This window comes from Lathyrus oleraceus, chromosome 6 (genome assembly GCF_024323335.1).
Source record: "Lathyrus oleraceus cultivar Zhongwan6 chromosome 6, CAAS_Psat_ZW6_1.0, whole genome shotgun sequence".
Classification (NCBI taxonomy): domain Eukaryota; kingdom Viridiplantae; phylum Streptophyta; class Magnoliopsida; order Fabales; family Fabaceae; genus Lathyrus; species Lathyrus oleraceus.
The window spans coordinates 256,610,808-256,682,896 of record NC_066584.1 but is presented as its reverse complement, the minus strand read 5'-3'; positions in this window follow the sequence as shown (position 1 = coordinate 256,682,896).

Genomic DNA, 72,089 nt, shown 5'->3' with positions numbered 1-72,089 from the left:
ATAAATTGAAATCCAAATGAAATATTCAACACACATTTTTATCAAACATGAATAGAATCAAAGGCAATCAATGGTAAACAGCAGCAAGATGAAGTTTAGAAGTCAAGAAACAAATAAAATATTGTTGTTCTTTTTGAGAATTAAAATAATACTTGAATTAAAATAAAAAAATAAAGGTCAAACTTCAAATCCATTTCAAATCAACTTGGAAAAGTCCAAATGGATCATCCTAAGTTCAACAAGGTCAAACAAGGTTTGACAAAAAAATTCATCATTTTTAGAAAACAGAAACTATTTTTAAACAATTAAAAATGAAGAAAATATAACATAATTGTACTAAAATCCCAAATAAATCTCAAATCAATTAAGAAATTGATGAGAATACTTTTCATAGATTCATCATCATTCAAAGATGTTAAGAAAATTCACAAAAAATATTAAATGGCAAAATAAAAAATATTAAAAATCATTTTTATAAACTAGAATTAAAAAGGGAAATAACTCAATTGGTCCCATATTTTTTGGATTTAAAATGAAACAGTTATGAATTTTTGAAATAAAATGAAATAAAGAAAATAAAATGAAATAAATCAGAAATTGCAAAAATCCTGGCGCGTTGGATCAAGCTCATTAAATGAGGTGGCACATCAGAGGGATGAGAGATGCACGCGTATGATGATCCAAAGTCAAATGAGAAACACGCTGTATTTAAAATAGTAATAACATTGTATGGCTGAGATTTGATCTAGAAATATCAACCAACAGTCTAAATGCAACCTGGCGTGGTGGACGGTGGTGTACACCACCGTCTTCTCCGGCGAGCAAGCCAGCTCCGACCAGAGTTGCAGGTTAGCAAAACCTCACAAAAACGTACGATCTTCATATCTTTGGAAAGATGGGGTGATGTACATCACCCCTGTGCCATTGGTTTCTCCTCTAGACTCTCATAGAAGGGGAAATCTGAGATAGAAAATTATGGAGTTCAATCTGAGTATGCTCCATTCATGAAATTAAATACACCAATCAATTGCCTCTTATGAGAGGACTTCAAAGGAACCAACAAACACAAGAAATGAGCAAGATCCAAGGAGATTCGAATGGAAAAAGTTTGAACAACAACCTTTGAAGTGCAGCTCTACAAGGCACGATCTCTTCCAATTCTTTGATGCAGCTTGGTCTTGAGATGGAAATGAAGCTAGGCTAAGGAATTGGAGTTCAATAATCAACCAAGGAAGTTGAAAATTGAAACTGAAAAATTGAAAGAGAAATGCAAAATTCCTTTAGGTGAAGGGTGGGATTCCAATTCTGCAGAGTATTAGGCACCTTAAGGTTGGAAATGGATGAAGCCATGCACTTGTATTTATAGTGAAAGCTGATGCAAGCAAGGCAAAATTCATGTGCATGTGGAATGAGGGCCTCCATGCATGGGCCAGTACAAAAGCATGGGAGGCCTAAATGCAATTGGTTTAGCATGCTGAAGTGTAATTGGAGTGTTTTGGACGTGCAAATGTGATTAATGTTGGCTTGTGCATTAAGTTTCAACATGTTATGCATAAATGAACATAAATCTTCTCCTCTTCGAAAGTGCCCTTTGCCAAATTGAAACATGGTCATATGGGTAATGGTTGGAAAGGTCTTGACAAGAGGAACAATTTTTATATTGAACAAAAATCCATTTAGAATTGGGAAATTATTGAAAACAGACCTTGAAGTTTAAGGTACAAAACATGCATATGAGAATTTAGCCAAAATGGACCAACTTCAAACCCTTCTGTTTCAGTGATGCAAGCCTCAAATGACAAAATCTTCAACTTCAAAGTTATAGATCTTTTCAAGGTAATCAATTTGGACTTAAATTTTATATCATTTGGATTTTTGATGAGAAAGTTATGGGCACTTGAAGTTTGACTTTTTCACTTTTCAATGGCTTTGGTCCAAAGTGACCTATAATGTTTTGTATTATCACATGTACTTATTTTAGGATTATGTAAGACCCTAATTTTGACCCTAAGATCCCTCATGGCATTATATCATTGCATTTGCATTTGCCTCAAGGATCATAGCATCTTGGCTCCTTACCTTTGGGTTGGGACTTGTGTGAGTTTGTTTGAGACCACCAAGAATGCTTGAATTGTATATTATTGCTTTTCTTACTTTGTTTACTAACCAAAAGCACAAAAATATGTCACTAACATTATAGGTCATTTTGACTGAAACCCTAATTTTGGGTCAACTTCCCAAGGACATAACTCATTCATTTTACATGATTTTGAGGTGGGATCAAATGCATTGGAAAGTTTAAGATTTCTAATTCATTTTTTATGTTGACAAAAGTTTTATAATCCCAAAATAAATACATGTCATAATGCAAAATATTTCTCATCAAATATCCAAATGATGCAAAATGTAAGTCCAAATTTATTTTATTGAAAAGATCTACAACTTTGATGTCGAAGGTTTTGTCATTTGAGGCTTGCATCAATGAAACAGAAGGGCTTGAAGTTGGTCCATTTTGGAAAATTTCACATGCACATGTTTTGCACCTTGAACTTTATGACCAATTTTCACTAATTTCCCAATTCCAAATGGACTTTTGATCAACATAACAATTGTTCCTCATGTCAAGACCTCTCCAACCATTACCGACAAGGCCATGTTTCATTTTGGTAAGAGGTAGTTTCAAAGAGGAGAAGATTCATGTGCATTTTTAGAAACCATTTGAAAACTCCATGCACACTCCAATTCCATTACATCTGCACGTCCAAAACTATTATGCTGATGTTAAGCTTGCATTTCCAATTAGATTTGGGCCCTCCATGCGCCTGTACAGGCCCATGCATGGAGGCCCTCATCACACATGCACATGAAATTCCCATGCTTCCATTGCATTTTGCTATAAATAGAGCTGCATACCTTCATCAGAAACCAACCTTAAGGCGCCTTAGATGCTGCAGAAGTCCATCCAAACCTCACTCTAAAGGAATTGTGCAATTTCACTTTCATTTTTCAGATCCAATTTTCAACTTCATTGGTTGATTATTAGATTTAAATTCCTTTGCCTTGCTCCATCTCCGTCTTAAGAACACACTGCAATCAAGAATTGTGAAGGATCGTGCTCCATAGATCTGAATTTTCAAGGTTGATGCTCAAACTTTTTTCAATCGAAACTCACTGATTATATCTCAATTCTTGTGTTTATTGGCTGGTCTGAAGTCCTCTCATAAGAGCCATTTGAATTGTGTTCTTAATTTTGCAAATCCATTAAGCTCAATTTGAACTCCATGATTTTCTCTCTCTGATTTCTCTCTCCATGAGGATCTAGAGGAGGAACCAATGGTATATGGGTGATGTACATCACCCCGGCTTTCCAATGATACGAGGATCGCTTCATTTGGTTAAGTTTTGTTGACCTACAACTCTGGCCGAAATCCTTGAGCTCGCCGGAGAAGACGGTGGTGTACACCACCGTCTCTTTGCCAGATTAAATGTGAAATTCCCATGCTTCTAGATCTAATCAGACCATTGGATGTTATGACTATTTTTAATTTGTTGTGTTGCTCAATTGACTCATGCCTTTGGTGAGTGCGCGCCTGTAAGCCACATGATGTGCCAGGTCATTTAATGAGATTGGATCTAACGCACCAGATTTTTTTCTATTTTCTGATTTAATCCATTTTATTTTGTTTATTTCATTTTAATTCAAAAAATCATAACTCTTTCATTTTAATTCCAAAAAATATGGGACCAATCACATTATTTTCCTTTTAAATTCTAGTTTCTGAAAATGATTTTTAATCTTTTTTATTTTGTCATTTGATATTTTTTGTGAATTTCCTCTTTTCTGGTTATTTTTAATTCATTTTAAATAGTTTCCAATATTCAAAAAATGCAAAAATATTTTCTTAATCTCTTTGAATGATGATGAATTTATGAAAAATATTCTCATCAATTTATTAATTGATTTGAGATTTTATTTCAATTAGGTTATTTTTTATTCATTTTTAATTGTTTAAAAATAGTTTCTAGGTTCTAAAAATGCTGAAATTTTTTGTCAAACTTGGTTTGACCTTGTTGAACTTAGGATGATCCATTTGGACTTTTCAAAGTTGATTTGAAATGGATTTGAAGTTTGACCTTTAATTGTTTATTTTAATTCAAGTATTAATTTAATTTTGAAAAATACCAAAAATATTTTATTTGTTTCTTGACTTCTAAGTTTCATTTTGCTTCTGTTTACTATTGTTTGACCTTGATTCCCTTCATCTTTGGTCAATGTACTTTGCTTATCTCATTTGAATTTCAATTCATGTATATTCTTATTCATTTTCTTCTTCATCTTTTTTCTTTTTGATCAATGAGATAAAGATTGGTGGTTAGCCTTGATATATGGAAGGCTTAACCTTCCTTGATTCAAATCTAATTCATCTTGATCGTAGATCAAGCGAATGACTTTGCATTAAGGATAGGTTGCTTCTTGGTCAAGCAAAAAACCTAAATCAATACAAGATCATTCTTCTTTTCTTTTGGCATGGAAAGTTGTAGGAGCTTGGCTTAGTAGTCAAGATCTCTAACTTGTGTTTGTTGCCTATATTTTTATTGACTGGCCTCAGATAGGTGTGACTACTACATTAGTCCACTTACGATTGCTTAACATAGCGCTAAATTGCCTTATGGCACACTAACACTAACTATTGACCATTAACTTTTAATTCAAGTCATTTAATTCTTGCAATTTACTTTTATGCAATTTAATATCTTGTTCATTAATTCATTTGCTTTTTCCCTTTGCTCACTTGAGCTCATGTTTATGTTAATGCAATTTGTCTTTTGCTCACTTGAGCACATTATTGTGTATATACTATTGTGCTTGTATTGTTTTGATTGTGTGAACCAAATGCAAATGGAGAAAATGACTTAGATATTAGGACATTCCCTATGCAAAATGGAGTCAAAGAGCAACTAGGCCTCATGCCTTTAGAATGCTATAAAAGAAGAAATAATGTCAAAGAGCAACTAGGCATCATGCCTTTAGAATGCTTAACTTTGAAGAGGACTTTGAAATGATCAAATTCTAAACTCACTTTTGTCCATTATTTATGTGCATTGTGGAACTTTTTGATGTGTGTGTTCTTGTGCTAGGGATCTTAAACTTGCCATGTAGAAGAACCATTGTCATGAGCATCCAAAGTGAGAGATACAAAAGCCATTGGAAGATTCATAGGAGCTTGATTGCTTGAGTTGTTTGCTTATTTGCTTGCTTATTCCAAAGGATGGGAGCTACTTGGATCATCACTATGATCTCAAGAAGGAAACTCCATTGTGGTTTTATTTCTCTTCCTTCATCTTTGTATGTTTAGGACTTAGCCATTCTTCTTCTTCCCTCCACTCTAACCCAAGCCAAACTTTTGTGCAAACATTAACATTTGTTTTCAAAATTAGAAACCTAAGCATTACGCTTTTGATTTTCCAAACTTTTTTTCATAACACTTATTTTGAATTGAATCCTTAAGTCAACTTTGACCATACTTTGTAAATACTTTTCATTGATAAATACAACCCACTCAATTGTTTTTGTGGTTTCAATGGCCACTTCTTGCCAAAGCTTTTCATAAACATTAGCTATTAGGTTTGAGTTATCCTTGAGGTTGATATAATACCCACTTATATCCTCAGTGATGGACCATAAGACTTCCATGCTTATTATAGGGTTAACCCCTCACTAGCATGTTGAAGCTCTCCTCACATGGTGGATTTGTGGTTTTTAGGTTGAGTTTTCTCCCTTTGATAACAAAAGACCTTAAGGCTTTTGGACCAATCAATTCACCAACTTGCTTTGAGATTTTTACCCCGAACTACGAGGTTTTGATCCTATCTTTTTATGATGGTATGTAGGCATTGAGTTTATCCATTCAAACACAAAATTGTAAATAATTTGTACATTCTTCTCTCATCTCCCCAATCATGTTTGCACAAATAATTTTCACAAATACCAACCTACTTTACAATAAATTGTGAAAAGGGCTCCCTAGGAGTACCTAGGATGTTTTGGGTGCTTAAAACCTTCCCATTGCATAACCAATCCCCTTACCCCGATCTTTGACATTTTTATTAGTTTTTGATTTGATAAAACTTCTAGGTTTTCGTTCGTTTTCTAACCATTCCTTTGGATAAATAGAAGTGCGGTGGTGTAAGACCGCAATTTTGGCCCTAAGATCCCTCATGGCATCATATCATAACATTGCATTGCCTCAAGGATCATTGGACACCTTGCTTCCTTCCCTGTGGGTGGGATATTCTTTGAGAGTGTTCTTGATCACCAAGCATTGCTTGCATTTGTATATCATTGCTTTTCTTTTAATCACTAACCAAAATGTACAAAAATATGTCATTAACCTTTGTTACTTGCAGCTTAAGTAGTCAACAGTCAAGGCAATTCAAGTGAATCTTGTGTGCAAGAGATGAAGTTTCCATTGATATATGGATCATGTGATCATTATTTTGAGCTTATATGAGTTAGAGGTTCATTTTGGAGCAAATTCCCAAGTGGCAAAGGCCCCAAATTCATCAGGACATTTTCAGGTCATCTAAGGGCCTATGCAGTCAACTGAAAAGTCAACTGTGGGTTTTGAATTGAGAAATTGAGTTTCTTCATCCCATTCATGTCCAAATCATGATTATTCATCATGTCAAAGATCAAGGTTGAAGAATTTGAAGTCAAGCCAAAAGTTTCCAAAAATGGAAAGTGACCTATAATTTCAACTTTCCAAAAATGGCAAGTTTTTTATCCAACTTCAACTCAACTTTCCAACATCAAAGAAGCTTCAAATGGAATTTTGTCCAGCATGAAAGTTGAAGATCTCTCTCTCCCATTTCCAAAAAGTCCAAGATCATGAGCATCTGATGAATGGTTGAGGAGATATGATCCAATCATTGCCAAGTGTGCATGGAACTTCAAATGGCCATATCTTTTGATCCATAACTCCAAATTTGGTGGTTCTTTTTGCATTTTGCTTCTCATGACATGAAGTTTCCAAATCAAGCATCACATTGCATGAAATGTTATCACATGATCATTTTGTATATCCATGCCTTTTTTGGAGGGAAATTGCAAAATTCAAAAATGGTGCATCATGGGAACTTTCTACCATTGCCAATGTGTTTAAAAAATGATTTTTAGTGTAATTGATCAAGCCAATGGTACTGTTCACGTGGGATTAGTCCATGCACCATGCATTTTTGATTTTTTGCAAAACACCTTATTTTTAATTAACCAAGTTAAGTATGGATTAGCAAGGTGATTAGGTCTTCATACAAATACCTAAATCTAACAGAATTTGGGAGAGGTTAATCATTTTTCACCATTTCAAGATCCAAATTCTCTCTCCCTCCAAAAAAAATTCTCAAGCATAATTCAATTTTTTTCCAAATAACATTGCTATAGTTGAATGCAGATCAAGCTTTGGATTGTGAATTTCGTGCAAGAATCAAGTGTAGCAAGCTCATGAAGGTGAAGATGGAAATTCTGTTTTGAGCTAGATCCAGCACCTGCCAAGCCTCAATTTCTTCATCAAACATCATTACAAGTGTTATAGAGTGGATTTGGATCATTCAAGGCTTTGGATCGTGCGAATTCAAGGATCTGCTCTTCAAGAGGTCAAGTTTCGAATCTTTTGATTTTGCAATTCATGCACATATTCTTATAGATCTCTTCTTGCTAATGATTCTGGTGAAAATTTCATGTGAAATGATGCATTATTGACTGAGTTATGTGTGATTCAAGTTTTGCATTCATAAATGTTTTTCATCGATTCTCTTTGATCATGTGGAATTAAGCTTAGCTATTACTTGATCTGTATTCACCATTGAAAGATCTTTAAAATGACGTAAGAGTTTTGGAGTTCTGGAAAAAAAATTGTTGAAGGTGTACTGTTCATCTTCATCTTCGTTAAGAAGATGAAGTTTTCCAGGTTAGCGTCCGTTTAGTGACGACTTTGCGTCCAACTGGCTTTGTTAGGGTTTGCAGGTGAAACGACACTGTTTTGGTGTTGGCGCGCGCTCATTCAAATTCATACCGTGTTCGATTCTGGCGCACAACATTTTTTTCAAATGTTTTCTCATATATGCTTTTCCCTCCAAATTTCACCTACATGATTCATTTTGATTTTCATTTTTTATGTCAACTTTAAAAATCCATATAAAATTGAAAAATGATCCAAAAAATGCCTGGTTTTTTGCTACTTGATCCTTGAGATGTCTAGAATTTTATGATGTTAAATTTAAAAGTTATGAATGGCTGGATTTTGGATTGTGCTAGACTTTGTGATCATGTGTACACTTATGACCTTGCTCCATTCATCTTATCATGAAATGCTTGATTTTAATCCAATGGACATGAAATTTTACATGATGATTCTTGACACATTGATGGATGTTTTAGGCTTGGTTTGGTATTTTTCTCATTTACCATTTCTGTTTTATGCACATGTTTGCATGGTGTGACAATTTGGGTCACACAATTTGGTTGATCAACTTGTATAATTTCATTTCCATGCCAATTGATCTTTGATGCTTCTGATTTTTTGTATGATGATTGGATTGGATGTGTTGAATTCTCATGAATTTTTCCAGAATTATGTGAATCATTTCTGTTTTGATTTGGAATTTTCATTCATGATGTCCAAATATGAGCTTTGAAATTGCCTTTGACTTCCTTTGCACATGAAATGCCTTTGCTTGATGATTTTGACTTGATCCTTTTTATGACATGTTAATATGTGTTTGAAGTTGCATTGTGTTGAATTTCAGCTCCTGTTTTGAATCTTTTCTTCACCTTTGACCCTAGGCTTTGACCTAGTGGTTTGTACTTACATGTGAGCTTTGAATTTCAGGTTCAAGCATCCAAATTCCATGGTTAATGTTGCTTCATCATTTGAATGTTGATATTTGCTTTTGATTGCTAACATTTGCTGTTTTGTAGGTTGATGATAAGTCACTTGAGTTTGCCCTATGGCTTATGTGTTGTACATTGGGATTGTCTGTTTGTTGTTGACTGTTGTCTGTTTGTCTGAATACTGTACTGATTTGTTTAGTTGTTTACACAGGTACCTAAGTTGCTTTAAGTTCATTTGAACTTTGCTTTGCTTTGCTTGTGGTTGGCATACCACTTAGGTATAATCCCTTGATCTTCATGTAGTCTGGAAGACCTATCATGTTACTTTGATAGGCACCTGTCTGAAGCCCTCCTTAAGAGGCCATGTTTTTGTTTGTTTAATTTTGTGCCAAGCAGGTAAAGTCCTCTTAAGAGGCAATTGGTAGGTAAAAGGGTTGTGCAATCCATCCCCTACTATTCAGTTGTGTCATTCACTTTGCTCACACCATGTGTTGATGCATTGTGAATAAGAACCCAAGATCTTATAGAGTTAACCATATGTGGAGAAGAGTTCCCTCATTCTGAACTCCCGCATCTTCTATTGTTTAAAGCTCTCCCAAGCCAGGGATAAGAGCTATGAGGCATAACCCTCATCTCCATTTCATCTGCTTCACCCTAACTCTCAATGTTAGGGTTAAGAGCTCAAAACACCCCATTCCAGTTGGCTTGGTTCTAAAGCCTAACCTTGCTTGAGCCCATTGATTGTGTATAGTGTGTGCTAATTGGTTGCTTGTTAGCTTGTTTGCCCATATGTGCATAATTGTTTGTGTGTGCCTCTGTGTATTTCTTTCATCTTTGAATATTAATTGTATATCATTTCATGATCATTGTTCATACTTTGTGACATTTTGTTTTGTCCATTGAGGAGTCAATTGTAAGTCCATTTATTGGCAGTTGTTTCCTATGATCTGGTAGGAGTTGGGACTAAGACCATTGATTGGCATCCCATTTCCTTGGAGTCGAGTGTAATACCATTTATTGGCAACTTGTTTCCTCTTGCTTATTGCATTTGTTTTCTTTGTTTTGTGAGATTGGTGTAAGTCCATTGATTGGCATCCGGTATCCATGTTTTCTTTGTTTTGTGAGATTGGTGTAAGTCCATTGATTGGCATCCGGTATCCATCTTTGTTTTGTGAGTCTAGTGTAAGTCCATTGATTGGCATCTGGTTTCCATTTATGTTGGCTGCCTGATACTTTGTTTACCTGTTATTTGTTTGTTGCCTTTTCCAAAGGAATCACTTAGATCATCTACATATGATCTCAAGAGGTGAACTTCTAGGAAGTTTTGCATCCCTTAACCTCCCACCCTTTTTGTTCTTTAAATCTCCATTTGCATGTTAACTCAAACCAAAAAATATTGCGCAAACCTTTTCGTTTCTTTTCAAACTAGAAACCTAGGCCTTAAGCCTTTGATTTTTCAAACTTCATTTTCATAATACTTCTTTTGAATTGAATTCTAATCATACTTTGACCATCTTTTTGTGAATAATCTTAATTGACTAATTACACTCATTCAATTGTTTTGTGGCTCAAGTCCACTTCTTGATAAGTTTTCATACATTAGCCATAGATCTCAATTATCTTAGTTGTTGATGTGAATCTCACCTTTTGTCCTTAGTGATTGAATTGTAAGACGTCCTTGCTTATTATAGGGCATGATCCCTCACTAGCAAGTTGAAGCTTTTCTCACATGGTAGACTTGTGGTTGTATAGGTTGAGTTTTCTCCCGTGGATAATGAAAGACCTTAGGGCTTTTGTTTAAAATCAATCCACTTATGTTTTGGAAATCTTTTAGCCGAACTACGAGGTTTTGATCCTGTAAAGGTACGTAGGCAATGGTTATCCATCCAAACACAAAAATAATAAAATTGTACATTCTTTTTCTCATCCCCCCAATCAATGTTTGCACAATAAATATTTCATAAACAATATCTTTTGCAACGATTTGTGAAAAGGGTTCCCTAGGAGTACCTAGGATGCATTGGGGGCCTAACACCTTCCCTTTGCATAATTACCCCCTTACCCAGATCTTTGTACCTTTTCATTAGTTTTCTATGTGTAAAACTTCTTAGGCTTTTGTTCGCTTTTTAGCCATTCCTTTGGATAAATAAAAGTGCGGTGGCGACTCTATCTTTGTATGCTTTGCTTTTGATTTAGTCAATAAATCATAAAGTGACGAATACACCGCTACAGAAAATTGGTGACTCTGCTGGGGAAACAATCTTCCTAGTGGGTTTGCCAACTTTTCACAATTGTTGTGATATATTGTTTATGACATATTTTTGTACAAATTTGGGATGAATGTATTGTTTTTAATGATTGATTTGCTTGATATATCAATTGCTTGCTTGCTTGGTGATCTGTGAGATGAGATTTATACCCGAACTCGAGTGTACCTTATGATAGGAGAATGGCATAGTCTCGTCGACTTGTGTGGACTTATTCCTTAGCAAATTGACTTACGAGTCCATTCACTTAGTGGAGGTCATGTTAGACTAATGATGTCACACAAGTTATTTGTGGTTAGGCATTATTCTTCCAATCATGTGCCTTAGAAGCCAAGGACCTTAGTTTACCAAGCCCATCTTGGCCTATTTTTAGGACGTAGTGCGGAGGTCGTTCAGATGTAAGATCTGATGCGATTGTTACGTGATACTACACTCATAAGAGTCTCTCTTGAGAATATTGTTGGAATACGAGTATTCGTTCCTCCGATAATATTCGAAAGATGGGATGATGACTATGGGAACCTCTGGTAGAACATGTTCGGCAGGTTTAAACCATAGTACACTCCCTTTGGGTGGTTCTTAACCGAGACTCCATGCTCGTGACTCACAACAAACCCGTGATTCATGGTTGATCCGTTCAGACATCCTTAATATCAATGGAACCTGGGTGTTGATAAGGTGAAAACCATAATCCACCAAAATGGATGATTGATATTAAGGATGGTTGAATCGTTCGTATATCGTTAATATCAATGGAACTTGGGTGTCGATAAGGTGAAAACCATAATCCACCAAAATGGATGATTGATATTAAGGATAAAACGAGCCATCCCATGACCTTTGTCTGGTGTGCTTTGCTTGATCCTTGAGTGTGATTGTTGCATTCATGCATTCATCCGCATCCATATCATCAGATAAAAAGAAAATTTTCAAGGAACTTAATGGGTTTATTTGCAAAATTTTCAGATATGGAAAGACCAAAAAGGCATACAAAGAAGTACAGTTTTAGACAACCCGATCTGAAAGAGTTAAGGAATCTGACATCTTATGTATTAGATCCCTTGGGTTTCAAAGCTCGTTATGGGAAGCTTCTGTCTCTGCTGACTACTCAGGTTAATGAGGGATTGATGGGAACTCTGGTCCAATTCTATGATCCTCTGTACACTGCTTCTCTTTTCCAGACTTTCAGCTGTTGCCTACCCTTGAGGAGTATGCCCATCTTGTGGGTATTCCGATTCTGGATCAGGTGCCGTTCAGTGGCTTGGAAAGTATTCCTACTTCTCGAGAGATCGCAGACTTGTTGCACATAGATGAATCCTTGGTTAAAGCTCATATGACTACCAAAGGTGGAATTCAAGGTCTTCTTTCCGAGTTCCTCATCGATCAAGCTACCGTTTATGGGAAGGCCATGAGTGAGGATGCCTTTGAAGCCATATTTGTTCTTCCCATATATGGATTGGTATTATTCCCCAACATTGACAAATTTGTGGATGTGAATGCTATTAGGATATTTTCTGCTCTTAATCCCGTTCCGACTCTGTTGGGTGATACCTATGTCTCTTTGCACCTGAGGAATGCAAAGGGTGGTGGTGGTATTGTGTGCTGTTTGCCTATGTTGTATAAGTGGTTTATTTCTCACTTACCTCAGACGGTTGCTTTCAAGGAGAACAAGGGATGTCTACGGTGGTCTACGAGACTCATGTCTCTCACTAATGATGATATCTCTTGCTATGATCGTGCATATGACGGTGTCCAGATTATTGATTCTTGTGGTGAATTCTCCAATGTGCCTCTTCTTGGTATATGTGGTGGGATTAGCTACAACCCTGTGTTAGCACGTCGTCAGCTTGGGTTCCCCCTAAAGGATAAACCTAATAACATTCTGTTAGAAGGTGTGTTCTTTCAGGAGGGTAAAGATCCCCAAGGCCTGAAAGCCAGGATGGTCCGCGCTTGGCGCAAGATTCACAAGAAAGGTAGACGTGAATTGGGTCCGAAGAACTGCATAGCTCTGGAGCCATACACTGCTTGGGTGAGGAAGAAAGCATCCGAGTATCGCATGCCTTATGATTATCTGAGACCTACACCGTTGGTTGTGGTTGGGCCTTCAACCCTCCCTAACCAAGGCGCAGAGGAGTTGAGAGACGAAGACCTTTCACGTGCCTGGATCCGTGAAAGAGAAGAGTTGCTTCAGCAAATCAAGGAGAAAGATGCTATGATCGAGTTTCTCGAGCATCAGGTCATTGATGATCCTGATGATACTTGGACTTCTCTACTTCCTCAATCTTCTAAGTTCTGGAAAAGGAGGTATGACAGACTCGCCAAAGATAAGGCGGATATGGAAGCAACATATGAGAGAGAGATTAAGAGGCTTCGTGCAGCTTATCTTCCGACATCCCGAGCTTCTAGGGATCCATAGGATGCTTACTTCTTTTGTAATATATTTGATGAAATATATTTGATGAGATATTTTCCATATGCGATTAAAATGATAAATATTCAAAAATTGCAAATAGAACCCTAAAAGTTCCTTTAAAAATAAAAATAAAAACAAAGCATGTGCACAAGCATTGCATGCATCATTTTGCATAAGCAGGTGTTGTTCTGGTCTTCTTGTCTGTGGCCTAACTCTGTGCTCTTCATTTATTTTGAAGACAAGCTAACTCATCGGTACTACACCAGAGCCAACTCTGCAAGAGTGATGGATCAACTTGAACAAGAGAATCGTGAGCTGAAGGATGAAGTCGCCAGACTCACTTCTCTGATGAAGCAGTTCTTAGCTTCTCAGAACCAACCGTCTCCACCGCCCGCAACTCCTCCCCAGAGGACTGTTATTTCTGAAGTTGCTTCGTCAACAGTGCCAGCTGCCAGTGCCCATTTCATGCCAGCCATGCCAGTCGGGTTTTCATGGGGTATGCCTCCTGGTTTTATGCCTGATATTCCAGCTCTGACATTCGCTTCCATTGCGGCATCTAGCCCGGTCCTTGCAATGCCTCCTCCTGTCGTGCATACCATTCCCAGGGTAGACGACACCATCTATCATTCTGAGTCGTCTGAGGGCCCAGATGTTAATGAAAAGATGGACGCGATGAATGACCAATTCCTTGAACTCCGCAAGGAATTGAAGACCCTTAGAGGGAAGGATTTGTTCCACAAGTCTGCTGCTGAATTATGTTTGGTTCCCGGTGTTAAGATACCTGTCAAATTCAAAGTCCCTGGCTTTGAGAAGTTTAAGGGGAACACCTTCCCGCTCAGCCACCTGGTTATGTATGCCAGGAAAATGTCTACTCAGACAGATAATGATCAACTGCTGATTAATTACTTCCAGGATAGTTTGTCCGTGTAGCGGTGTATTCGTCACTTTATGATTTATTGATTAAACCAAAAGTAAAGCATACAAAGAATCGAGTCGCCACTGTAAGACCCCAATTTTGTCCCTAAGATCCCTCATGGCATCATATCATATCATCACATTGCCTCAAGGATCATTGTGCACCTTGCCTCCTTCCCTGTGGGTGGGTTATCTTTTTGAGAGTGATTCTTGATCACCAAGCATGTTTTGCATTTGTATATCATTGCTTTTCCTTTTATCACTAACCAAAAGTACAAAAATATGTCATCTAACCCTTGTCTTGCAGATGAAGCAATCAACGGTCAAGACAGTCAAAGGCATTCATTGAGCAATAGATGGTGGCCATTCTTGAGAATTTGGACCCCATGATCATTCACAAGAGCTTACATGAGCCATGTTATCATTTTGAATCAAAATCCCAAGTGGTAGAGGCTTCAATTTCATCAGAACAGTTTCAGGTCAACTGGAGGCCTAGAAAGTCAACTGTCAAGTCAACTGTTGGATTTGGAGGTGGGAAGTGATTAGAAATACTTCATTCATGTTCAAACAAGTCTCATTTGACATTTCAAACATCAACATTGAAGTAAATAAAGTCAGGTCAAAACTTTCCAAAAATAGAAAGTGACCTATAATTCAAAATTGCCAAAAATGGAAAGGTTTTAACCTAACTTCAACTTCAAATTACATCATCAAAAAAGCTTCAAATGAAATTTTGTTGAACATGAAAGTTGTAGATCTTTCTCTTCCATTTCCAATAAGTTCATGATCATTAATTTCTCATGTGTGGTTAAGGAGATATGATCAAAACATGGCAAAGTATACATTGAACTTCAAATGGTCATAACTTCTCAACCAAAACTCCAATTCAAGTGGTTCTTCTTGCTAAATTCTCCGTTTAACCTCTACTTTCCAAAACATAAATTGCATTTCATCAATTATCATCACATAATCATTTGCCATCCCATTTGATTTTTGGAGGGAAATTTTAAAGTTTAAAATTGGTGCATTGTTTAAGCATTCTACCATTGCATTTAGCTCCAAAATGAAATTTTAAGTGAAAATGAATCAAAACCCGTGCACTGTTCATTCATGATTTTCATGCATAGGGTGAAAAGGCTAAATTGCACAAACACCTCATTTTGCTAATTCACTTAACCAATAGCTTAAACATGATTAGAATTGGATTAACAGGACCTATATAACACTAAACCCTAACTGTTTTTCACTAACAACACTCATAATTTCAGATCTAGATCTAGAATATACAAATTTTCTCTCACTTTTTTCTTTCAAGTTCTTCAAACACAATCCACTTTTCTTGATCAATTCATCATCTGGAAGCATATTTGAGCAAGTTTGAAGGAAGATCCATAGCAATTCATGCAAGGTTGAAGCATTCTTGAAGCTTTGAAGCATCCATGGCAGATCCAAATTCTGGAAGATTCGTGCACAATTGAACTTCCAGCTCTCATCCAATCAACTTCACAAGCACTGTGGAAGATCTGTTGAGCATCACAAGGCCTGAACTCAGCCAATTCCAGTTCTGTTTTCTCCAAGAGGTCAGGAATTGATTCTCTCCTTTCTCAAAATTATTATGATGTTATTATAGATCTTGCAATGCTGGTTAATTTGAGCTTTGAACCACAAAATTCCATGCCAAATTGAGTTAGTTATGTTGATTTAAAGATTCATGTGTGAAACTTGATTTGCTCGATTCTATGAATATATGATGATCCATGCCATTTCCATGCTTGATTCATGATCCTTGATGAAAGATCTACATGATGATATGTTTAATTGTGATTTCTGAGAAAATTGTTCTTGATGCCTTGCACTGTTCATGATGAACACGTTGAAGATGATGAAGTTCATCTCCAGGCCATGTTTTGATCTTTCAAAATGCTTTTCCTGTGTTTTGGATGTGTTTGTGAAAAGCTTGATTCTGATTGGCTCATGCAATTGCCATGCGCGTCTCCCATTGGCTGTCCCCGTGTTGACCATGCATTGACCAAGCCAGCGTTTAAATGAAACGCTGTGTTTTGCAGCTTGGCGCCTAATTCATTTTGAATTGCCTCCGTGTTCGATTCCGGCTTGTAGCATATTTTCAAATGCCATGCTTAATTTTCCTTTTCCCTCCATGTGTTCATGTACATACTTCACATGCACTTTTTTATTTTTTCATCAACGTGAAAAATTCATATATAATTGAAAATTGCTTCAAAAAATATGTGGTTTTTTGCATTGTGTCACATTTTTTGTCTAGTATTTTATGATCATTTTTCCATAAATTGTGCTTGGCTGGAAAATATTTTGTGCTAGGGTTTGTAAACATGTATGCCTTTTGTACCTTGCCTTGCCATATCATTTGTGAAATGCTGAGCTTTTATCCAATGAATATGAAATTTTACATGTTGAAACTAGACACTTTGCTTGAAATCATGGTGTTGATTTGGTATTTTTATCATGTGTCATTACTGTTTTATGATCATGTGAATGTAGGTGTGACAATTTGAGTCACACCTTTGCTTTTTCATCTTATGTGATGTGTTTGCCTTGCCAAATGAATTCCAATTGTTCTGATTTTTTGTATGATGCTTGATATGGATGTTGTGAATGAACATAAATTTTCTTGGAATTATTCGATTGATTTCTGATTTAATTGAGATTTTTCATTCTGGTTGGTCACATTTGAGCTTTAAAATTATCTTGAACTTCAATTGATCATGAAACACTTTTGGTATATGATATTGATGTGAGACGTTTTGGATTGTTTCAAGATGTGTTTGAAGTTGATTCATGTTAAATTTCAGCTTCTGTTTTGAATTTTTTCTCGATCTTTGACCCTAGGGTTTGACCTAATGGTTTGTCTCTCATGTTTGAGCTTTGATTTCAGGTTGAACATCCAAGTTATATGGTTCATGATGCTCCATCATTTGAGCATTTGATGTTTGCCTTTGACTACTAACATTGTGTGTTTTGTAGGGTTGCTAACTCATTTGAGCTTGACTTGTGGCTTATGCCCTTTGCTTATTGGGTTTTGACTGTTGATATTGACTGTTGTTTGATTGTCTGTATACTGATTTGTTTGATGTTTCCACAGGTACATTAGTTGCTTTAAGTTCACTTTGAACTTGCTTTTGCTTGGTTGCTTAACCACTTAGGTATAACCTCTCTTCTTCATATAGTCTGGAAGACCTACTGTTATTGGTAGGCACCTGTCTGAAGTCCACCTTAAGAGGCAATGCTTGTGATTGTCTATCTTTTGTGCCATGCAGGAAAAGTCCTCTTATGAGGCAATTGGCAGATAAAAGAGATGTGTAGTCCATCTCCTGCTATTCAGTGTGTCATCCCTTTGCTCACATAACATGTTGATGCATTATGGATATTAACCCAAGATCTTATAGAGTCATTCATCTGTGGAGAAGAGTTCCAACTTTCTGAACTCCCACATCTTCTATTATTCAAAGCTCTCCCAGGCCAGGGATAAGAGCTATGAGGCACACCCCTCATCTCCATTTCATCTGCTTCACCCTAACTCTCAATGTTAGGGTTAAGAGCTCAAATTACCCCATTCCAGTTCACTGTAAAGTTTAACCTTGCTTGAGCCTAATTGATTGTATATAGTGTGTGCTAATTGACTTGTTTGTCTGCTTACTTGATTCATCTGTGCATATTTGCTTGAGTGTGCCTTTGTGCATTTATTATCATCATTTGTATATCATTTCATAAACTTTGCTTGGTAGCATTTTATTTTGTCCATGGAGGAGACAAGCATAAGTCCATTACTTGGCAGTTGTTCCTATGATATGGCAGGAGATTGGTATAAGTCCATTGATTGGCATCTGATATCCATGTTTGTTTTAGGAGATTGGTGTAAATCCATTGATTGGTATCCGGTATCCATGTTTATTTTGTGAGATTAGTGTAAGTCCATATATTGGCATCTGGTATCCATGTTTGTTTTAGGAGATTGGTGTAAATCCATTGATTGGTATCCGGTATCCACCTTTGTTTATGAGATTGGTGTAAGTCAATTGATTGGCATCCGGTATCCATTTGCTTTGTTTATTTGCTTATTTCTCATTGCCTATTCCAAAGGCATCACTTGAATCATCTACATATGATCTCAAGAGGTGAACATCTAAGAAGTTTTACACTCCCTTCACCCTTCCACCTTTTGTTCCTTTTAACCTTCAAACTAGAAACCTAGGCCTTAAGCCTTTGATTTTTCAAAACTTCATTTTCATAATACTTCTTTTGAATTGAATACTAATCAGACTTTGACCATCTTTTGTGAATAAATCCTAATTGGTTAATTTCACTCATTCAACTGTTTTGTGGCTTTGTCCATTCTTGATAAGTTTTCATACATTAGCCATAGGTTTGATTTATCCTAGTTGGTTGATGTTAACCTCACTTTTGTCCTTAGTGATTGAATTGTAAGACTTCCTTGCTTATTATAGGGTAAACCCCTCACTATCAAGTTGAAGCTTTTCTCACATGGTGGACTTGTGGTTTGTATAAGGTTGAGTTTTCTCCCGTGGATAATGAAAGACCTTAGGGCTTTTGTTTAAAATAAACCCACTCATATTTTGGAAATCTTTTAGCCGAACTACGAGGTTTTGATCCTGTAAAGGTACGTAGGCAATGGTTATCCATCCAAACACAAAAATAATAACTTGTATATTCTTTTCTCATCCATTCAATCCATGTTTGCACAATAAATATTTCATAAACAAATAACATTTCGTACAACAAGTGTGAAAAGGGCTCCCTAGGAGTACCTAGGACGTTTTGGGTGCCTAACACCTTCCCATTGCGTAATTTACCCCTTACCCAGATCTCTGACCTTTTCATTAGTTTTCTATGTGTAAAACTTCTTAGGCTTTTGTTCGCTTTTTAGCCATTCCTTTGGATAAATAAAAGTGCGGTGGCGACTCGATTCTTTGTATACTTTGCTTTTGATTTAGACAATAAATCATAAAGTGACGAATACACCGCTACAGCCACCGCACTTTTATTTATCCAAAAGAATGGCAAAAAAGAGAACAAAAGCCTAAGAAGTTTTACACATAGAAAACTAATGAAAAGATCAGAGATCTGGGTAAGGAGTTAATTACGCAATGGGAAGGTGTTAGGCACCCAAAACGTCCTAGGTACTCCTAGGGAGCCCTTTTCACAACTTGTTGTACGAAATGTCATTTGTTTATGAAATATTTATTGTGCAAACATGATTGAAGGGATGGGAAAAGAATGTACAAGTTATTATTTTTGTGTTTGAACGGATGAACCCGTTGCCTACGTACCTTTCCATGGAAGGTAAGGATCAAAACGCCGTAGTTCGGCTAAAAGATTTCCAAAAGTATGAGTGGATTGATTTTAAACAAAAGCCCTAAGGTCTTTCATTATCCACGGGAGAAAACTCAACCTATACAACCACAAGTCCACCATGTGAGAATAGCTTCAACTTGCTAGTGAGGGGTTAACCCTATAATAAGCAAGGAAGTCTTACAATTCAATCACTAAGGACAAAAGGTGAGATTCACATCAGCCACTAAGATAATTGAGATCTATGGCTAATGTATGAAAACTTATCAAGAATGGACAAAGCCACAAAACAATTGAATGAGTGAAATTAACCAATTAGGATTTATTCCCAAAAGATGGTCAAAGTGTGATTAGATTTCAATTCAAAAGAAGTATTGCGAAAATGAAGTTGGAAAAATCAGAGGCTTAAGGCCTAGGTTTCTAATTTTAAAACAAATGAAAATGTTTGCACAATATTTTTCAAGTTTGAGTTAACATGCAAATGGAGGTTTAAAGAAACAAAAAGGTGGGAGGGTGAGGAAGTAAAACTTCTTAGATGTTCACCTCTTGAGATCATATGTAGATGATCCAAGTGATTCCGTTGGAACAGGCAACAAGCAAATAACAGATGAACAAAGTACATGGATATCGGATGCCAATCAATGGACTTATTCCAATCTCCTAAAATGAAACAAGGATACCAGATGCCAATCAATGGACTTATACTAGTCTCACAAAGCAAAGAAAACATGGATACCAGATGCCAATCTATGGACTTATACTAGTCTCACAAAACAAAGAAAACATGGACACCGGATGCCAATCTATGGACTTATACTAGTCTCACAAAACAAAGAAAACATGGATACCAGATGCCAATCTATGGACTTATACTAGTCTCACAAAACAAAGAAAACATAGATACCAGATGCCAATCTATGGACTTATACTAGTCTCACAAAACAAAGAAAACAAGGATACCAAATTCCAATCAATGGACTTATACTAGTCTCCCACCATATCACAGGAAACAACTGCCAAACAATGGACTTATGCTTGTCTCCTCCATGGACAAAACAAAATGTCACAAAGCAATGAACTATGATTATGAAATGATATATAAGTAATGCTGATAAATGCACAAAGGCATACTCAAGCAAATATGCATAGATGAATCAAGTAAATAATCAAACAAGTCAATTAGCACACACTATATACAATCAATTAGGCTCAAGCAAGGTTAGGCTTTACAGCCAACTTGAATAGGGTATTTTGTGCTCTTAACCCTAACATTGAGAGTTAGGGTGAAGCAGATGAAATGGAGATGAGGGGTGTGCCTCATAGCTCTTATCCCTGGTCATGGAGAGCTTTAAACAATAGAAAGTGTGGGAGTTCAGAAAGTTGGAACTCTTCTCTACAAATGATTGACTCTATAAGATCTTGGGTTATTATTCACCATGCATCAACACATGGTGTGAGCAAGGTGAATGACACACTGAGTAGCAGGAGATGGATTACACATCTCTTTTATCTGCCAATTGCCTCTTAAAAGGACTTTACCTGTTTGGCACAAAATTAAACAAGCACAAACATTGCCTCTTAAGGAGGGCTTCAGACAGGTGCCTACCAATAACAGTAGGTCTTCCAGACTACATGAAGATTAGGGATTATACCTAAGTGGTTAAGCAACCAAGCAAAGCAAAGTTCAAAATGAACTTAAAGCAACTTAGGTACCTGTGGAAACAACTAAACAAATCAGTACAATACTCAGACAAACAGACAACAGTCAATAAGCAACAAGACAATCCCAATGTACAAAATGTGTTAACCAAAAGGCAAACTCAAATGAGTTAGCTTCAACCTACAAAACACACAAGTGTTAGTAATCAAAAGCAAACATCAATATTCACATGATGAAGCATCATCAACTATGGAACTTGGAGGCTTAAACCTGAAATCAAAGCTCACATGTAAGCAACAAACCACTAGGTCAAAGCCTAGGGTCAAAGATGGAGAAAAAATTCAAAACAGGAGCTGAAATTTAACACAAAGCAAATTCAAACACATATTGACATATTCCAAAAGGTCTCACATCAAAATCAATCACCAAATGCATTTCATGATCAAGTGAAGTTAAAGGTAATTTCAAAGCTCATATGTGATCATCATGAATGAAAAATTCAAATCAAAACAGAAATGATTCAAATAAATCTGGAAAACATCATGCACATTCAAGACATCTAACATGATCCACATACAAAAAATCAGAAGCATTGGAGATCAATTGGCATGGAAATCACATTGCACAAGTTGAACATCAAAAGGTGTGACACAAATTGTCACACCAAGTCAGCACATGCATAAAACAGAAATGGTAATTGAGAAAAATTCCAAACCAAAACCAAAATCTCCAGCAATGTGCCTAGATTCATCATGCAAAATTTCAAGGCCATTGGATAAGAAACAAGCATTTCACAATAAGATAAGCAAGGCAAGGTCACAATTAGACATATGATCAATCATCCTAGCACCAAATAAAATCCAGCCAAGCACAACTTTGGAAATCATGATCATTAAAAAATAGACATCTCAAGGATCACTATGCAAAAAACCAGGTATTTTTTGGATCAATTTTCAAATTGTTATGCATTTTACAAGTTGGAGAAAATTGAAAAAACATGTGAAGCTCATAGTATGATTCATGGAGGGAAAATAATAAAGTATGACAACATTTGAAATAATTGCCATCGCCCGGAATCGAAGTATGTATGCATTTGAATGTTGGCGCGCCAAGGTGCAAAACGCACCGTTTCACTAAATTATGTGGCAAGTCAATGCTGATGTGTTCAGGTCAAAACGATGTGAACCAAAGAAAGCGCAATGTAAGCGCATACGTGGACCAGTAGAGGACAAACCCTAAGCTAGCGTGGCAATAACCAGAAAAGCGTTGCCTGGACATGAAAACCGTGGCCTAAACATGAACTTCATCTTCATGAAGATGAACAGTGGAAACCTTCATGCGTTTCCAGAAAATTTTCTCCAGAAATCAAAATTAAGTACATCAACATGTAGTGCGTTCAATGGAGATCATGAATCAATGCATAACTAAGCCTAATTTCACGTATTAAGATCAAATCGAACAAACTAAGATTCATGCATGAAACTTTAATCAACCCTAACTCAGTCAATAAGGCACCAAATCACACGATTTAAAGCTCAGATTCATCAGGACAACAGGATCTATAACAACATAGCAATGGATTTTAAAATTAAGAGATTCGAATTGTGACCTCTTGAAGTGCAGAGCCTTTGAATTCACACGATCTACAGCTTATACTGGTTCAAATCTACTCCACAATGCTTGAAATGAAGATTGATGAAGCAATTGCAGCTTGAATGGTGCTGGATCTTGCTCAAAACAGAAATGCCATTTCCAACTTCATGAACATGAACTGCACTCTTTTTCCACGAATTCAGCAAAACAAGACTTGATCTCCACTAAATCCAAGCTCAGGAACAGGAATATGAAGTCAAAATGCCATGGTATTTGGAAGAAAATTGAATTATGAATGAGAGAAAATTTTGAACTGAGAGAGAAATTTAGATCTAGAAATGTGAAAAATGATTAATTCCCCTCCATTCTGTTAGGGTTTAGGTATTTATATGCTCTACTAATCAACTTGTTAATCCCTAATTAACTTGGTTAAGTGAAATGAGGTGTTTTTGCAAAAACCAAAAGTTGCATGGTGCATGTAGCAATTGCACGTGAACAGTACTCTTTGTCCCATCAAATTCACTTAAAATCTTCTTTTAAATCCAATGGCAATGATAAAAAGTTCATACAATGCACCACTTTTGAATTTTGTAATTTCCCTCCAAAAAAACCATGGATTAACAAGTGATCATGTGATGACAATTCATGTAATGTGATGCATGATTTGGAAATTAGAGGTCAAGAGAAGAATATTGCAAAAAGAACCATTCATTTTGGAGCTTTGGTTGAAAAGTTATGCTCATTTGAAGTCCCATGCACACTTTGCCATGATTTGATCATATCTCCTTAACCACACATCATATGCTTATGATCTTGGACATTTTGGAAATGAGAGAGAAAGATCTACAACTTTCATGTTCAACAAAATTTCATTTGGAGCTTTCTTGATGATGTAATATTGAGTTGAAATTGGTCCAAAACCTTTCCATTTTTGGAAATTTCAATTATAGGTCACTTTCTATTTTGGGAAATTTTTGAATGGACCTCAAATTCTTCAATGTGAGTGCTTGAAATGTCAAATGAGACTTTTTTGAACATGAATGAAGTATTTCTAATCACTTCCCACCTCCAAATCCACAGTTGACTTTGCAGTTGACTTTCTAGGTCTTCAGATGACTGGGAAGTGTTCTGATGAAATTCAAGCCTCTACCACTTGGGATGACATCATAGCTCATATGAACTTTTGTGAATGATTGTGGGGTCCAAATCTCAAGAATGGCCACCATCTATTGCTCAATGGATGACTTTGATTGCCTTGACCTGTTATGCTTCATCTGCAAGACAAAGGTTAGATGAAATATTTTTGTACTTTTGGTTAGTGATTAAAAGAAACTCAATGATATACAAATGCAAACATGCTTGGTGATTTAGAACCACTCTAAAAAAGATAACCCACCCACAGGGAAGGAAGCAAGGTGTCCAATGATCCTTGAGGTAATGCAATGATATGATATGATACCATGAGGGATCTTAGGGACAAAATTGGGGTCTTACAGATGCCCCTATTTAAGGTCATTCTAGACGGAGAAGTGAAGGTTAAAATCCTCATCTCGACGCGGTAGAATGGGCTTAAATAACAGTAATGACACAAATTTTGGTCCCTAAGAGACCTCATGATGCAAATGTATGAATGCAAAAGAAACACTCTCTGTGGGGAATACTGGTCCACAAAGAAAGACGATCCATCGGAGTAATACACTCACCAGGAACAGAGACTCTAACAGGACTCTCATGGAGATGAGACAAAGAATGCGTGAGCAGGACACGACTCTGAATTAGGGAAAACTAAAACTAGACACAGCGTGAGCAGGACACGACTGGACTAGAGACCTCATTGGGGAGTAAAGGACTCAAACTGGGAAAAAAGAATTCCAAAGGAAAACACATCCATTGGAAAGACTCAAGCTGACTCAAACTATCCACGAAGGATACTTCGGATAAAAATCAGGACTCGGACTGGGAAAAAAAACCGGTTACTGGGTGAAAGAACAACAAGCTCAGGAAGAATGAATATCTAAGACCGGTATAAGGGTGAGAGATATCAATCAACCAAACATCTGAGAAAGACCTGAAAAAGGTACATCAACTCAGGAAAATCTGACTCCACAGGGGACCAAGGTCATAATAGGGAGCAGGAAGGAAGGAACACCAGGGATACCGGTTATTGGGTATATAATAGGTGACCGACCAAAGCGTGAATTGGTATATATGCCAAAACACTCATCATCCGAAAGGAGGGCTTGAAAAAGCAAATCGACTTACAGGATGGACATTCGACTCCGCAACGGGAAAACGAATCTTACTCAGCTGGGAAAAAAACCAAAGAGCGCATGAGATATAATATCCATTACCGTCAGAACATGGATAGTATACTCGCATGAGATATATTATCTATTACCGTCAGAACGTAGACAATATACTCGCATGGAAGGAACACCAGGGATACCGGTTACTGGGTATATAATAGGCGACCGACCGAAAAGAGAGACAATCGATACCAACACAAACAGGGTAAACGAAAGATAACTCACATGGGATAAATTGCAAGCATCCGACAATCATCCAGGAGACATATCATCGGCTACTGGGAGATACGCTCAAAAACGGAGAACAAAGAAATATTTGGTTCCGCAAAGGAACAATGAATCTTACTCGACTGGGGAAACACAACAGGCTTCGACTTAAGAGTGCATGATATATATTATCCATTACCGTCAGAACGTGGATAACATACTCGCATGGAAGATTATCCACAACCGGTTACTGGGTTAATAAAGGATAAATCGACCGAAAAGAAAGGCAACGAGATACCAAAACTAGGTATATAAAGATAACCGATCAAAGGGAGCAACAATCATTACCGACAAAAGGGGTAAATGAAAGAGAACTCACTGGGGATGCGTTGATAAACATCAATGATCCGGGGAACAAATCACTGGAAAACGGTGAAAGGACCCACTGAGGTTGAAATTGCTAGCAACCGGCAATTGTCCATAAAAACTTGTTGGGGATACAATTGCCTACTCAGAGCAAAGACCCAGAAGAAAGGAGAGAATATCAACATCAAATACTGGATGAAGATAACCACAAAGAGTAATCACCATCGGTTAGGATGAACAACAAGGTTAACTCTGCAAAAGGGAGAAATTAGGATTTACAACTACCGAATACGGGGTAGAAGACCAAAACTCTGGCTGAGGATAAGATTGCTAGCATATGGCAATTATCCACAAGAAAGCACAGACTCCACTAGGGATACAACAACAACATAGGATTTACAACTACCGGATACTGGGTAGAAGACCACAAAATCCATCATCAACCAGAATGAACCACAAAGGTTACCTCTGCTAGGGGATAAAAGTAGGATTTACAACTACCAAATACGGGGTAGAAAACCAACAACTCTACTGAGGAATAAAAGGTATATAACCACAAATTCCGCCAAGAGGGAAAATGAACATAGGACTTACAACTACCAGTTACTGGGTAGAGGCCCAAACTCCGCCGGGGACAAAAAGAACTATTGTCGGTTACGGGGCAACTCATTCATTTATTCCACAGGGAAGCTCAAGAGACAGTTGAAAAATGCCAATTCAGGATCAAACCAAAAAGGCAAACTGAATCAAGACTCGTCCTAATGAGGATCTCAATAGGAAGATCCATCCCAATATATGTGTTGGGAGGAAACGGAAAAAACTGTCATCCATGAGGATATATCTCAGTGGGGAATTGCAGAAGGACAGACAGACACTTTCTGCTTATGGGGCTGACTCTATATTGAGAGATTAGACACCCGACATCTGCTTGGGAAGATCTACTGGAGAGATCTATATTACCATTAGCAGGAGACAACAAACAAAAGATATATGGCAAAAATGCAATCATGAATATCTGAATGTTGAAAGTATGCATGAATATTCGTGATTTATGTTTGATGAATGCTGACAAAACAGACATATCTAACACAAACAGGTCCAGGAATCAAACGCCCGGTACTACACTTCCAGAGGAAAAAATCCAAAGAAATCCGACTGGAAAGCCAATCTGCTGGAGATCTTTATGCTAAAAAGAAAAGATCTGCAGGGAAGCAAAAGATCAGAGATATCAAAGAAATCACAAAATCTCTGAGTGATGGATCATCGATCAACCCAACTAGGGAACATAATTCACAACAGGCAGCAACTGCCACAAAGACAAATCTGTTGAGGAAATGGAGAAATCCCGAGGTTTCTGCAGGGGATCCCCAGTATCAACTGGGAAACAAGAGTTCACTGCACAAGCAAGAACTGCTGAAGAGAACAGAACACACAAGTAGAATCTTGCCGCACAAGCAACTCTACTGGGGATACTGTCAGCCACTCTACTGGGGATAAACCCACTGAGGGGAAATAGATCACACAAGTAGATTCTGCCACAAGCCAATCTACTGGGGATCAAAACATCAGGAAATCAACCAAATCTATGAATGATAGATCACCAACCAACCCAACTGGGGAACAGATGTTCACAACAGGCAGAAACTGCCACAAAAGCAACTCTGTTGAGAATACCAACTCTATTGGTGGTACTGCAGGGAAATCACGAAACTTCTGCAGGAAACATCACAGACACAATCCACCATACCACAAATCTACTGGGGATTTATCTGAGGAAGAGAAGGAGAATTGGGGCTCAACCACCAAATGCTGAACCTTCTAAGAGGAAACCAACAACTGCCGAGGAGGAAATATTCACTGCTCTGCTGAAGGGATAAGAGGTGAAAACCTCAACAAGCACTCTGATGGGGAGAGATAGCATAAATGAAGTACATCATACCATCAACTCTGCTAGCGACTATACTGAGGAAATAGCCGAAGTACCGGGATATCAACCCACCAACTACCGAATCTTCCAAAAGGAAAGCACCCATGCTGGGGGAGAAAATTGTTGGAGAGGATTGTGGAGTTCTCAACAAACACTCTGCTTAGGGAACAACCCCAACAACGATCTGGATAAAGAGGATACAACCATGCCAGGAATATGAACAAATGTCTTACCCTGTTGGAAATCATGCCACCCTTGGGAGAGCACTACGAAATTCTTAAGTATCCTTTCATCATTGTAAATGTTCACTTTGTTTAAAACAACAATTTGAAATTTTTTTATTTTTTTAAACAATGACATTTTATCAATTAAAACATGCAAAACATTTGTTGAATTGAAACAAATAAGAGTGTAAATAATTGGATAAAAGCTCAAATTTATTTGATGGAATGGTAGCCTGCAAATGGCAAGACTCCATAGATCTGTACAAATTTGAAATCGGTGATATATATTGGAAGAGGGCTACATTGAACATAATGATCCTTTCTCTACCAATTTGAATTTCGATGTATTCGAAGCTTTAGTTGACGACGAATCAAAAATCTCTAACGAAAAGACAGCTGCGAAACAGAAAGTCTTGTCAGGATGCAGTTACTTGCCAAATCCCTAATTTTTTTGCCTAGATTGCCCCAGGGTGAGGTACTCAATCTAGCGGGATGCAAATATTCTTTTTTTTCAATGTCTCTAACTTTTGCCTGGATCGCCCTTTCGGGTTCTCCACCGAGACGCTCATTTTTACCTAAGCCACCCTTTCGGGTTTTCTACTTAGCTAGCTATTCTGTTTTTTCTTTTCTCTCTTTTTTTTTTAGGCAAAGTATTTCTTGACTGCATCTGAATTCACAGGACGAGTGAAATCCTCCCCATCCATTGTTGTAAGCATCAAGCTCCACCTGAAAAGGCTCTCTTAACAACATATGGACCTTCATAGTTTGGAGTCCACATGCCCCTGGAATCGGGCGCGAAAGACAAGACTTTCTTGAGCACGAGGTCACCTTCTCGGAACACACGAGGCTTGACCTTCTTATCGAATGTTTTCTTCATTCTTTGCTGATATAACTGACCATGGCACATGGCAGTCAATCACTTCTCTTCAATCAAATTCAGTTGGTCGTAACGACTCTGAATCCATTCAGCATCAGTCAACTTGGCTTCCATCAAGACTCTCATTGATGGGATCTCCACCTCTACTGGGAGTACAGCCTCCATGCCGTAAACCAGAGAAAAAGGGGTTGCCCCTGTTGAAGTGCGGACAGATGTACGATACCCATGCAAAGGAAATGGCAGCATCTCAGGCCAATCTTTGTACGTGACTGTCATCTTCTGGATAATCTTCTTGATATTCTTATTAGCAGCTTCAACAGACCCATTCATCTTTGGTCTGTAAGGAGAGGAATTATGGTGTGCAATCTTGAACTCAGCGCACAACTCTTCCATCATCTTATTATTCAGATTAGATCCATTATCAGTAATGATCTTATCCGGCACACCATAACGGCAAATGAGCTGATTCTTGATAAACTTCACGACCACCTGCCTGGTCACATTCGCATATGATGCGGCTTCAACCCATTTGGTGAAGTAGTCAATTGCTACGAGAATAAACCTGTGCCCATTGGACGCTTTCGGTTCAATCATGCCGATCATGTCGATTCCCCTCATAGAGAAAGGCCACGGTGATGAAATCACATTCAGAAGTGTCGGAGGAATATGAATCTTATCCGTATAAATCTGACACTTGTGGCATTTCTTCACGTATTTGCAGCAGTCAGACTCCATTGTCATCCCATAGTAGCCTGCTCTCAACATCTTTCTAGCCATGGCATGTCCATTGGAATGAGTACCAAATGAACCCTCATGGACCTCAGTCATCAACAGGTTTGCTTCGTGTCTATCCACGCATCTGAGCAAAACCATGTCAAAATTTCTCTTGTACAGCACTTCACCACTGAGGTAGAAACTGCTTGACAACCTTCTCAAAGTTTTCCTATCTTTCACAGATGCCCCAGGCGGGTAGACCTGGTTCTGAAGTAAATTCTTGATATCAAAATACCAAGGCCTGTCATCATTCACTTCTTCCACTGCAAACACGTGAGCTGGTCTATCCAAGCGCATCACGGTGATATTGGGAACTTCATTCCAATACTTGACTACAATCATCGAAGCAAGTGTAGCAAGCACATCTGCCATCCGATTATCCTCTCGAGGAATATGATGAAAGTCAACTTTTGTAAAGAACATTGAAATTCTCCTCGCATAATCTCTGTATGGAATGAGACCTGGCTGATTCGTCTCCCATTCACCCTTTATCTGATTGACAATTAGGGTCGAATCACCATACACATCGAGATGCTTGATCCTCAGATCAATGCATTCTTCCAATCCCATAATACAGGCCTCATACTCAGCCATATTATTCGTGCATTTGAAAGTTAGCCTTGCTGTAAAAGGAATATGCGTGCCATGAGGAGTAATGATTACTGCCCCAATTCTATTTCCTATCTGATTCACAGCGCCATCAAACACCATTGTCCATCTAGAACCAGGTTCTAGACCTTCGTCAAGTGTAGCCTCATCACAATCTTTCATTTTCAAATACAGAATCTCCTCATCTGGGAAGTCGTACTGAACAGACTGATGATCTTCAATCGGCTGATGTGGCAAATGGTCAGCCAAGATACTACCTTTGATAACTTTTTGAGCTCGATACTCGATATCATACTCAAACAACAACATCTGCCAACGGGCAATCCTCCCGGTTAAAGCAGGCTTCTCGAAAATATACTTGATTGGATCCATTCTAGATATCAACCAAGTCGTATGATTTATCATGTACTGGCGTACACGCTTAGCAGCCCAAGCCAAAGCACAGCACGTCTTCTCAAGCATAGAGTATTGAGACTCACAATCAGTAAACCTCTTACTGAGGTAATATATAGCAGATTCTTTCTTCCCTAATTCGTCTTGTTGACCGAGTACACAACTCATCGAGTCTTCAAGAACAGTTAAATATATGATCAGAGGTCTTCCTTCTACAGGCAGAGACAAGATCGAAGGTTCAGACAGATATTCTTTGATACTGTCAAAAGCTTTATGGCAATCCTCGGTCCAATCATGAGACTGATCTTTCCGGAGGAGCTTGAATATCGGCGCACATGTGGCAGTCATGTGGGATATAAATCTGGAAATGTAATTCAAGCGGCCAAGAAAACCTCAGACTTGCTTTTCAGTTTTGGGCGCAGGCATCTATTGTATTGCTTTGACCTTTGCAGGATCAACCTCAATACCTCTCTCACTGACAATAAAACCCAACAACTTGCCAGAACGGACTCCAAATGTACATTTGTTCGGATTCAGGCGAAGTCTGAACTTCCTCAGACGCTGAAAAAGCTTCAACAAATGTTCAACATGTTCAACTTTCGTTCGTGACTTAGCAATCATATCATCGACATAGACCTCAATCTCCTTGTGCATCATATCATGAAACAAGGTAGTCATAGCTCGTTGATACGTGGCTCCGGCGTTTTTCAAACCGAAGGGCATCACTCGATAACAGAATGTTCCCCAAGGTGTGATGAATGTTGTCTTCTCCATATCCTCGGGTGCCATCTTGATTTGATTATATCCGGAAAATCCGTCCATAAACGAGAAGACTTTGAATTTAGCTGTATTGTCTACCAACATATCAATGTGTGGTAGAGGGAAATCATCTTTCGGACTAGCTTTATTCAAATCTCTGTAATCAACACACATACAGACTTTTCCGTCTTTCTTAGGCACGGGCACAATATTGGCCACCCATTGAGGATATGTAGAAGTCACCAGAAACCCCACATCAATTTGCTTCTGAACTTCCTCTATGATCTTCACTGCCATATCTGGATGAGTTCTTCTGAGCTTCTGCTTCACAGGCACGCACTCAGGCTTCAAAGGCAGGAAATGTTGCAGAATTTCTGTATCTAGACCTGGCATGTCTTCATACGACCAAGCAAAGATATCGGAATATTCTCGTAGCAAACTGATCAACCCCTTCTTGACAGACTCTTCAAGAAGTGCCCCAATCTTCACCATACGAACACAATCTTCAGACCCCAAGTTGACTGTTTCCAGATCTTCAAGATACGGCTGAATGATCTTCTTCTCGTGCTCAAGAAGACGGGTAATATCGTCAGGAATACCTTCAACATCATCTTCCTCTGCCTCGAATACAGGGAATTCAAAATTAGGAGATGGCGTTGGATCATTATGTTCAATGGGCTTTAGAATCAACCTGCATAATGATTTTGGATAATAAAAAAACTTTAGAATTTAAACAAGCAAACCATTATGCAGATGAAAAGATTGCTTTTATTCTTGTTTTTAGGGTTTTTTATGATCACCGATTTCATGCAAAAGCGAAAAGTGAAAACAAATGGAAAAACAAATGTTTAACAATGCATTAATTGAATGAAATATCATTGTATAAATGATGCCGACAATGTCATCACTTCTCCTTTTGGCATGGGAGAAGGGTTTTTGAACAAAGTGAACAAATTACGCTGACTTATGAATGACCGTAGGAACATCCACAACAACCCAATTATGGCAGATACCACCAGGGATGACGAAATTGCTCAAATCCTCTGCATCCTCTTCCAGAATAGCAGCAGCTTCCTCAACTTGATCAACATGGATGAAACCTCCACTCTTGAACAACCCTTGCTTGTTAAATGCCCCAGAAGAATAGCCAATGCCAGCCCGGGATTTGTTGTCTTCAAGCTCAATCATTCATTGGCCAGTTTCGCATCACGATAGGAAGCAAATGAAGGAGATTTCTTCTCAATCGGCTCAGCAATAGATAAAGCTTGGAAAGGCGTTCCAACTTCATCTTCAGCATCAATATATGAGAAAGAAGACAAGTGGCTAACCAGGAGAGCCTTTTCTCCCCCTACCACGACCAGTTTCTTATTCTTGACGAATTTCAGCTTCTGGTGTAGGGTGGATGTCACGGCGCCAGCCTCGTGAATCCATGGTCTACCAAGGAGACAGCTATAAGATGGGTGGATATCCATAACCTGGAAGGTAACTTGGAAATCACTTGGTCCAATCTTGATTGGGAGATCAACTTCCCCAATCACGGTCTTATGCAACCCATCGAAAGCTTTCACAACAACACCACTCTGCCTCATGGGAGGCCCCTGATATGACAATCTCGAAAGAGTGGTCTTTGGCAATCCATTCAAAGATGACCCAGTGTCCACCAGCACGTTGGACATGGCATCGTTCTTGCAATTCAGGGAAATATATAAAGCCATGTTGTGGTCTCTTCCCTCCTCAGGGAGATCAGTGTCACAAAAACTCAAAGTGTTGCAAGCAGTGATGTTTGCAACTATACTATCAAACTGTTCAATTGTGACGTCGTGATCAACATAAGCCAGATCCAACACTTTTTGCAGAGCCTCCCTATGGGGTTCTGAATTCAGAAGCAAAGCTAGCACGAAGATCTTGGACGGCATTTGTAGAAGCTGGTCTACAACGTTGTACTCACTCTTCTTGATGAGCCTCAGCATCTCATCACAGTCTTCATTCACAGTGCCAGTCGGGCCAACAGAAGAAACAAGAGTCTTTTGTACAGAGGAGGGTTTGGCAACAACAAGTGCCGGATTCGGAACATTCACTGCAGTCCCAACTGGACGCTCAACAGAATCAGAAACAACGTGAGGCCTCGGGGGTGCAGAAAACACACGACCACTACGGGTCAACCACAGAGGTTAAAGGCAACGACACTTCTTTCCCATCTTCAACAGCAACTGGATTATATCGGAAGGGAATCGCTTTCTCCGAAGAATAAGGCACCGGGCCTGCGGGTTTGATTACCAGAGAAGGAGAGACCTTCGGCTTGCTACCATCATAACGAATGACAACAGGCTCAGGAATCTTGAACACGAGAGAAATCACATTCACTTCAGGTTCATCTTCATCAACATTTCTGTTTTGAAGAATCTCAATAGTACCCTCATCCAACAGCTCTTGAAGTTCTCTGCGCACTTGGCGGCAACCCAATCTATTAACAGAGCAGATACGACATTTGTCATGGTCGTGCTCCATATGACTGTAATTACACAGCAGACGATGCAACTCAACCAATGACTGTCGAATATGGCTTACATATTTGACTTTATATTTTCCAGGGCAACCCTGGACCATGTTAACCGACTTCCCATGCTCGGGCAATGGGTTCTTCGTAACATTGGGGCCTGAGTCCTCAAAGCTCAGAATGCCGCATCTCATAAGGTCTTGAACCTTAGTCTTCAATGGATAGCAGTTTTCTATATTGTGACCCAGAGCACCGGAATGATAAACACAATGCTGGTCGGGCTTGTACCACCACTGCGGGTTAGCAGGTACGGCCGGAGGATCCCTCGGGGTAATCAGTTTCCGCTCTATTAAAGAGGGATATAGCTCAGCGTATGACATAGGAATAGGATCGAAAGTGATCTTCTTCCTCGCATAATTCAAATTAGCCTGATTACTGTTGCCACGAGGCTGGTAAGCCTGTTGCTGTGGGCGATGTTGCTGTTGATACTGAGGTTGTTGCTAATTATGCTGATTGTTGTCTCTGAAGACAGGTGCTATATGAGCAACCTGATGCTGATTGCTGGCATGACGCACCGGCTTCCTCTTGGCAGAGGGTCTTCTGGGTTTAGCATGGGATTGGACAGCATGTGCCTCCCCATCTTTCTTCTTAAACGCCCCATATCGTTTAGAAGAGCCTTCATCCTTAGTCAAACGTCCTTCCCGGACTCCTTCCTCCAATCGCATCCCCATGTTCACCGTCTCAGTGAAATCAGAGGGAGCACTAGCAACCATCCGCTCATAATAAAATGAACTAAGGGTCTTCAGAAAGATCTTAGTCATCTCCTTCTCTTTTAGCGGAGGAGTAATCTGAGTTGCTAGCTCTCGCCACCTCTAGGCGTATTCCTTAAATGTCTCTTTGTCCTTCTGGGACATGGCTCTGAGTTGATCACGGTCAGGAGCCATATCAACATTGTACTTGTATTGCTTGATGAAGGCTTCGCCAAGATCGTTGAAGGAACGGATGTTTGCACTATCAAGGCTTATATACCAACGAAGAGCTGCACCAGACAAACTATCCTGAAAATAATGAATCAGCAATTGATCATTATCAGTTTGAGTAGACATTTTCCTGGCATACATGACCAGGTGGCTGAGAGGGAAGGTGTTCCCCTTATACTTCTCAAAGTCAGGGACTTTGAATTTGACGGGTATCTTAACACCGGGAACCAAGCATAGTTCAGCAGCAGATTTGCCGAACAAATCTTTCCCTCTAAGGGTCTTCAATTCCTTGCGGAGCTCAAGAAATTGTCGTTCATCGCATCCATCTTTTCATTAATATCTGGGCCCTCAGACGGCTCAGAATGATAGATGGTATCGTCTACCCTGGGAATGGTATGCACGACAGGAGGAGGCATTGCAGGGACCGGGCTAGATGCCGGCATGGAAGCAAATGTAGGAGCTGGAATATTTGGCATGAAACATGGAGGCATACCCCACGGAAACCCAGCTGGCATGGCTGGCATGAAATGGGCACTAGCAGCTGGCACAGTTGAAGAAACCACTTCAGATATAAGAGTCCTCTGGGGAGGAGTTGCAGGCGGTGGAGACGGTTGATTCCGGGCAGCTAGAAACTGCTCCATCAGAGCGCTCAGTCTGGCGTCCTCTTCCTTCAGCTCACGGTTCTCTTGTTCGAGTTGATCCATCACTCTTGCAGAATTAGCTTGGGTGTAGTACCGATGAGTCAGCTTGTCTTCAAAATAAATGAAGAGCACAGAGTTAGGCCACAGAAAAGAAGACCAGAACAACACCTGGTTATGCAAAATGATGCATGTAATGCTCGTGCATATGCTTTGTTTTTATTTCAAGGAACTTTTAGGGTATTATTGGCAATTTTGAATATTTAAAGCATTTAATCTCATATGGAAAATATCTCATCAAATATATTCGAGACAAAGAAGTACAGCATTATCAATCATATTACAAGGGAAAAGGAAAATAAACATCCTATGGATCCCTAGAAACTCGAGATGCTGGAAGACGAGATGCACAAAGCCTCTTGATCTCTCTCTCTCATATGCTGCTTCCATATCCGCCTTCTCCTTAGCAAGTCGATCATACTTCCTCTTCCAGAATTTGGAAGACTGAGGAAGCAGAGAAGTCCAGGCATCATTTGGATCATCTATCACCTGATGTTCGAGGGATTCGATCAGAGCATCTTTCTCTTTGATTTGCTGAAGCAACTCTTCTCTTTCACGGATCCAGGCACGTGAAAGGTCTTCTTCTCTCAACTCCTCTACGCCTTGGTTATGGAGGGTTGAAGGCCCAGCCACAACCAACAGTGCAGGTCTCGGATAATCATAAGGCATAAGATACTCAGACGCTCTCTGTCTGACCCAAGAAGTATAAGGCTCCAAAGCTATGCAGTTCTTCGGACCCAACTCACTTCTACCCTTCTTGTGAATCTTGCGCCAAGCGCGGACCATCCTGGCTTTCAGACCTTGGGGATCTTTACCCTCCTGAAAGAACACACCTTCTAACATAATGTTATGCGGTTTATCCTTTAGGGGGAACCCAAGCTGACGACGTGCTAAGATAGGGTTGTAGCTGATCCCACCACATGTACCAAGAAGAGGCACATTAGGGAATTCACCACAATAATCAATGATCTGAACTATATCATACACGCGATCATACCAAGAGATATCATCATTAGTGAGAGACATAAGTCTCGTAGACCACCGTAGTCATCCCTTGTTCTCCTTGAAAGCGACCGTCTGCGGTAAGTGAGAAATAAACCACTTATACAACAGAGGCAAACAGCACACAATAGCTCCGCAACCCTTTGCATTCCTCAGGTGCAAAGAGACACAAGTATCGCCCAACAGAGTAGGAACGGGATTAAGAACAGAGAAGATCCTAATAGCGTTCACATCCACGAATTTGTCGATGTTGGGGAACAATACCAATCCATAGATGAGCAGCACGAATATGGCCTCAAAGGCGTCCTCACTCATGGCCTTTCCATAAAGGGTAGCTTGAGCAATGAGGAAATCAGAAGGAAGACCCTGAATTCCACCTTTGGTGGTCATATGCGCTTCAATCAGGGATTCATCTATGTGCAACAAGTCTGCGATCTCTCGAGAAGTCGAAATACTCTCTAAGCCACTAAACGGTACCTGGTCCAGAATAGGAATACCCACAAGATGGGCATACTCCTCGAGCGTAGGCAACAGCTGAAAGTCCGAAAAAGAGAAGTAGTGATACAGAGGATCATAGAACTGTGCCAAAGTACTCATCAACCCTTCATCCACCTGAGTAGTCAACAGAGGCAGAAGCTTCCCATAACGAGCTTTGAAACCCAAGGGATCTAATACATAAGATGTCAGATTCCTTAACTCTTTCACATCGGGCTGTCTAAAGCTGTACTTCTTTGTATGCCTTTTTGGTCTTTCCATGTCTAAAATTTTTGCATATAAACCCTTTAAGTTCCTTGAAAATTTTCTGATTTTTCTGATGACATGAATGCAGATGAATGCATGAATGTATGAATGCAACAATCAAACTCAAGCATCAAGCAAAACACACCAGACAAAGGTCATGGGAAAGCTCATAGTATCCTTAATATCAATCATCCATTTTGGTGAATTACGGTTTTCACCTTATCAACACCCAAGTTCCATTGATATTAACGATACATGAACCGGCTCAATCATCCTTAATATCAATCATCCATTTTGGTGGATTATGGTTTACACCTTATCAACACCCAAGTTCCATCGATATTAAGGATATCTAAACGACTCAACCATGAATCACGGTTTTGTTGAGAGTCACGAGCATGGAGTCTCGGTTAAGAACCACCCAAAGGGAGTGTATTAAGGTTTAAACCTGCCGAACATGTTCTACAAGAGGTTCCCATAGTCATCATCCCATCTTTCGAATATTATCGGAGGAACGAATACTCGTATTCCAAAAATATTCTCAAGAGAGACTCTTATGAGTGTAGTATCGTGTAACAATCGCATTAGATCTTACATCTGAACGACCTCCGCACTACGTCCTAAAAATAGGCCAGGATGGGCTTGGTAAACTAAGGTCCTTGGCTTCTAAGGCACATGATTGAAAGAATAATGCCTAACCACAAATGACTTGTGTGACATTATTAATCCAACATGACCTCCACCAACTGAATGGACTCGCAAGTCAACTTGCTAAGGAATACTCCACAAAAGTCGACGAGACTATGCCATTCTCCTATCCTAAGTCCCCAGCAGAGTCACCACTTTTCTATAGCGGTGTATTCGTCACTTTATGATTTATTGATTAAACCAAAAGCAAAGCATACAAAGAATCGAGTCGCCACCGCACTTTTATTTATCCAAAAGAGTGGCTAAAAAGCGAACAAAAGCCTAAGAAGTTTTACACATAGAAAACTAATGACTAGATCAGAGATCTGGGTAAGGGGTTAATTACGCAATGGGAAGGTGTTAGGCACCCAAAACGTCCTAGGTACTCCTAGGGAGCCCTTTTCACAACTTGTTGTACGAAATGTCATTTGTTTATGAAATATTTATTGTGCAAACATGATTGAAGGGATGGGAAAAGAATGTACAAGTTATTATTTTTGTGTTTGAACAGATGAACCCGTTGCCTACGTACCTTTCCATGGAAGGTAAGGATCAAAACGTCGTAGTTCGGCTAAAAGATTTCCAAAAGTATGAGTGGATTGATTTTAAACAAAAACCCCAAGGTCTTTCATTATCCACGGGAGAAAACTCAACCTATACAACCACAAGTCCACCATGTGAGAATAGCTTCAACTTGCTAATGAGGGGTTAACCCTATAATAAGCAAGGAAGTCTTACAATTGAATCAGTAAGGACAAAAGGTGAGATTCACATCAGCCACTAAGATAATTGAGATCTATGGCTAATGTATGAAAACTTATCAAGAATGGACAAAACCACAAAATAATTGAATGAGTGAAACTAACCAATTAGGATTTATTCATAAAAGATGGTCAAAGTGTGATTCAAAAGAAGTATTGCGAAAATGAAGTTTGAAAAATCAGAGGCTTAAGGCCTAGGTTTCTAATTTTAAAACAAATGAAAATGTTTGCACAATATTTTTCAAGTTTGAGTTAACATGCAAATGGAGGTTTAAAGAAACAAAAAGGTGGGAGGGTGAGGAAGTAAAACTTCTTAGATGTTCACCTCTTGAGATCATATGCAGATGATCCAAGTGATTCCTTTGGAACAGGCAACAAGCAAATAACAGATGAACAAAGTACATGGATATCGGATGCCAATCAATGGACTTATTCCAATCTCCTAAAATGAAACAAGGATACCAGATGCCAATCAATGGACTTATACTAGTCTCACAAAGCAAAGAAAACATGGATACCAAATGCCAATCTATGGACTTATACTAGTCTCACAAAACAAAGAAAACATGGATACCAGATGCCAATCTATGGACTTATACTAGTCTCACAAAACAAAGAAAACATGGATACCAGATGCCAATCTATGGACTTATACTAGTCTCACAAAACAAAGAAAACATGGATACCAGATGCCAATCTATGGACTTATACTAGTCTCACAAAACAAAGAAAACAAGGATACAAGATGCCAATCAATGGACTTATACTAGTCTCCCACCATATCACAGGAAACAACTGCCAAACAATGGACTTATGCTTGTCTCCTCCATGGACAAAACAAAATGTCACAAAGCAATGAACTATGATTATGAAATGATATACAAGTAATGCTGATAAATGCACAAAGGCACACTCAAGCAAATATGCACAGATGAATCAAGTAAGCAATCAAACAAGTCAATTAGCACACACTATATACAATCAATTAGGCTCAAGCAAGGTTAGGCTTTACAGCCAATTGGAATAGGGTATTTTGTGCTCTTAACCCTAACATTGAGAGTTAGGGTGAAGCAGATGAAATGGAGATGAGGGGTGTGCCTCATAGCTCTTATCCCTGGTCAGGGAGAGCTTTAAACAATAGAAAGTGTGGGAGTTCAGAAAGTTGGAACTCTTCTCCACAAATGATTGACTCTATAAGATCTTGGGTTATTATTCACCATGCATCAACACATGGTGTGAGCAAGGTGAATGACACACTGAGTAGCAGGAGATGGATTACACATCTCTTTTATCTGCCAACTGCCTCTTAAAAGGACTTTACCTGTTTGGCACAAAATTAAACAAGCACAAACATTGCCTCTTAAGGAGGGCTTCAGACAGGTGCCTACCAATAACAGTAAGTCTACCAGACTACATGAAGATTAGGGATTATACCTAAGTGGTTAAGCAACCAAGCAAAGCAAAGTTCAAAATGAACTTAAAGCAACTTAGGTACCTGTGGAAACAACTAAACAAATCAGTACAATACTCAGACAAACAGATAACAGTCAATAAGCAACAAGACAATCCCAATGTACAAAATGTGTTAACCAAAAGGCAAACTCAAATGAGTTAGCATCAACCTACAAAACACACAAGTGTTAGTAATCAAAATCAAACATCAATATTCACATGATGAAGCATCATCAACTATGGAACTTGGAGGCTTAAACCTGAAATCAAAGCTCACATGTAAGCAACAAACCACTAGGTCAAAGCCTAGGGTCAAAGATGGAGAAAAAATTCAAAACAGGAGCTGAAATTTAACACAAAGCAAATTCAAACACATATTCACATATTCCAAAAGGTCTCACATCAAAATCAATCACCAAATGCATTTCATGAGCAAGTGAAGTTAAAGGTAATTTCAAAGCTCATATGTGATCATCATGAATGAAAAATTCAAATCAAAACAGAAATGACTCAAATAAATCTGGAAAAAATCATGCACATTCAGGACATCTAACATGATCCACATACAAAAAATCAGAAGCATTGGAGATAAATTGGCATGGAAATCACATTGCACAAGTTGAACATCAAAAGGTGTGACACAAATTGTCACACCAAGTCAGCACATGCATAAAACAGAAATGGTAATTGAGAAAAATGCCAAACCAAAACCAAAATGTCCAGCAATGTGTCTAGATTCATCATGCAAAATTTCAAGGCCATTGAATAAGAAACAAGCATTTCACAATAAGATAAGCAACGCAAGGTCACAATTAGACATATGATCAATCATCCTAGCACCAAATAAAATCCAGCCAAGCACAACTTTGGAAATCATGATCATTAAAAAGTAGACATCTCAGGGATCACTATGCAAAAAAACAGGTATTTTTTGGATCAATTTTCAAATTGTTATGCATTTTACAAGTTGGAGAAAATTGAAAAAACATGTGAAGCTCATAGTATGATTCATGGAGGGAAAATGATAAAGTATGAAAACATTTGAAATAATTGCCATCGCCCGGAATCGAAGTATGTACGCATTTGAATGTTGGCGCGCCAAGGTGCAAAACGCACCGTTTCACTAAATTATGTGGCAAGTTAATGCTGATGTGTTCAGGTCAAAACGATGTGAACTAAAGAAAGCGCAATGTAAGCGCATACGTGGACCAGTAGAGGACAAACCCTAAGCTAGCGTGGCAATAACCAGAAAAGCGTTGCCTGGACATGAAAACCGTGGCCTAAACATGAACTTCATCTTCAGGAAGATGAACAGTGGAAACCTTCATGCGTTTCCAGAAAAGTTTCTCTAGAAATCAAAATTAAGTACATCAACATGTAGTGCGTTCAATGGAGATCATGAATCAATGCATAACTAAGCCTAATTTCACGTATTAAGATCAAATCGAACAAACTAAGATTCATGCATGAAACTTTAATCAACCCTAACTCAGTCAATAAGGCACCAAATCACACGATTCAAAGCTCAGATTCATCAGGACAACAGGATCTATAACAACATAGCAATGGATTTTAAAATTAAGAGATTCGAATTGTGACCTCTTGAAGTGCAGAGCCTTTGAATTCACACGATCTACAGCTTATACTGGTTCAAATCTACTCCACAATGCTTGAAATGAATATTGATGAAGCAATTACAGCTTGAATGGTGCTGGATCTTGCTCAAAACAGAAATGCCATTTCCAACTTCATGAACATGAACTGCACTCTTTTTCCACGAATTCAGCAAAACAAGACTTGATCTCCACTAAATCCAAGCTCAGGAACAGGAATATGAAGTCAAAATACCATGGTATTTGGAAGAAAATTGAATTATGAATGAGAGAAAAATTTGAAGTGAGAGACAAATTTAGATCTAGAAATGTGAAAAATGATTAATTCCCTTCCATTCTGTTAGGGTTTAGGTATTTATATGCTCTACTAATCAACTTGTTAATCCCTAATTTACTTGGTTAAGTGAAATGAGGTGTTTTTGCATGTAGCAATTGCACGTGAACAATACTCTTTCTCCCATCAAATTCACTTAAAATCCTCTTTTAAATCCAATGGCAATGATAAAAAGTTCATACAATGCACCACTTTTGAATTTTGTAATTTCCCTCCAAAAAAACCATGGATTAACAAGTGATTATGTGATGACAATTCATGTAATGTGATGCATGATTTGGAAATTAGAGGTCAAGAGGAGAATATTGCAAAAAGAACCATTCATTTTGGAGCTTTGGTTGAAAAGTTATGCTCATTTGAAGTCCCATGCACACTTTGCCATGATTTGATCATATCTCCTTAACCACACATCATATGCTCATGATCTTGGACATTTTGGAAATGGGAGAGAAAGATCTACAACTTTCATGTTCAATAAAATTTCATTTAAAGCTTTCTTGATGATGTAATATTGAGTTGAAGTTGGTCTAAAACCTTTCCATTTTTGGAAATTTCAAATTATAGGTCACTTTGTATTTTGGGAAATTTTTGACTGGACCTCAAATTCTTCAATGTGAGTGCTTGAAATGTCAAATGAGACTTGTTTGAACATGAATGAAGTATTTCTAATCACTTCCCACCTCCAAATCCACAGTTGACTTTGCAGTTGACTTTCTAGGTCTTCAGATGACTGGGAAGTGTTCTGATGAAATTCAAGCCTCTACCACTTGGGATGACATCATACCTCATATGAACTTTTGTGAATGATTCTGGGGTCCAAATCTCAAGAATGACCACCATCTATTGCTCAATGGATGACTTTGATTGCCTTGACCTGTTATGCTTCATCTGCAAGACAAAGGTTAGATGACATATTTTTGTACTTTTGGTTAGTGATTAAAAGAAACTCAATGATATACAAATGCAAACATGCTTGGTGATCAAGAACCACTCTCAAAAAGATAACCCACCCACAGGGAAGGAAGCAAGGTGTCCAATGATCCTTGAGGTAATGCAATGATATGATATGATACCATGAGGGATCTTAGGGACAAAATTGGGGTCTTACAGTCCGGTGCAGCCCTTCGGTGGTATATGATTCTGGACAATGCAAATATTTGTTCCTTCAATGATCTTGGCGAAGCCTTCGTCAAGCAGTACAAATACAACATGGATATGGCTCCCGATCGGGATCAGCTTAGAGCCATGTCCCAGAAGGACAAAGAGACATTTAAGGAATACGCCCAGAGGTGGCGAGAGCTGGCAGCTCAGATTACTCCTCCGCTGGAAGAGAAGGAAATGACCAAAATCTTTTTGAAGACTTTGAGTTTATTTTACTATGAGCGGATGATCGCTAGTGCTCCTTCTGACTTCACCAAGATGGTGAATATGGGGATGCGACTAGAGGAAGGAGTCCGTGAAGGACGTATGACCAAGGATGAAGGCTCTTCTAGCAAGCGGTATGGGGCATTTGCTAAGAAGAAAGATGGGGAGGCACATGATGTGCAATCCCATCCTAAACCCAGAAGACCCTTTGCTAAGAGGAAGCCTGTGCATCATGCCAGCAATCAGCACCAGGTGGCTCACATAGCACCTGTCTTCCGTGACAATCAGCATCAACAACAACCTCAACAGTATCAACAACAACATCGTCCTCAGCAACAGGCTTACCAGCCTCGCAACAACAGTAATCAGGCTAATTTGAATTATGAGAGGAAGAAGATCACTTTCGATCCAATTCCTATGTCATACGCTGAGCTATATCCCTCTTTAATAGAGCGGAAACTGATTTCTCCGAGGGACCCTCCGGCTGTACCTGCTAACCCGTAGTGGTGGTACGAGCCTGACCAGCATTGTGTTTATCACTCGGGTGCTCCGGGTCACAATGTAGAAAACTGCTATCCGTTGAAGACTAAGGTTCAAGACCTTATGCGGTGCGGCATTCTGAGCTTTGAGGACTCAGGCCCTAATGTTACGAAGAACCCATTGCCCGAGCATGGGAAGTCAGTTAACATGGTCCAGGGTTGCCCTGGCAAGTACAAAGTCAAATATGTAAGCCGTATTCGATAGTCATTGGTTGAGTTGCATCGTCTGCTGTGTGATTACAGTCATATGGAGCACGACCATGACAAATGTCGTATCTGCTCTATCAATCGTCTGGGTTGTCGCCAAGTGCGTAGAGAGCTGCAAGAGTTGTTCGATGAGGGGACTATTGAGATTCTTCAGAATAGAAATGTTGATGAAGACGAACCAGAGGTGAATATGATTTCCCCGGTGTTCAAAATTCCTGAGCCTGTTGTCATCCGTTATGATGGTAGCAAGCAGAAGGTCTCTCCTTCTTTGGTGATCAAGCCTGCAGGCCCTGTGCCTTATTCTTCAAATAAAGCTGTTCCATTCCGCTATAATCCTGTTGCTGTGGAAGATGGGAAGGAAGTGCCTTTGCCTTCATCCTCCGTTGTTAGTATTGCTGATGTGAGCGGGTTGACCCGTAGTGGTCGTGTATTTTCAGCGCCGAAGCCGCAGGCTAAGGCTGATTCTGTTGAGCGTCCGGTGGGGAATGTTGTTAATCCTCCGAATCCGGCACTTGCTGTTAAACCCTCCTCTGTAATAAAGACTCCTTCTTCTTCAGTTGGCCCGAGTGGCACTGTGAATGAAGACTGTGATGAGATGCTGAGGCTCATCAAGAAGAGTGAGTACATCGTTGTAGACCAACTTCTACAAACGCTGTCCAAGATCTCCGTGTTATCATTGCTTCTGAATTCAGAACCCCATAGGGAGGCTCTGCAGAAATATTTTGAATGTAGCTTATGTTGATAACGATGTCACTATTGAACAGTTTGACAGTATTGTTGCAAACATCACTGCTTGCAACACTTTGAGTTTCTGTGACGCTGATCTCCCTAAGGAGGGAAGAGACCACAACATGGCTTTACATATATCCATGAATTGCAAGAACGACGCCATGTCCAACGTACTGGTGGACACTGGGTCATCTTTGAATGTATTGCCGAAGACCATTCTTTCGAGATTGTCATATCAAGGGCCTCCCATGAGGCAAAGTGGTGTTGTTGTGAAAGCTTTCGATGGGTCGCGTAAGACCGTGATTGGGGAAGTTGATCTCCCGATCAAGATTGGACTAAGTGATTTCCAGATCACCTTTCAGGTTATGGATATCCACCCATCTTATAGCTGTCTCCTGGGTAGACCATGGATTCACGAGGCTGGCGCCGTGATATCCACCCTACACCAGAAGCTGAAATTCGTTAAGAATAAGAAATTGGTCGTGGTAGGGGGAGAAAAGGCTCTCCTAGTTAGCCACTTATCTTCTTTCTCATATATTGACGCTGAGGATGAAGTTGGAATGCCTTTCCAAGCTTTGTCTATTGCTGGCCATTGAATGTGGTGCAGTTGCTGGGTTAGGAAAGATTATCGAGCTTGAAGATAATAAGTCACAGGTTGGCATTGGCTTTTCTTCTGAGGTCTTCAATGAGAAAAGGTTGTTCAAGAGTGGAGGTTTCATCCACGCCGATCAAGCTGAGGAAGCTGCTGCTATTCTGGAAGAGGATGCAGAGGATACTGACAACTTTGTTATCCCTGGCGGGATCTGCCACAATTGGGTCGCTGTGGATGTTCCTACGGTCATTCATAAGTCAGCGTAATATGTTCACTTTGTTCAAAAACCCTTCTCCCATGCCAAAAGGAGAAGTGATGACATTGTTGGCAGCATTTATGCAATGATATTTCATTCAATAAATTCATGTTAAATGTTTGTTTTTCCATTTGTTTTCACTTTTTTCTTTTTTGCATGAAATTGGTGATCACAAAAAACCCTAAAAACAAGAATAAAAGCAATCTTTTCATCTGCATAATGTTTTGCTTGTTTAAATTCTAAAGTTTTTTATTATCCAAAATCATTATGCAGGTTGATTCTTAAACCCATTGAACATAATGATCCAACGCCATCTCCCAATTTTGAATTCCCTGTATTTGAAGCAGAGGAAGATGATGTTGAAGGGATTCCTGATGAGATTACCCGCCTTCTTGAGCATGAAGAGAAGATCATTCAGCCGCACCTTGGGAATCTGGAAACAGTCAACTTGGGGTCTGAAGATTGTGTTCGTATGGTGAAGATTGGGGCACTTCTTGAAGAGTCTGTCAAGAAGGGGTTGATCAGTTTGCTACGAGAATATTCCGATATATTTGTTTGGTCGTATGAAGACATGCCGGGTCTAGATACAGATATTGTGCAGCATTTCCTGCCGCTGAAGCTTGAGTGCGTGTCTGTGAAGCAGAAGCTTAGAAGAACTCATCCATATATGGCAGTGAAGATCAAAGAGGAAGTTCAGAAGCAAATTGATGCGGGGTTTCTGGTGACTTCTACATATTCTCAATGGGTGGCCAATATTGTGCCTATGCCCAAGAAAGACGGAAAAGTCCGTATGTGTGTCGATTATAGAGATTTGAATAAAGCTAGTCCGAAAGATGATTTCCCTCTACCACACATTGATATGTTGGTAGACAATACAGCTAAATTCAAAGTCTTTTCGTTTATGGACGGATTTTCCGGATATAACCAAATCAAAATGGCACCCGAGGATATGGAGAAGACAACATTCATCACACCATGGGGAACATTCTGTTATCGAGTGATGCCCTTCGGTTTGAAGAACGCCGGAAGGAGATAGAGGTCTATGTCGATGATATGATTGCTAAGTCCCGAACGGAAGTTGAACATGTTGAGCATTTGTTGAAGTTGTTTCAACATCTGAGGAAGTTCAAGCTTCGTCTGAATCCGAACAAATGTACATTTGGAGTCCGTTCCGGCAAGTTATTGGGTTTTGTTGTCAGCGAGAGAGGTATTGAGGTTGATCCTGCAAAGGTCAAAGCAATACAAGAGATGCCTGCACCCAAAACTGAAAGGCAAGTCCGAGGTTTTCTTGGCCGCTTGAACTATATTTCTAGATTTATATCCCACATAACTGCCACATGTGCGCCGATATTCAAGCTCCTTCGGAAAGATCAGTCTCATGATTGGACCGAGGATTGCTAGAAACCTTTCGACAGTATCAAAGAATATCTGTCTGAACCTCCGATCTTCTCTCCGCCTGTAGAAGGAAGACCTTTGATCATGTATTTGACTGTTCTTGAATACTCGATGGGTTGTGTACTCGGTCAGCAAGACGAATCCAGAAAGAAAGAATCCGCTATCTACTACCTGAGTAAGAAGTTCACTGATTGTGAGTCTCGATACTCAATGCTTGAGAAGACGTGATGTGCTTTGGCTTGGGTTGCTAAGCATTTATGCGAGTACATGATAAATCATACAACTTGGTTGATATCCAGAATGGATCCAATCAAGTATATCTTCGAGAAGCCTGCTTTAACCGGGAGGATTGCCCGTTGGCAGATGTTGTTGTCTGAGTATGATATCGAGTATCGAGCTCAGAAAGCTATCAAAGGTAGTATCTTGGCTGACCATTTGGCCCATCAGCCGATTGAAGATCATCAGTCTGTTCAGTACGACTTCCCAGACGAGGAGATTCTGTATTTAAAAATGAAAGATTGTGATGAGCCTACACTTGATGAAGGTCCAGAACCTGGTTCTAGATGGACGATGGTGTTTGATGGCGCTGTGAATCAGTATGGAAATGGGATTGGGGCAGTAATCATTACTCCTCAGGGCACACATATTCCATTTACAGCAAGGCTAACTTTCAAATGCACGAATAATATGGCTGAGTACGAAGCCTGCATTATGGGATTGGAAGAATGCATTGATCTGAGGATCAAGCATCTTGATGTGTATGGTGATTCGACCCTGGTTGTCAATCAGATCAAGGGTGAGTGGGAAACGAATCAGCCAGGTCTCATTCCATATAGAGATTATGCGAGGAGGATTTCAATGTTCTTTACAGAAGTTGACTTTCATCATATTCCTCGAGAGGATAATCGGATGGCAGATGCTCTTGCTACGCTTGCTTCAATGATTGTAGTCAAATATTGGAATGAAGTTCCCAATATCACCGTGATGCGCTTGGATAGACCAGCTCACGTGTTTGCAGTTGAAGAAGTGAATGATGACAAGCCTTGGTATTTTGATATCAAGAATTTCCTCCAGAACCAGGTCTACCCACCTGGAGCATCTGTGAAAGATAAGAAAATTTTGAGAAGGTTGTCAGGCAGTTTCTACCTCAGTGGTGAAGTGCTTTATAAAAGGAATTATGACATGGTTTTGCTCAGATGCGTGGATAGACACGAAGCAAACTTGTTGATGACTGAGGTCCATGAGGGTTCATTTGGTACTCATTCCAATGGACATGCCATGGCTAGGAAGATGCTGAGAGCAGGCTACTATTGGCTGACTATGGAGTCTGACTGCTGCAAGTATGTGAAGAAATGCCACAAGTGTCAGATTTATGCGGATAAGATTCATATTCCTCCGACACTTCTGAATGTGATTTCATCACCATGACCTTTCTCTATGTGGGGAATCGACATGATCAGCATGATTGAACCAAAAGCATCCAATGGACACAGGTTTATTCTCGTAGCAATTGATTACTTCACCAAATGGGTTGAAGCGGCGTCATATGCTAATGTGACCAGGCAGGTGGTCGTGAAGTTTATCAAGAATCAGCTGATTTGCCGTTATGGTGTGCCTGATAAGATCATTACCGATAATGGATCTAACTTGAACAACAAGATGATGGAAGAGTTGTGCGCTGAGTTCAAGATTGCACACCATAACTCCTTTCCTTACAGACCCAAGATGAATGGGGCTGTTGAAGCTGCTAATAAGAATATCAAGAAGATTATCCAGAAGATGACAATCACGTACAAAGATTGGCATGAGATGCTGCCATTTGCTTTGCATGGTTATCGTACATCTGTCCGCACTTCAACAGGGGCAACCCCTTTCTCTCTTGTTTACGGCATGGAGGTTGTTCTCCCAGTAGAGGTGGAGATCCCATCAATGTGAGTCTTGATGGAAGCCAAGTTGACTGATGCTGAATGGATTTAGAGTCGTTATGACCAATTGAATTTGATTGAAGAGAAGCGATTGACTGCCATGTGTCATGGTCAGTTATATCAGTAGAGGATGAAGAAAGCATTCGATAAGAAGGTCAAGCCTCGTGTGTTCCGAAAGGGTGACCTCGTGCTCAAGAAAGTTTTGTCTTTCGCGCCCGATTCCAGGGGCAAGTGGACTCCAAACTACGAAGGTCCATATGTTGTTAAGAGAGCCTTTTCAGGCGGTGCTTTGATGCTCACAACAATGGATGGGGAGGGTTTCACTCGTCCTGTGAATTCAGATGTAGTCATGAAATACTTTGCCTAGAAAGAAAAATAGATTGGCTCGCTAAGTTGAAAACCCGAAAGGGAGGCTTAGGCAAAAATGAGCGTCTCGGTGGAAAACCCGAAAGGGCGATCCAGGCAAAAGTTAGAGACATGAAAAAGGAATATTTGCATCCCGCTAGATTGAGTACCTCACCTTGAGGCAATCTAGGCAAAAATTAGGGATTTGGCAAGTAACTGCATCCTGACAAGACTTTCTGTTCCGCAGCCGTCTGTTCGTCAGAGATTCTTGATTCATCGTCAACTGAAGCTTCGAATACATCGGATTCAAATTGGTAGAGAAATGGTCATTATGTTCAATGTAGCCCTCTTCCAATATATATCACCGATTTCAAATTTGTACAAATGTATGGATTCTTGCCATTTGCAGGCTACCATTCCATCAAATAAATTTGAGCTTTTATCCAATTATTTGCACTCTTATTTGTTTCAATTCAACAAATGTTTTGCATGTTTTAATTGATAAAATGTCATTGTTTTTTAAACAATAGAATTTTTCAAAATTTGTTGTAAACAAAGTGAACATTCACAATGATGAAAGGATATTTAAGAATTTCTCAGTGCTCTCCCAAGGGTGGCATGATTTCCAACAGGGTAAGACATTTGTTCATATTCCTGGCATGGTTGTATCCTCTTTCTCCATATTGTTGTTGGGGTTGTTCCCCAAGCAGAGCTTCTGTTGAGATTTTGTGTTCCCAGAGCAGAGTGCTTCTTGGAAACTTCAGTTTTCCTCTCCAGCAATATTCTCTCCCCAGCATGGGTGCTTTCCTTTTGGAAGATTTGGTAGTTAGTGGGTTGACTTCCCGGTACTTCGTCGTTTTCCTCGGGTAGATCCCTAGTGGAGTTGTTAGTATGATGTACTTCATCTATGCTATCTCTCCCCATCAGAGTGTTTTGTTGAGGCTTTCACCTCCACTCCCTTCAGTAGAGTAGTGATTTTTTTCTCCTCCTCAGCAGTTGTGGTTTCCTTTTGGAAGGTTTGGTATTTGGTGGTTGATCCCTAGCCCTCTTTCTCTGCCTCAGATAAATCCTCAGTAGATTTGTGGTATGGTGGATTGTATCTGTGATGATTCATCATGCAAAGATTTGGTGATTCTCTGATGTTTTGATCCCCAGTAGAGTGGCTTGTACGACAGAATCTACTTGTGTGACCTTCTCTCCCTCAGTGGGTTTCCCCCCAGTGGAGATGTTTGAAGTTGCTTTCGTGGCAGTTTTCGCCTGTGCAGTGAGCTCTTTTTCTCAATTGAGACTGATTACCTTGCAGGAATCTCGTGATTTCTTTGCTTCCCCAACAAATTTGCTTTTGTGGCAGTTTCTGCCTGTTGTGAACTTCTGTTCCCCAGTTGGGTTGATTGATGATCCATCCCTCATAGATTTTGTGATTTCTTTGATATCTATGATCTTTTGCTTCCCAGCAGATCTTTGCTTTTTAGCATTCAGATCTCCAGCAGATTGGCTTTCCAGTTGGATTTCTTGGGTTTTCCTCTGGAAGTGCAGTACCGGGCGTTTGATTCCTGGACCTGTTTGTGTTAGATATGTCTATTTTGTCAGCATTCATCAAACATAAATCACGCATATTCATGCATACTTTCAACATTCAGATATTCATGTTGCATTTTGCCATATATCTTTTGTTTGTCGTCTCTTGCTGAATGGTGATATAGATCTCCCCAAGAAGATGTCGGGTATTTAATCTCTCAATATAGAGTCAGCCCCATAAGCAGAAAGTGTCTGTCATTCCTTCTGCAGTTCCCCACTAAGATATATCCTCGTGGATGACGGTTTTCTCCGTTTCCTCCCAATGCATATATTGGGATGGATTTCCCTATTGAGTTATATCCTCATTAGGACGAGTCTTGATTCAGTTTGCCTTTTTGGATTGATCCTGAATTGGCCTTTTTGCAACTGTCTCTTGTGCTTCCCTATGGAATAAATGAATATTCGCCCAGTAACCGACAATAGTTTATCTTATCCCCAGCGAATATTTTTTTGGGCCTCTACCCAGTAACCGGTAGTTGTAAGTCCTACCCTTTGTGGTTTTCTACCCAGTAACTGGTAGTTGTAAATCCTGTATACCTTTTTTCCTTTTGTGGAATCTGTGGTTGTGAACATTTTGTTTCTCAGCAGAGTTGGTGGTTTTCTACCCAGTATTCGGTAGTTGTAAATCCTATTTTCTTGCTCTCCAGCAGTTTGTGGTTTTCTACCCAGTAACTGGTAGTTATAAACCCTATTTGTTGTTCCCCGTGCGGAGTTGTTATTTCTTTTGCTCCCTGTAAGACCCCAATTTTGTCCCTAAGATCCCTCATGGCATCGTGTCACATCATATCATTGCCTCAAGGATCATTGTGCACTTTGCCTTCTTCCCTGTAGGTGGGTTGTCTTTTGAGAGTGATTCTTGATCACCAAGCATGTTTTGCATTTGTATATCATTGCTTTTCATGTGTTTACTAACCAAAAGTACAAAAATATTGTCATCTAACCTTGTTACTTGCAGATGAAGCAACATTAGGTCAAGCCAGTCAAAGGCAAGCACTGAGCCAATAGATGGTGGCCATTCTGAAGAATTTGGGCACCATGATTATTCATCAAGAGTTCATATGATCCATGAAATCATTTTGAATCAAGATCTCAAGTGGTAGAGGCTTGGATTTCATCTGATCACAGCCAGGTTAACGGAAACCCTAGAAAGTCAACACAAGTCAATTGTGCATTAAATCATGGATTTGAAGGTGGGAGATGGTTAGAGAGATCTCATTCATGTCCATACAAGTCTCATATAACATTTCAAACATCAACCTTGAAGGATTTGATGTCAGATGACAAGTTTCCAAAAATAGTAAGTGACCTGTAATTTCAAGCTGCCAAAAATGGAAAGGTCTTCTCCTCAAATTTACATCATCAAGCAAGCTTCAAATCAAATTTTGTCCAACATGAAAGTTGAAGATCTTGCTCTCACCTTTCGAAAAAGTCCAAGAACATCCATTTCTCATTTGTGGTTGGCAAGTTATGATCAAATCATTGCCAAGGATTTTTGAACTTCAGGCTAGCATAACTTTTGCACCAAAAGGCCAAATCATGTGGTTCTTTTTGGAGCATTTCACTCTTGATCCCTACTATCATAATCATGCATCATATTTCACAAATTCTCATCACAAAAATATTGCATTTTTCACTTGAATTAATTTGAATTTTGGAGGGAAAAGGTGAATTTGAAAATTGGGTATTATTTCCACTTCCAACCAATTTCATATGCATCAAAACAGATTTTGCAATGCATTTCCAAGCCAATTTCGCACTGTTCCATTGGCCATGTGAGCATAAGGGTATTTTGGCCAAGTTGCATAACACTTCATTTCATCTAATCCATGTTGCATTAGCCTAATAGGGATTAACAAGATTGATTAGCAGAGGGTATATATTCCTAATCCAAACAGAATTCAACAACAACAACTTCACAAACTCAGATCTAAACTTTTGCTCTCAAAATTCTCTCACTTTTTTTTCATCGATTTTCTTCACTTCTTTTGCTTGTTTCTGGTTCTGTTCATGATATGCAGGCATAATTAAAGAAGATTGAAGCAAGATCTTGTAGAATTCTTGAAGAATCGTGACTGTTGAAGCATTGCATCTCCCATGGCAGTTGAAGATTCCAGTCGTATCAAGCATTGTTGAGCTGTCCTTTATCATTCATTCATACATCCAAGATTTGTAGTGCATCTGTTTCGCATCTCCTGGCCCTGAAACAAGCAAATCAGTTTCTGCATCTTCATTGAGGTTAGATTTCGACTTCCATGATTCTTGAAATTGTTGGATGCATCTTGTAGATCTTACATCATAGAGTATGCTGAGCTTTGGATCTCTTTATTTCATTAAGTATTGAGTTAATTATCATGATTTGAAGTTTGATAGTTGAGACTTGTTTGTGCTCGATCTATTTGATATGTTTAGAATTAGATGAAATTGATGCTGGATTATTGATGTGTGATGTGAGAGGATTCGAATGATATGCGTTTCATGATTTTCTGTGCATGTTTGTTCTTGGTAATGAAGAACACGATGAACAATAGATGAATGCTAGGGTTTTAATTTCCATATCGTGTTTGATCTTGTGTAGCGCTGAATGCATGTGTTTTTGTGTTTCCCGCTCATGTACTGGACCATGTGCCGACTTCTGATTGGCCAGCGTTTCATTTAAATGAAACGCGGCGTTTAAGCCTGGCGCCACTTTCAAACGCACACACGGTTCGAATCCGAGCCAAGGCGTTTTCCAATTGCCTTTTGCATTTTACACTTATGCCTTCCATGTTCACATGCTTAATCCATGTTTTTTTTATTTTTCCTTTCCATTAAAAATTTCATAACTCTAAAAATAATTGTCCAATTCACATGAGATATTTTTCACAATGATTTCCATGATGTCTATTATTTTTTGATGTTTTTTCCAGAATTTGTGCTCGGTTGGATTTAAAAATTGCCTAGGGTTTGTTCTTGCATGTCATTCATTGCACATTGCTTGCCATTTCTTTTATGAAATCATGATGTTTGATCCAATGAAGCTGAAAATTTATATGCATAAACTAGACTCATTCCTGGTCATTTTGGTATATAGTTTGCATTTTTCTCATTTTTGGTTGTTGAGTTATGACGTGATTAATGAAGGTGTGACAATGTGTGTCACACCATTTCTTGTCCTACTTGCTGATTTTATTTCCCTTGCCAAATAAATTCCAAATGATCTGAATTTTTTCATGTTGCTTTCTCTGGATGTTAGGTTTGATCATGAATTTTTGTAGAATTTTTGGATCCATTTCCAATTTGTTTGAGATTTTCTTTGCTGGTTGATCATAATTGGACTTTTGATGAGTGTTGAAATTTCATGATTTGTGAAATTCTTATGCCTTATCATATGAGCTTGAAATTTTGTACATTGATTGTTGACACATTGAAGTTTGTCTGGGCTTTGGTTTGAGTCATTTATCCCTTGTCATCTCTGTTTTAGGATTGCCTTAAGTTGATGCATCATTTTGTACTTCCTTTGAGTTTGTTTGTGCATACCTTGACTTGATGATTTTAATTGACATGCTTATACTTGTCCAAATGCCATGATTTTTGGTATGCTAATCATTTGATGGGTGCTGTTTAGCCATGATTTTTCTTGGAATTTATTGAGCCATTCTTGATTTGATTTGAATTGGATCATTCTGTTTGCTTCAATGAGCTTTCAACTTGCATGCTTTGACATGATTTGTTTATGAAATGAAATTGGTTGATGCTTTTGATATGGGACCAATTGGATGATGTTCTAATTTGATAAATCTTGATTCTTGTCAATTTTCATGTTCTGTTTTGGAATATTTCTCCTCCCTTGACCCTAGGCCTTGGCCTAAGGGTTTGCTTCTCATGTTTGAGTTTGTTTTCAGGTTAAGAAGCATATGGCTTTAAGGAGATTAACTCACATGGCTTGAGTTGGTTTGCTCGATTGTTATGGACTAACTTTGACTTATTTTGTAGGTTGCTTTTAGCTCATTTGAGTTGAGCTGGTGCCTTGCACAATGTAGCCTTGATTGTTGATTGTGTATTGTCTATTGACTGTTGGATTATCTGTTTGACTTTTTAGAATTGAATACTGATTGAGTTGGAATGTTTTCAGGTACATTATTTGCGTGAGTTCATTTTGAACTTGCTTGGTTGCTTAACCAATTAGGTATAACATCTCTTCTTCATGTAGTCTGGAAGACCTGGCTTGTTACTTGGCCAGGCACCTGTCTGAAGTCCTCCTTAAGAGACAATGTTTGTGATTGTTTATCTTTGTCCCCAAGCAGGAAAAGTCCTTTTGATAAGCAATTGGTAGATAAAAGAGATGTGTAGTCCATCTCCTACTATTCTGTGTGTCATCCATTTGCTCACATTACATGTTGAAGCATTGTGGATCTTAACCCAAGATCTATAGAGTCATTAACTTGTGGAGAGAGTTCCAACTTTCTGAACTCCCACACCTTCTATCATTTGAAGCTCTCCCTGACCAGGGATAAGAGCATGAGGCACACCCCTCATACCGTTTCATCTGCTTCATCTTAACTCTCAATGTTAAGGTTAAGAGCACCACTTACCCCATTCCAGTTGACTTTAAAGTCTAACCCTTGCTTGAGCCTAATTGCTTGTATATAGTGTGTGCTAAATGACTTTGTTTGATTGATTGCTTGATTCATTTATACATGTTTGCTTGTGTGCTTTGTGCATTTATCATCATGAATTATTCATTATTGCATGATCATCATTTCATATCTTTGTGATTTGTTTGAGTTTGTCCATTGAGGAATCAACTATAAGTCCATTCATTGGCCATTGTTCCTATGATTTGGAAGGGATTGAATATAAGACCATTTCATTGGCCACTTATGTCCTCTTTGCTTAGTGCTTCTGTTTGTTTGTTGCATGTGAGGATATAATTGTAAGTCCATGTTGTTGGCATTTGTACTCCTATGATCATCTGTTGGAGATTGGAATAAGTCCATTTATTGGCATCTGATATCCTTGTTTTATTTTAGGAGATTGGTGTAAATCCATTGATTGGTATCCGGTATCCGTGTTTGTTGAGTGAGATTGGAATAAGTCCTTTTTTTGGCATCCGATATCATTGTTTTGTTTTAGGAGATTGGTGTAAATCCATTGATTGGTATCCAGTATCCGCTTTTGTTTGTGAGATTGGTATAAGTCCATTGATTGGCATCGGGTATCACCTTGCTTTTTATTTGCTTACTTGCTTTGTTGCCTCATTCCAAAGGACACACTTGAATCATCTTCTATATGATTTCAAGAGGTGAACTTCTAGGAAGTTTTACACTCCTTTATCCACATCCTTTTTGTTTCAAAACCCCTTTTCACTTGTTGACTTTTGAAACTTTGAACTATTGTGCAAACATTTTCATGTCTTTTCAAATTAGAAACCTGGACCTTAAGTCCTTGATTTTTCAAACTTCATTTCATAACACTTCTTTGAATTGAATCCTAATCATACTTTGACCATCCTTTTGTGAATACTCATAATCAATTAATTTCACCCATTCAATTGTTTTGTGGCTTTGTCCATTGTTGATATGTTTTCATACATTAGCCATAGGTTTCAATTCTCATAGTGGTTGATGTAAATCTCACCACATTCTTAGTGAGTTGATTGTAAGTCTTCCATACTTATTATAGGGTTAACCCCTCACTAGTATGTTGAAGCTATCCTTGCATGGTGGACTGTTGGTCTTGGTTGAGTTTTCTCCCGTTGAGAATGAAAAGCCTTAGTGCTCTTGTTTTAAAATGAACCCACTGATATTTTGGAAATCTTTTAGCCGAACTACGGTGTTTTGATCCTTTACCTTTCATGGAAGGTACGTAGGCAACGGGTTCATCCGTTCAAACACAAAAATAATAAAATTATACATTCTTTTCTCATCTTCCCAATCATGTTTGCACAATATGTCATAAACAAATAAACATTTTCATTCAACAAGTGTGAAAAGGTCTCCCTAGGAGTACCTAGGATGTTTTGGGTGCCTAACACCTTCCCATTGCGTAATTTACCCCTTACCCAGATTCTCTGATCTTTTCATTAGTTTTCTATGTGTAAAACTTCTTAGGCTTTTGTTCGCTTTTTAGCCAATCCTTTGGATAAATAAAAGTGCGGTGGCGACTCGATTCTTTGTATACTTTGCTTTTGGTTTAATCAATAAATCATATAGCGACGAATACACCGCTTCAGAAAAGTGGCGACTCTGCTGGGGAACAGATAGTCCTTGGTGGTATTGCCTACTTTTCACCCTTGTTGTGTGATATTGTTATTTGTTATTTGACATATTTTTGTACAATTTGGGATAACTGTATTGATTGTAATGTTTGAATTGCTTGATATACAATTGCTGTTTGCTTTGGTGATCTCTGTGAGATGAGTTCTATACCCGAACTCGAGTGCACTCTAGGATATGAGAATGGCATAGTCTTGTTGACTGGTGTGGAGTATTCCTTAGCCAGTTGACTTGCAAGTCCATTCACTTGGTGGAGGTCATGTTGGATTAATAATGTCACACAAGTTATTTGTGGTTAGGCATTATTCTTTCAATCATGTGCCTTAGAAGCCAAGGACCTTAGTTCACCAAGCCCATCTTGGCCTATTTTTAGGACGTAGTGCGGAGGTCGTTCAGATGTCAGAACTGAGGCGATTGTTACGCGATACTACACTCATAAGAGTCTCTCTTGAGAATATTTTTGGAATACGAGTATTCGTTCCTCCGATAATATCCGAAAGATGGGACGATGAGTATGGGAACCTCTGGTAGAACATGTCTGGCAGGTTTAAACCCTAGTACACTCCCTTTGGGTGGTTCTTAACCAAGACCCCATGCTCGTGACTCTCAGCAAACCCATGATTCATGGTTGAGTCGTTCAGACAACCTTAATATCAATGGAACTTGGGCGTTGATAAGGTGTAAACCATAATCCGCCAAAATGGATGGTTGATATTAAGGATGTTTGAGCCGGTTCATGTACCGTTAATATCAATGGAACTTGGGTGTTGATAAGGTGAAAACCTAAATCCACCAAAATGGATGATTGATATTAGGGATACAATGAGCTTTCCCATGACCTTTGTTTGGTGTGACTTGCTTGATCCTTGAGTGTGATTGTTGCATTCATGCATTCATGCATTCATCTGCATTCATGTCATCAAAAAAAATCAGAAAATTTTCAAGGAACTTAAAGGGTTTATTTTCAAAATTTTCAGACATGGAAAGACCAAAAAGGCATACAAAGAAGTACAGCTTTAGACAGCCTGATGTGAAAGAGTTAAGGAATCTGACATCCTATGTACTAGATCCCTTGGGTTTCAAAGCTCGCTATGGGAAGCTTCTGCCTCTATTGACTACTCAGGTTGATGAGGGTTTGATGAGTACCTTGGCTCAGTTTTATGATCCTCTGTATCACTGCTTCTCATTTCCAGACTTCCAGTTGTTGCCTACTTTGGAGGAGTATTCTCATCTTATTGGGATCCCGATTCTGGATCAGGTGTCGTTCAGTGGCTTAGAGAGTATTCCGACTGCTCGAGAGATTGCAGACTTGTTGCATATAGATGAAGCATTGATTAAAGCTAATCTGACTACCAAAGGTGGAATTCAGGGTCTTCCTTCCGAGTTCCTCATCGCTCAAGCTACTATTTATGGGAAGGCCAGGAGTGAGGATGCCTTTGAGGCTTTATTTGTGCTGTTCATCTATGGCTTGGTATTGTTCCCCAACATCGACAAATTTGTGGATGTGAACGCCATTAGGATCTTCTCAGTTCTTAATCCCGTTCCGACTCTGTTGGGTGATGCCTATGTCTCTTTGCATATGAGGAATGCAAAGGGTGGAGGAGTTATTGTGTGTTGTCTGCCTCTGCTGTATAAGTGGTTTATTTCGCACTTACCGCAAGCCGTTGCTTTCAAGGAGAACAACGGATGTCTACGGTGGTCTCAGAGACTTATGTCTCTCACTAATGATGATATCTCTTGGTATGATCGTGTGTATGATACTGTGCAGATTATTGATTATTGTGGTGAATTCCCTAATGTGCCCCTTCTTGGTACATGTGGAGGGATCAGCTACAACCCTATTTTAGCACGTCGTCAGCTTGGGTTCCCCCTAAAGGATAAACCTCATAACATTCTGTTAGAAGGTGTATTCTTTCAGGAGGGTAAAGATCCCCAAGGCCTGAAAGCCAGATTTGTCCGCGCTTGGCGCAAGATCTGCAAGAAGACCAGGAATGAGTTAGGTCCGAAGAGTTGCGTTGCTATGGAGCCTTATACCTCTTGGGTCAGACAGAGAGCTGCTGTATATCTGATGCCTTATGATCATCCGAGACCTACACCTTTGGATGTGGCTGGGCCTTCAACCCTCCCCACCCAAGATGTAGAGGAGTTGAGAGAAGAATACCTTTCACGTGCTTGGATCCGTGAAAGAGAAGAGTTGCTTCATCAACTTAAGGAGAAGGACACTCTGATTGAGTTTCTCGAGCATCAGGTGATCGATGATCCGAATGATACTTGGACTTCTCTACTTCCTCAGTCTTCCAAATTCTGGAAGAGGAAGTATGATCGACTTGCAAAGGAGAAAGCGGATATGGAAGCAACCTATGAGAGAGAGAGATCAAGAAGCTGTGTGCATCTCGTCTTCCAGCATCCCGAGCTTCTAGGGATCCATAGGATGTTTATTTTCCTTTTCTCTTTGTAATCTGATCAAAAATGTTGTACTTCTTTGTCTCAAATATATTTGATGAGATATTTTCCATATGCTATTAAATGTTTAAATATTCAAAAATTTGCAAATAATGCCCTAAAAGTTCCTTGAAAATAAAACAAAGCATATGCACAAACATTGCATGCATCATTTTGCATAAGCAGGTATCTTGTTCTTGGTCTTCTTGTCTGTGGCATAACTCTGTGCTCTTCATTTATTTTGAAGACAAGCTAACTCACCGGTACTATACAAGAGCCAATTCTGCCAGAGTAATGGATCAGTTGGAACAAGAGAACCGTGAATTGAATGAAGAGGTCGCCAGACTTGGCGCTTTGATGGAGCAACTCCTTGCTGCTCAGAATCAACCTTCTCAACCGCCTGCAACTCCTCCCCAGAGGACGGTTATTTCGGAAGTTGTCGCTCCGACTGTGCCTGCCGCCAGTGCTCATTTCGTGCCTCATGCTATGCCAGTCGGGTTTCCTTGGGGTATGCCTCCGGGTTTCATGCCTGATATTCCTGCTCCAACCTTTGCTTCTATGCCGGCATCTAGCCCGGTCCTTGCTACTGCTCCTCCTATCGTGCATACCATTCCTCGGGTAGACGACACCATCTATCATTCTGAGCCGTCTGAGGGCCCAGATGGAAGCTATGAATGATCAATTCCTTGAGCTACGAAAGGAATTGAAGACCCTCCGAGGGAAAGATCTGTTTGGCAAGTTTGCTGCTGAACTTTGCCTTGTTCCCGGTGTTAAAATTCCAATCAAGTTCAAAGTGCCTGACTTTGAAAAGTATAAGGGGAACACCTGCCCTCTTGCTCATCTGGTCATGTACGCCAGAAAAATGTCTACACAAACAGATAATGATCAGCTTCTGATCCATTATTTCCAGGATAGTTTGTCCGGTGCGGCTCTTCGTTGGTATATGAGCCTTGATAGTCCAAACATCCGATCCTTCAATGATCTTGGCGAAGCCTTCGTCAAGCAGTACAAATACAATGTTGATATGGCGCCTGACCGTGATCAACTCAGGGCCATGTCCCAGAAGGATAAAGAGACATTTAAGGAGTACACCCAGAGGTGGCGAGAATTGGCTGCTCAGATCACTCCTCCGCTGGAAGATAAAGAGATGACTAAGATCTTTCTGAAGACTCTTAGCTCATTTTATTATGAGCGGATGGTTGCGAGCGCTCCCTCTGATTTCACCGAGATGGTGAACATGGGGATGCGTCTGGAGGAAGGGGTCCGTGAAGGACGTTTGGCTAAGGATGAGAGCTCTTCTAAACGGTACGGAGCGTTTAAGAAGAAGGATGGGGAAGCACATGCGGTGCAGTCCCATGCTAAATCCAGAAGACCCTCTGTTCAGAGGAAGCCTGCACGCCGTGCAAGTAATCAGCACCAGGTGGCTCATATAGCACCTGTTTTCAGAGACAGTGATCAGTATCAACAACCTCAGCAGCATCAGCATCAGCAACAACCTCAGTATCAGCAACAACACCGTCCACAGCAACAGGCTTACCAGCCTCGTGGCAGTACTAGTAACCAAGCTAATCTGAATTATGATAGGAAGAAGATCAGCTTCGATCTGATTCCTATGTCATACGCTGAATTGTATCCTTCCTTGTTAGAAAGGAAGCTGGTTACTCCCAGGGATCCTCCTGCTGTGCCTACAAATCCTCAGTTGTGGTATAAGCCAGACCAACACTGTGTGTATCACTCCGGTGCTCCGGGGCACAATATTGAAAACTGCTTCCCTTTGAAGACTAAGGTGCAAGACCTTATGAGATGTGGTATCCTGAGCTTTGAGGACTCAGGCCCCAATGTCACAAAGAACCCATTGCCCGAGCATGGGAAGTCCGTGAATATGGTCCAGGGGTGCCCTGGCAAATATAAAGTCAAATATGTCAGTCATATTAGACAGTCATTGGTCGAATTACATCGTTTGCTGTGTCAATACAGCCATATGGAGCATGACCATGACAGATGCCGCATATGTTCAGTTAATCGTTTGGGGTGTCGTCAGGTGCGACGAGAGCTTCAAGAGTTATTGGATGAAGGAACCATGGAGATTCTTCAGAACCACAATGTTGATGAAGATGAACCAGAAGTGAATGTGATTTCCCCTGTGTTCAAGCTGCCCGAGCCTGTTGTCATCCGTTATGATGGCAGCAAGCCGAAGATCTCTCCTTCTCTGACAATTAAGCCTGCAGGCCCTGTGCCTTATTCTTCTGACCGAGCTGTGCCGTTCAGATATAACCCCGTTGCTGTTGAAGATGGGAGAGAAGTGTCGTTGCCTTCAACTTCTGTCACTAATATTGTCGATGTAAGTGGGTTGACCCGGAGTGGTCGTGTATTCTCTGCGCATAAGCCTCAGGCTAGGGTTGTTGCTTCTGATACTGTTGAGCGTCCGGTTGGGACGGCTGTTAATGTCCAGAATCCGGCACCTGTTGCCAAACCCTCCTCTGTACAAAAGACTCCTAATTCTTCTGTTGGCCCGAGTGGCATTGTGAACGAAGAATGTGATGAGATGCTGAGGCTCATCAAAAAGAGTGAGTACAATGTTGTAGACCAGCTTCTACAAACGCCATCCAAGATCTCCGTATTATCTCTGCTGCTGAATTCAGAACCCCATAGGGAGGCTCTGCAGAAGGTGTTGGATCTGGCGTATGTCGATCATGATGTCACTGTAGAACAGTTTGATGGTATAGTTGCAAACATTACTGCTTGCAACAAGTTGAGTTTCTGTGACGCTGATCTCCCTGAGGAGGGAAGAGACCACAACATGGCTTTACACATTTCTATGAATTGCCAATCTGATGCCATGTCCAACGTGCTGGTGGACATTGGATCATCTCTGAATGTATTTCCAAAATCCACACTCTCTCGATTGTCATATCAAGGTCCTCCTATGAGGCAGAGTGGTGTTGTTGTGAAGGCTTTTGATGGGTCGCGTAAGACCGTGATTGGAGAAGTTGATCTCCCAATCAAGATTGGACCAAGTGATTTCCAGGTTACCTTCCAGGTAATGGATATCCACCCATCATATAGCTGTCTCCTTAGTAGACGATGGATTCACGAGGCTGGCGCCGTGACATCCACCCTACACCAGAAGCTGAAATTCGTCAAGAATAAGAAACTGGTTGTGGTAGGGGGAGAAAAGGCTCTCCTGGTTAGCCACTTGTCTTCTTTCTCGTATATTGACGCTGAGGATGAAGTTGGAACTGCGTTCCAAGCTTTATCTATTGATGAACCAATTGAGAAGAAGTCTCCTTCATTTGCTTCCTACCGTGATGCAAAACTGGCCATTGAATATGGTGCAGTTGCTGGTTTGGGGAAGATGATTGAGCTTGAAGATAACAAATCCCGGGCTGGCATTGGCTATTCCTCTGGGGCATTCAACGAGCAAGGTTTGTTCAAGAGTGAAGGATTCATCCATGCTGATCAACCTGAAGAGGCTGCTGCTATCTTGGAAGAGGATGCAGAGGATTCGAGCAACTTCATCATACCTGGTGGTGTCTGCCATAATTGGGTCGCTGTAGATGTTCCTACAGTCACCCATAGATCAGAGTAATTGTTCACTTTGTTGAAAACCCTTCTCCCATGCCAAAAGGAGAAGTGATGACATTGTTGGCACCATTTATACAATGATGTTTTCATTCAATTAATGCATTGTTAAACATTTGTTTTTCCATTTGTTTTCACTTTTTGCTTTTTGCATGAAATATGTGATCACAAAAAACCCATAAAAACAAGAATAAAAACAATCTTTTCATCTGCATAATGGTTTGCTTGTTTAGATTCTAAAGTTTTTCATTAACCAAAATCATTATGCAGGTTGATTCTAAAACCCATTGAACATAACGATCCAACGCCATCTCCCAATTTTGAATTCCCTGTATTCGAGGAAGAGGAAGATGATGTTGAAGGGATTCCTGATGAGATTACCCGTCTCCTTGAGCACGAGAAGAAGATCATTCAGCCGTACCTTGAAGATCTGGAAACAGTCAACTTGGGGTCTGAAGATTGTGTTCGTATGGTGAAGATTGGGGCACCTCTTGAAGAGTCTGTCAAGAAGGGGTTGATCAGCTTGCTACGAGAATATTCCGATATCTTCGCTTGGTCGTATGAAGACATGCCGGGTCTAAATACAGATATTGTGCAACATTTCCTGCCTTTGAAGCCTGAGTGCGTGCCTGCGAAGCAGAAGCTCAGAAGAACTCATCCAGATATGGCAGTAAAGATCAAAGAGGAAGTTCATAAGCAAATTGATGCGGGGTTTCTGGTGACTTCTACATATCCTCAATGGGTGGCCAATATTGTGCCTGTGCCTAAGAAGGACGGAAAAGTCCGTATGTGTGTTGATTATAGAGATTTGAATAAAGCTAGTCCGAAAGATGATTTCCCTCTACCACACATTGATATGTTGGTAGACAATACAGCTAAATTCAAAGTCTTTTCGTTTATGGACGGATTTTCCGGTTATAATCAAATCAAGATGGCACCCGAAGATATGGAGAAGACAACATTCATCACACCTTGGGGAACATTCTGTTATCGAGTGATGCCCTTCGGTCTGAAGAACGCCGGAGCCACGTATCAACGAGCTATGACTACCTTGTTTCATGATATGATGCACAAGGAGATAGAGGTCTATGTTGACGATATGATTGCTAAGTCCCGAACAGAAGTTGAACATGTTGAGCATTTGTTGAAGCTTTTTCAGCGTTTGAGGAAGTTTAGACTTCGCCTGAATCCGAAAAATGTACATTTGGAGTCCGTTCTGGCAAGTTGTTGGGTTTCGTTGTCAGCGAGAGAGGTATTGAAGTTGATCCTGCCAAGGTCAAAGCAATACAAGAGATGCCTGCACCCAAAACTGAGAAGCAGGTCCGAGGGTTTCTTGGCCGCTTGAATTATATTTCCAGATTTATATCCCACATGACTGCCATATATGCACCGATATTCAAGCTCCTTCGGAAAGATCAGTCTCATGATTGGACTGAGGATTTCCAGAAAGCTTTCGACAGTATCAAGGAGTATCTGTCTGAACCTCCGATCTTGTCTCCGCCTGTGGAAGGAAGACCTCTGATTATGTATCTGACTGTTCTTGAAGACTCGATGGGTTGTGTACTCGGTCAACAAGATGAATCAGGGAAGAAAGAATCTGCTATCTACTACCTCAGTAAGAAGTTTACTGATTGTGAGGCTCGATACTCTATGCTTGAGAAGACGTGCTGTGCTTTAGCTTGGGCTGCTAAGCGTTTGTGCCAGTACATGATAAATCATACCACTTGGTTGATATCCAGAATGGATCCGATTAAGTATATCTTCGAGAAGCCTGCTTTAACTGGGAGGATTGCCCGTTGGCAAATGTTGTTGTCTGAGTATGATATTGAGTATCGAGCTCAGAAAGATATCAAAGGTAGTATCTTGGCTGACCATTTAGCGCACCAGCCGATTGAAGATCATCAGTCTGTTCAGTACGACTTCCCGGATGAGGAGATACTGTATTTGAAAATGAAAGATTGTGATGAGCCTACACTTGATGAAGGTCCGGAACCTGGTTCCAGATGGACGATGGTGTTCGATGGCGCTGTAAATCAGTACGGAAATGGAATTGGGGCAGTAATTATTACTCCTCACGGTAAACATATTCCACTTACAGCAAGGCTGACTTTCAAATGCACGAATAATATGGCGGAGTACGAGGCCTGTATTATGGGACTGGAAGAATGTATTGATTTGAGAATCAAGCATCTTGATGTGTATGGTGATTCAGCCCTAGTTGTTAATCAGATCAAGGGTGAATGGGAGACGAATCAGCCTGGTCTCATTCCGTACAGAGATTATGCAAGAAGGATTTCAACATTCTTCACAGAAGTTGACTTTCATCATATTCCTCGAGAAGATAATCGGATGGCAGATGCTCTTGCTACGCTTGCTTCCATGATTGTTGTGAAGTAATGGAATGAAGTACCCAATATTGCCGTGATGCGCTTGGATAGACCAGCCCACGTGTTTGCAGTCGAAGAAGTGAATGATGACAAGCCTTGGTATTTTGATATCAAGAACTTTCTCCAGAACCTGGGCTACCCGCCTAGGGCATCTGTGAAAGATAGGAAAACTTTGAGAAGGTTGTCAGGCAGTTTCTACCTCAGTGGTGAAGTGTTGTATAAGAGAAATTTTGACATGGTTTTGCTCAGATGCGTGGATAGACACGAAGCAAGCCTGTTGATGACTGAGGTCCATGAGGGTTCATTTGGTACTCATTCCAATGGACATGCCATGGCTAGAAAGATGTTGTGAGCAGGCTACTATTGGCTGACAATGGAGTCTGACTGCTGCAAATATGTGAAGAAATGCCACAAGTGTCAGATTTATGCGGATAAGATTCATATTCCTCCGACACTTCTGAATGTGATTTCATCACCATGGCCTTTCTCTATGTGGGGAATTGACATGATCGGCATGATTGAACCGAAGGCGTCCAATGGGCACAGGTTTATTCTCGTAGCAATTGATTACTTCACCAAATGGGTTGAAGTCGATTCGTATGCGAATGTGACGAGGCAGGTGGTTGTGAAGTTTATCAAGAACCAGTTGATTTGCCGTTATGGTGTGCCAGACAAGATCATTACTGATAATGGATCTAATCTGAATAATAAGATGATGGATGAGTTGTACGCTGAATTCAAGATTGCACACCATAATTCCTCTCCCTACAGACCTAAGATGAATGGGGCTGTTGAAGCTGCTAATAAGAATATCAAGAAGATTATCCAGAAGATGACAGTTACGTACAAAGATTGGCATGAGATGCTGCCATTTGCTTTGCATGGTTATCGTACATCTGTCCGTACTTCAACAGGAGCAACCCCTTTTTCTCTTGTTTATGGCATGAGAGTCTTGATGGAAGCCAAGTTGACTGATGCTGAATGGATTCAGAGTCGTTATGACCAGTTGAATCTGATTGAAGAGAAGCGATTGACTGCCATGTGCCATGGTCAGTTGTATCAGCAGAGAATGAAGAAAGCATTCGATAAGAAGGTCAAGCCTCGTGTGTTTCGAGAAGGTGACCTCGTGCTCAAGAAAGTCTTGTCTTTCACGGCCGATTCCAGGGGCAAGTGGACTCCAAACTACGAGGGTCCATATGTTGTTAAGAGAGCCTTTTCAGGCGGAACTTTGATGCTGACAACAATGGATGGGGAGGATTTCACTCGTCCTGTGAATTCAGATGCAGTCAAGAAATACTTTGCCTAAAAAAAAAAGTATATGCAAATGAAAAACAAAATACCTCGCTAAGTTGAAAACCCGAAAGGGTGGCTTAGGCAAAAATGAGCGTCTCGGTGGAGAACCCGAAAGGGCGATCCAGGCAAAAATTAGAGACTTGAAAAAAGATATATTTGCATCCCGCTAGATTGAGTACCTCACCCTGGGGCAATCTAGGCAAAAATTAGGGATTTGGCAAGTAACTGCATCCTGACAAGACTTTCTGTTCCGCAGCTGTCTTTTCGTTAGAGATTCTCGATTCGTCGTCAACTGAAGCTTCGAATACATTGAGATTCAAATTGGTAGAGAAAGGATCATTATGTTCAATGTAGCCCTCTTCCAATATATATCACTGATTTCAAATTTGTACAGATCTATGGAGTCTTGCCATTTGCAGGCTACCATTCCATCAAATAAATTTGAGCTTTTTATCCAATTATTTGCACTCTTATTTGTTTCAATTCAACAAATGTTTTGCATGTTTTAATTGATAAAATGTCATTGTTTTAAACAAATAAAAATTTTCAAAATTGTTGTTTTAAACAAAGTGAATATTCACAATGATGAAAGGATACTCAAGAATTTCTCAGTGCTCTCCCGAGGGTGGCATGATTTCCAACAGGTAAGACATTTGTTCATATTCCTGGCATTGGTTGTATCCTCTTTCTCCTGCTTTGTTGTTGGGGTTGTTCCCCAAGCAGGGTTGTTGTTGTGGGTTGTTCCCCAATCATAGTGTTTGGTGAAGACTTTGTTTTCTTCTCCAGCAGTATTCTCTCCCAGCATGGGTGTTTTTTCCTTTTGGAAGATTCGGTAGTTGGTGGTTGGAAACCCAGGTACTCCGTTTCTCCCCAGTGCAGTCGCTAGCAGAGTTGTTGTTTCTCTCCTCAGCGTGGTTGCTTTTTGTTGAAGATTCAGTGGTTGGTGGATTGATATCCCGGTACTTTACCGCTTTCCCCAACATTGTCGCATGCAGGGTTGTTGCTATCTTTCCTCAGCACAGTCGCTAGTGGGATCTGTGATATATCCCCATGGCAGAGCGCTTGTGGAAGACTTCGCTTATTCCAGCAGTACTCCCTTCCCCGGCCAAGTCGCCAGCGGAGTTGCTATATCTCCCCATCAGAGTGCTTATACCGTCAGCAGGGCAGTGATTGTGTTCCTCCTCAACAGTTGTGGATGTTCTCCTCAGAAGAGTCAGCATTTAGTGGTTGATCCCTAGCTCTCTTCCATATCCTCAGTGGATTCTTCAGTGAAATCCCCAGTAGATCTGCCAGTAGATTTGTGGTTGGGTGGACTATATTTGTGCAAAATCTCCATTGGAGTTGGTATCCCCAACAGAACCAGGATTGTATCTGTGATGATTCCCTCAGAGTCTCCGTCAGAACTGGTACCCTCGACAGAGTTTCTTTTGTGGTAGTTTATGCTTGTTGAAATCTCTGTTCCCCAGTAGGGTGAGTTGGTGGTCTAGCATCCACTGATTGGGTTGATTTCCTGATTGCTGTTTGATCCTCAGTAGAATGGCTTGTTGCAGAATCTACTTGGGTGATCTGTTTTTGCTTCAGTGGGTGTATTCCCGATGGAATGGCTACTTGTTTTCCCCAAGTAGAGTTGCTTGTGCAGTAGATTCTACATGGATGATTTGTTCTCCCTCAGTGGGTTGTTCCCTAGCGGAGTTATGTGGAGTTGCTTTCATGGCAGTTCTCGCTTTGTGCAGTTCTCAGTTGATACTGAAGATCCCCCTGCAGATATTTTAGGACTTCTCCCATTCCCCAACAGATTTGTCTTTGTGGCCGTGGTTGCCTGTTGTGACTTTCTGTGCGCCAGTTGGGTTGATTGTTGATCCATTACTCAGAGATTTGGTGATATCTCTGATCTTTTTGCCTTCCCGCAGATCTTTGCTTTTCAGCACGTGGATCTCCAGCAGATTGGCTTTCCAGTTGGTTCCTCCCTGGAAGTATAGTACCGGGCGTCTGATTCCTGGATTCTGTTTGTGTTAGATATGTCTGTTTTGTCAGCATTCATCAAACATAAATCACGCATATTCATGCATAATCATAAACATTCAGATATTCATGTTGCATTTTTTGCCATATATCTTTTGTTTGTTGTTCTCCTACTATGGGTTTCATAGATCTCTCCAATAGATCTTCCCAGGCGGATGTCGGGTGTTAAAATCTCTCCCTGTAGAGTCATCCCCATAAGCAGAAAGTGTCTGTTTTTCCTTCTGCAGTTCCCCACTGAGATTATCCTCGTGGATGACGGTTTCTTCCGTTTCCTCCCTACAAATATATTGGGATGGATTTTCCTATTGAGCTATATTCTCATTAGGACGTGTCTTGGCTCAGTCTGTCTTTTCGGTTTGATCCCGTATTGACATTTGTCAACCGTTTCTTGTGCTTCCCCATGGAATAAAGGAATAATTTGCCCAGTAACCGGCATTATTTCTTTTATCCCCAACGGAACCTTTTTGGGCCTCTACCCGGTAACCGGTAGTTGTAAGTCCTATGTTTCTTGCCTTCTTGGCGGAATTTGTGGTTATATACCCTTTTCCTCAGCAAGAGTTGATTTGGCTACTACCCCGTATTCGGTAGTCGTAAGTCCTATCTCTTTTCCCCTAGCAGAGGTAACCTTTGTGGTTCGTTCTGGTTGATGGCGGATTTTTATGATGTTGTGTTTTTCTCCCCAGCGGAGTTTGTGCCTTGTGGTACAGGTGGATAATTGCCGGTTGCTAGCAATTTTATCCCCAGCCAGAGTTTTGGTATTCTACCCCGTATTCGGTAGTTGTAAACCCTAATTTCTCCCCTTTGTAGAGTTAACCTTGTTGTTCATCCTAACCGATGATAGTTACTCTTTGTGTTTATCTTCATTCGTTATTCGATGTTGATATTCCTCCTTTGCTTTTGGGCAATTGCCGTTTGCTAGCAATTGTATCCCCAGCAAGTTGTCTTCTGGATCATTGTCGTATGCTTGCAATGTTGTATCCTTTGAAGTCGCCAGTGGGTTCTTTCACCGTTTGCTAGTGATTTGTTCCCCGGATCATTGATTGTTTATCAATGCATCCCCAGCTAGTCCTTGTGGGTAATTGTCGGATACTTGCAATTCATCCCCAGTGAGTCTTCTTTCATTTACCCGTTTGCTTGGCAATGATTGTTGCTCCCTTTGATTGGTCATCTTTATATACCTAGTTTTGGTATCCCGATGCCTTTCTTTTCGGTCGATTTATCCTTTGTTAACCCAGTAACCGGTTGCGGATAATCTTCCATGCGAGTATGTTATCCACGTTCTGACGGTAATGGATAATATATCTCATGCACTCTTCAGTCGAAGCCTTTTGTGTTTCCCCGGTCGAGTAAGATTCGTTTTTCCTTTGCGGAATCGAATATTTTTTTTTGTTGGATAATTGTCGGATGCTTGCAATCTATCCTCTGTGAGTTGTCTTTCATTTACCCGTATGTTGGTATCGATTGTCTCTCTTTTTGGTTGATCACCTATTATATGCCCTAACCGGTATCTCTGGTGTCTTTTCCTTTCCGAGTATATTATTCACGTTCTGACGGTAATGAATAATATATCTCTTTCACTCTTTGGTTGGAGTCCTTTGTTGATTCTTCCCCAGTAGAGTAAGATTCGTATTCTTTGTAGAATCGAATATCCATCCTTTAACCAGTTTGTGTTTCGGATGATGAGTGTTTTGGCAGTAAAAAACCAATCCACGTTTTCGGTAGATCACCTATTATATACCCAGTAACCGGTATCCTTGGTGTTTCTTGCCATGCGAGTGTATTATCTATGTTCTGGCGGTAATAGATAATACATCTCATGCGAGTATTCTATCCATGTTCTGACGGTAATGGCTATTATATCTCATGCACTCTTTGGGTTTGTGTCCCCAGTTGAGTAAGATTCGTTTTCCTGTTATGGATTCGAATGTCCATCCTGTAAGTCGATTTGCTTTTTCAAGCACTCCTTTCGGATGATGAGTGTTTTGGCAGTAAAAACCAATTCACGCTTCGGTCGGTCACCTATTATATACCTCGGTATCCCTGGTGTTCCTTCCTGTCTGCTCCCTATTATGACCTCGGTCCCCTATGGAGTCAGATTTTTCTGAGTTGATGTACCTTTTCAGGTCTTTCTCAGATGTTGGTTGATTGATATCTCTCACCCTTATACCGGTCTTAGATATTCATTCTTCCTGAGTTTGTTACCCTTATACCGGTAACACCTCATCTTGTTGCTATTCCCCAGGAGAGTCTCTTTGTTAGACATTTCCCTGTGGATTTCCTGTTGTGATCTTACCCTTTGCTGTATTGGCATTTTCCCCGATATATGCAATTTTCTCCCGGCAGGGAGGTTCTTTGTGAATCTTTCCTGGTCCGAGTCCGGATTTTTATCCGAAGTATCCTTCGTGGATAGTTTGAGTCAGCTTGTGCATTTCCAATGGATGTGTTGTCCTTTGGAAATATTCTTTGCCCCAGTGTGAGTCCTTTACTTCCCCAGTAAAGTCTCCAGTTTGGTTTCTATTTTCCCCTAATTCAGAGTCGTGTCCTGCTCACGCATTTCTTTCTCTTTTTATTATCCCCATAAGAGTCCTGTTAGAGTCTCTGTTCCTGGTGAATGTATTATTCCGATGGATCGTCTTTTCTTCTGTGTGAACCATATCCCCACAGAGTTTATGTCTTTGCATGCATACATTTGCATCATGAGGTCTCTTAGGGACCAAAATTTGTTTCATTACTGTTATTTAAGCCCATTCTACCGCGTCGAGATGAAGATTTCTAAACTTCACTTCTCCGGCTAGAATGACCTTAAATAGGGGCATCTGTAAGACCCCAATTTTGTCCCTAAGATCCCTCATGGCATCGTATCACATCATATCATTGCCTCAAG